At 31.9% G+C, this 64,931-nt stretch overlaps 3 protein-coding genes and 1 long non-coding RNA gene across 4 annotated transcripts; all 4 read right to left on the bottom strand.

Annotated features, from left to right (window-relative positions):
* Positions 1-21,610: 21,610 nt before the first annotated feature.
* On the bottom strand, positions 21,611-22,310 carry LOC105764919 (two-component response regulator 24-like). Its single transcript, XM_052633810.1, has 2 exons — positions 22,032-22,310; positions 21,611-21,945 (listed from the first exon to the last, which is right to left on the bottom strand). Exons 1-2 carry the CDS (start codon positions 22,308-22,310, stop codon positions 21,925-21,927), a joined length of 300 nt encoding a protein of 99 aa, XP_052489770.1. The 3' UTR covers positions 21,611-21,924.
* Positions 22,311-24,002: 1,692 nt separating this feature from the next.
* LOC105761131 (CLIP-associated protein) lies at positions 24,003-33,941 on the bottom strand. Its single transcript, XM_012578845.2, has 21 exons — positions 33,337-33,941; positions 33,059-33,214; positions 32,912-32,974; positions 32,074-32,142; positions 31,719-31,884; positions 31,286-31,447; positions 30,836-30,933; positions 29,917-29,991; positions 29,769-29,837; positions 29,584-29,669; positions 29,391-29,508; positions 28,966-29,064; positions 28,537-28,879; positions 26,586-28,384; positions 26,336-26,437; positions 26,055-26,159; positions 25,859-25,933; positions 25,706-25,774; positions 25,506-25,574; positions 25,167-25,268; positions 24,003-24,424 (listed from the first exon to the last, which is right to left on the bottom strand). The coding sequence occupies exons 1-21, from the start codon at positions 33,667-33,669 to the stop codon at positions 24,263-24,265; spliced, it is 4,320 nt and encodes a 1,439-aa protein (XP_012434299.1). The 5' UTR covers positions 33,670-33,941; the 3' UTR covers positions 24,003-24,262.
* Positions 33,942-42,760: 8,819 nt separating this feature from the next.
* LOC105771583 (uncharacterized) lies at positions 42,761-43,937 on the bottom strand. Its single transcript, XR_001126576.2, has 3 exons — positions 43,829-43,937; positions 43,349-43,426; positions 42,761-42,976 (listed from the first exon to the last, which is right to left on the bottom strand). It is a non-coding gene; the product is annotated as an uncharacterized LOC105771583 (long non-coding RNA).
* Positions 43,938-54,050: 10,113 nt separating this feature from the next.
* LOC105761140 (GDSL esterase/lipase At4g28780) lies at positions 54,051-55,783 on the bottom strand. The gene is made up of 5 exons (XM_012578856.2): positions 55,458-55,783; positions 55,255-55,382; positions 54,941-55,183; positions 54,588-54,840; positions 54,051-54,513 (listed from the first exon to the last, which is right to left on the bottom strand). The coding sequence occupies exons 1-5, from the start codon at positions 55,690-55,692 to the stop codon at positions 54,281-54,283; spliced, it is 1,092 nt and encodes a 363-aa protein (XP_012434310.1). The 5' UTR covers positions 55,693-55,783; the 3' UTR covers positions 54,051-54,280.
* Between the last annotated feature and the right edge of the window lie 9,148 nt (positions 55,784-64,931).

Here is a 64,931-nt window from a genome sequence, read left to right as displayed (position 1 = left end):
ACATAACTTGACATCTCTCCAAGTGACAACTGACAATCATCAAAACTCTTTCTCCTTCCAGCAGACATCCGCCCAGCTATATGCTTTCTCAATAGTGGCCTCTGGAAGTTCGGAACTTGATTGTTCTGTAAATTCCGAGAGTTTACATCTCTATAAGGTGTGTCCAAATATTGCCTGTCAACATGTGGATTTACAGACCGCCTGGCCTCCATAATGTCAATTTTCTCTTCAAGGGAACCTCGTTCTTGTCTTTCAGATGCCCTCTTGGCAGAGTATGATATGAAAGCTGGCAAAGACTCGGTTGTCGCACTAGTCCTATATGATAACTTGCCTGAATCTTTGGAAGCTTGAATTTGAGAAATTATGTCAGACATTATCAGACCACCATTGTGGTTGCTACCCTTACCAACAGTGGAGGTAGTCGATTCTAGTCCTAAAGAGCTTGTGAGGCTATTAGAAGCTGGAACAACGGCAGGGAATGGTGGATCACGAGATGATGGAGGGTCAACTCCTGCACTAGTGGGCAATAAAAGAGAAATTTAGCTGCTCACAATTGAATCAAATTTTCTAATCATTTCAGGCAATTATCACAGCATTATTTAATGACCTCATACAAAACTTTCAGGTTTAAATTAAGTAAAATGCAGAAAATTCATTGAATACCTAGATCCAAACTTGTTGACCTCTGTTTTTGGGATATGTCCAGACCTCTGAGCATACTTCCATTGGCACTTTCTGTTTGCTCGCATGCAACACACTCTCCAAAGTACGACCAGCACCTTTACCAAGGGACTTCGATTGGGATAGATTCAACCCAGATGCGAGAGGTGTGCCCGAGGATAAAGTTGAAGTTCTATCCATGGCAACTATAGCAGATGTTTGATATCCAGGTAGATGTGCACTGGCAGAAGATTGAGAGCTAATTGGCATTTTAACATTTCTGTCACGGACAGAAGGAGAAGCATGCCGCCTATGCATCCCTCCATCTTCTTCGCTAATTATCCGAGTAAAAGGCAAGAATTGAAACCACAATCTAGAAAACAGAATTATTCCAAAAAATATCCATCAAATATAGAAGCTGTATTTACCCTTTGAATAACAGGATCAAAGGAGGTGAACAAGCGACGAGAACGATCTGGCCAAGTTTTGGAGAACATTCCGTAGCACATTCTAGCAGTTGATCGTACCTGTAAAGTTCACAATTAACTAGTCATCTATCATCAAATTTTAGAAGGGATCAAACAGGTATAAGAAAAAAGTACATAACATCGAGGTTTAAGAATTAGCTTTCCCACGTAAGGCCATCTTTCCAGATTACCCTATTATGCAAAAACATGAGTCCATTAAAAGATACCAAACTGAAGACTGAAGAATCAGCCATGAAGCAGTCATGTTTCCGAGAAAGAAGCCAATCATCATGATCAACTTACACCTTTGAGCAAAGGGCTGACTGCATAACCATTTACAACAACCATCTATAGATAACAAACAATAGAAGCAAGTCCAAATATAGATAACTCACTCATTGCATCAGCAACACAACACCTAATCAGATCCTCGTATAAAACCAAACCATATTGCAACTCAAGTCATCCCAACATTTAACGAATTGCTTGACTTGTTTTCATTATCCCTACTGTGTCTCCGAAGAGACACCCCAACTGTTAAAACATGAACTTCAAACGTGAAGCCTAAGGTTCTAATCTTGGAAAGGGAATGTATTTACAGGATAGGAGAGAGCTACCTGTTTTTCATAGCTCAAGTCACATATACAAGAAAAGGAATAAACTAAAAGCATCCATACACCGTGAATGGAACCTAAGAGTGCTCTATGAATTCTCAAATATCAACATATAAATCATCCTACACGTTAATGGTATAAAATTGTGTCTTCTACATATAAAGTTGCATAACTGGTCATGCATAATTTCTTCCATTTTCTTTTCTGTGTGCCATAATTTGGATTTAGTTATCACTATATATATATATATATATATATATATATATCTACTATACATAACGCGTTCTAACTATCATTTGTTGCATTTCTTACAATTGTTCGAGTACAATAATATCTTTTGATATTTACATTTTTTTTTTAGTTTCCACAATTCATTATAATTCTTTTAAATTCAACAATCAACCTTTATGTTTATACATCCATTAACATTACGGGCAACGTTGTTGCGCACTTATTGTTAACAAACAACTTGAAAAATGAATTGATGTGAAAATCAAAGGCTACATATTCAAATTTATATAGTGAGTGAAGGGTTAACAATTTTGGATTTACCTTCCATGTTCAGTGAACTAATTTGTAGATTGAGACAAAAAATAATTAGATGTAAATGTATGATATTATGCGGAAAGTGTTTATTGTTCTAATATGTTGAAGTATTGAATTTTCTCTTTTCGTGACATTAATTGGATTTATTTATCACTATTTATATATTTATTATAAGTAATGCTTTCGATTATCATCATTACGTTTTGACAATTGTTGGAGTACAATAATAACTTTTGATATTTACAATATTTTTGTTTCCATAATTCATTATAATTCTTTTAAATTCAACTTTCAACCTCTGGTTATACATCCATTAGCATTATGAATTTCACATGATTAATTAATATTTGCAACATTAAAAATTGTTATGGTAAAAGAAGCTAAGAAGCTATATGAAGTAAAGGTATGAGATTTTTGGGCAATTGTTAATGGTTGAGATAAGTTAAAGTAATGCATAATCTGGAAATTGGATTTTCTCTTGGTTTTATTGATTACTATCTGTATATATTTATTATGCGTACCACGTTTTAACTGTCGTCAGTTACGTCTCTTACAATTGTTTGAGTATAATAATAAGTTTCGATATTCACATTATTATTTGGTTTTGATAATTAATTATAATTATTTTAAATTCAACAATCAACTTCTATGTTTATACTTCTATCAACCTTATGAATTTCACATGTCATAGCTAGTATTTGTTACACTAAAAGAATGCTATATAAAGCCTTTATAATAGTTATGTGCGTATGTCCTCAAATTTTGTTTACTATTACTCACTTGTCCAATTTAATTAAGGATAAATTCCTTTGTAAATTTGACCCTATTTGATTACAACATGAGCATAATAGTAGTACAATTCCCTATTTGATTTCACTAAACAAAAACACTCATTCTCCAAAAACCCAGCAAAAGAACAGAAAGAAAACAAAGATGTATTTAAAAAAAAAAAACAAATCACCCCTCAAATGCAATAGTAAGAAAGCCTGATTCATCTACTTCGTGACTGCCCAAGCTAGCTTTGACTTGGAACAGTGTCTTACCTCTCCATAGGCAACATTTGTTTTTTTTTCTCTCCTATTACAGGATTGGTTACAAGCGAATCTGACTAAAGTCTTTAATATTCAATTGTTAATGTTGGTGATTAGAACTCGAACTTTGATGGTTGATCGAGAGATTTGAAGCAGAAAGAAGCGACAGGAAGTTTTAAGATAGAAAATAATTGAAGACTTGAATAATAATTGATTTGCACCTCAACGGTTTAAATACAAAAAATTCAATACTAAAAAAAGAAAAAAGAGGTTCTAAAAATCTACTAAAAATCTGGTAACAGTATACCAAACAAATCAAAAACTAAGCTCCTAAAGTCAAGTAGAATTATTCAAACTTAGTAACAGAAAAAAATTAAATGACAGCAATCTTAAACACATGATCTCAACACTCCTCCTTGTTTAGATGCTGCAAACTCCAATTATCTTTCTGTCCAGTGGTCGATCAACCAACTCCCAAGTTTTGTTTTTTCTCGATCATCGAGAGCTCCTCCTTCATTGCAGCCATCCAATGTTGATTGTTTTTTGCATCAGGATACACTGCAGGCTCACAAATAGCCATGTTACATCTTTGGTAAATGTCGAAGAGCAGCCTTGTACCTCTGACAGGTGCATCATCAGCCAATACATCTTGCCCTTCATCTTCAAGCTCTTCTAATGTGCTGCCAATGGTAAAACGATTTGGTGCACTAGAAGTTTGGTTCGTCTTGGTCGAGTCTTCCCAATCCCATTGCTCATTTTCAACAAAATAAACATCTCTGCTCACAATAACACGTCCAGTGTGTGGTTGAAAGACTCTGTAAGCTTTAGATACAGTGCTATACCCAACAAAAATGCCAGCTTCTACCTTTTTGTCAAGCTTACCACGCTTGACCTGTGGAATGTAAGTGAAACACAGGCAGGCAAACACTCTAAGAAACTTTAAAGAAGTTTTGTAACCATACCAAGCTTCAAATGGCGTCTGATCCTTCACAGCTTTTGTTGAAATCCGATTTTGCAAGAATACAGCAGTGTTTGTAGCTTCTCCCCAAAAGCTTTTTGGAAGATTCTTCTCATGAAGCATATATCGAGTCATCTCCATTATGAATTTGTTCCTCCTTTTATTGACTCCATTTTGTTGTGGAGTGTATGACGCCGTCAACTGATGTTCAATTCCTGCCTCTTCACAAAACCTATTAAAGGCTTTTGAAGTATACTCCTTGCCATTATCAGATCTTAAAATTTGAATCATGCATCCACTTTCATTCTCAACTCTAGCTTTGAATTTCCAGAACACACCAGCAACTTCTAATTTTTGCTTCAACAAAAAAATCCAACACATTCTTGTTAGATCATTGATAAAGGCTATGTAAAATCCAACACATTCTTGTTAGATCATTGATAAAGACTATGTAATAGAGGTTACCATTTAACGACGGCGTTCTCTGAGGACCACAAAGATCAGTATGAACAAGCTGTAACTTCTTCGAGGCTCTCCAGGATTGTTTATGAAAGGGTTGTCCATGTTGTTTCCCAAATTTGCAGGCTCGACAATGAGGTATATCATCATCAATGTCTGTAAGTCCTTCTACCAGCTTCTTCGACTGCATTTGAAGCAATCCTCGATGGTGAAAGTGTCCAAGTCTCTTGTTCCAAGTCTCAGTAGCACTAACTCTGGATTTAAAAGCCATTTGCTCCTTTTCTATTGGATTAAGAGCAAAAATTTTTCCCTTCATTTTGACATTGAGCAAGTCTCTGCCATTAGCATCTCTGATCAAGCACTGCTTATTCTCAAATAGCACTTTATAGCCTTTATCCAGTAACTGACCAACACTTAAGAGATTTTGATCAATTTTAGGTACAAACAAAACATCTGAAATGAATTTTGTACCTTCATAGCTTGTAATAGCTATTGTGCCTTTTCCCTTAACTTCCAAGTACTCACCATTTCCAATCCTCACTCTTTTGACTTCAGTGTTTCTCAATTCCTCGAAGAGCTCCTTGTCATACGTCATGTGATTTGTGCACCCAGTATCAATCAACCAGCTCTCACTTGATTCTTTGCCTGAGAAACAAGTAACCACAAACAATTGATCTTCTTCTTCTTGATCAGCTACCTGTGCATCTACTTCTTGTACCTGTCCTTTGACCTTGCAAATCACTGCTTCATGTCCAAGTTGATTGCATTTGGAGCATTTGGCGTCAGGTCTTTTCCAACATTTGAATGGTGGATGACCTTTTTTCTCACAATGGTGACAAGGTGGGTAGGATTTCTTGACACCTTCTCTTTTGCTCTTCTGATAATTGCCTGATGAATTTTCTCCACTCGTCGACTGGTTCTTAAAATTTTTCTTCTTTTTATACCTGTTGTTGTCTTGATGCTTGACAGGTAAAGCACCTTCTATCACTCCCTCTTGCCTCATGGATATTTTTTGCTCTTGTGCTTGTAAAGCATTCAAGAGCTCTGCAAGAGAGATCTTTGACAGGTCCTTGGTGTTTTCCTGAGTAGTAATGGTGGCTTCAAACTTCTCTGGAACAGTGACCAGTAGCTTTTCTACGATTCTAGAGTCGTTCAACTCAGAACTAAGCAATCTCACCTTGTGAGCAATACTGAGAAGCGTGTCAGTATATCCTTTCACTGACTCAGACTCCTTCATTTTCTACAACTCGAAATCCCTAATTAGATTCAAGACTTTCATTCCACGAATCCTCTCATCTCCTTCATATTCAGCCTTGAGGTAATCCCAGATTTCCTTTGCTGATTTCAGAGACATTATTCGTGTGAAAATCATTTGAGACACAGCTGCAAATAAACAAGCTTTTGCCTTTGATTTCTTTATCTTCTTTTCCTTTTGTGCTTTAATCTGTGCCACAGTAGGATTTGCTGGAAGTGGTGGGACCTCGTAATCCTCTTCTACAGGTTCTCAAAGATCCAAAGCCTCCAGGTCAGTCTCCATGTGAACTGCCCACATCTGGTAATTGTCTCCATCGAAGACTGGTGGTGCAGCAACTGAAAAATTGGACCCTCCTTCCATCTTGACACTCAAATAACCTCACAGATCCCTCAAGAAAACAGCTCTGATACCAATTTGTTGGTGATTAGAACTCGAACTTTGATGGTTAATCGAGAGATTTGAAGCAGAAAGAAGCGACAGGAAGTTTTAAGATAGAAAATAATTGAAGACTTGAATAATAATTGATTTGCACCTCAACGGTTTAAATACAAAAAATTCAATACTAAAAAAAGAAAAAAGAGGTTCTAAAAATCTACTAAAAATCTGGTAACAATATACCAAACAAATCAAAAACTAAGCTCCTAAAGTCAAGTAGAATTATTCAAACTTAGTAACAGAAAAAATTAAATGACAGCAATCTTAAACACATGATCTCAACAGTTAACATTAATTGGGTCATTTTGTATGGGATAGTGTGTCGGTGTATATGGAAACATCGAAACTTATTGGTGTTTGGAACAGGGAATTGTAGCAGCAAGGATTTAGATGCGTATGCTGGAGGCTATGAGTGGAACACGGAGGTCGCAGTCCTTGACTAATTGAGTTTGGACACCACCGAAGGAGGGCTGGGTGAAGTTCAACTCTGATGGAGGGGGGAGCGCAGCTGCTGGAGGTGTGTTGCGGGATCACTGTGGCAATTGATTGCTGGGCTATTCTAGCTTCTTGGGAACTTGTAATTAACTCGACGCTGAGCTCTGAGGACTTCTGGATGGGCTGAAGGTCACTTTGGGGACTCGGGGCTACGTGCAATAGCATTGAGGCGGTGTGGCTGGTTATGACAGTTCATGAAGGCAACAACAATATTCGACTTGTGAGGGATATAAAGTCCCTGTGTGAGCGAACGTGGGAGGTTTCATTCAAACACATTTACAAAGAGGAATCAATTTGCGGATGGAATGGTGAAGCTGCTACAAGGACATGGTTTTGGATTGCATCGGTTTAATTCCCCTCTATCTCAACTGATCAGCATTTATTAACATGACTTTTTAGGCCATTTTGCATGGCCAATGAAATCATTCGTAGATTTTAATTTCCATGTAACTTATTAAACTAATAGTTTGGACAAGTCAACGAGACATCCTAACTATTAAAACATGAACTTCAAACTAGAAGCCTAAGGTTCTAATCGTGGAAAGGGATTTTCTCTTACGTGTACGTAAGAGCAATTTCAGTAAGTACTCGTCGCTTACGTGCTAGTCTTCCATTGTCTCAGTTATCCTTGTCCGATGGTTGATCGCCTGAAGCTAAAGCCGGTGTCATGGATTCTTGAGATTAAAACATGTTATTGAATAACAAGTACAAAAGCCCAATGTAAAACAAGACCAAATTTAATTACTTAAACTACAATAAACTAAAAACTGCTTTGCTCAAACTGTTCACCGATGGAGAAAAAAAAGTATCTATGCCTATGTGTAGAAGAGGCAATGTCGTTGCTCACTTCCTGTTACCAAACAACTTGAAAATTGAATTGACGTGAAAATAAGAGATTACATATTCAAGTTTACACAATGAGTGACAGGTTGACAATTTTGGATTTACCTTTCTGTGTTCAGTGAATTAATTTGCAAATTGAGACAAAAAAAGAAAAGATGTAAAGGTATCAAATTCTTAGGAAAGTGTTTATTGTTGAGATATGTTGAAGCACTGCGTATCTAGAAACCGGATTTTCTCTTCTCTAGGTCATTAATTGGATTTAGTTATCAGTATTTGTATATATTTATTATAAGTAACTTGTTCTGAATACCATCTTCAATTGTTCGAATACAATAATAACTTTTGATATTTTACAATATTTTTTGGTTTCCATAACTCTTTTAAATTCAACAATCAACCTCCATTAACATTAACTCTTTTATACATCCATTAACATTATAATTTTTGTTTTACCCCATGAAAATGCTAAATTTTCAAAATAGCCCAGCCAAAAACCATTTTTTTCCAATTTAGTCCTTATTTTAAAATTGTCCTAATTCTACATGAATTAGAAAAACCTATTTCAAATTTATCTAGCAAAATTTCAAGAAAAACACCATCAAGCTCTTTTCTCTTCAAATCAATTTTCAAAGCAAAAAGAGTCAAAGTTTTAAAAATCATCCTTCTCCCTCAAGTGGACCTTCAATCTCATCTCTAAACTAGGGTTTTTGTGTTCTCAAATCAGGTGTAGGATCTAACTTAAAATCATTATGTATGATCAATTATGTTGAATCATTAAGAGATTAAGGTGAAATACGTAAAGAATAAACATAATGTAAAAAATTAAAAATTATATTGTGTTATTACTTGTAGTATACTTGTTGGGGATGAGAAAAGATTGTATGATTTTCAGATTTTTCCTCTTGAAAAAATTCAAATCCAACTAAAAATGTAAAAAATTAGGAGGAAAAATCTGATTTGTCACGCTCCTATTGGAAAGAGATAAGGATGACGTGGAATCACAATTTCATACAATCCCCACTTGTTGGGGATAGTGTTGGCTTCTATTTAGCATCAAAATATAATTTGTGTTGACATAAGAATGAGAAGGTGATTAAGATGGTAAATTCATCCTATTTAGGATAGAGTCGCTTGTATGGTGATTGGAGATATAAAAATAGAGAGAAGAGGGAATATGAGTTTGGCGAGAGAAAAATGTTGTATCCCCCACTTCTCAAGTTGCTAACCTTATATACAAAGCATCTTTTGTTTTGAGGTGCCATGTGGCAATTTGATACTAGTGAGTCCAAAGTAAAAAATAAGTAACCAAACACTTCCAAGTGTGTTAGGTTGGTGCTATGATGACTCATGATCCTGCTTGTATCTTAGATGGTTCAACCTAATTCTATAATACAATTAATGAGTGGGCTCATCTCTTAGGCAAGTAGTTAGTTGAGAATCCTAGCAAGGCGTAATAATGTGAGTTATGAGATACTGAAAGATCTCATGCCAAAAAAGAGAAGAAAATCTTTTTTTTTCTCACTTTTATATTTCAAATAATCTTTTGGAAATTCTTTTTAAAATTATTAACAATTGTTATTGGATTGAATCAACTAATATATGAAATTCAATGCTTGATCTTTCATTTGATGGCATTTCATGCTTAAAACAGAAAAAAATCTAAGTTGAATTAAGATTTATTTGCGTTATGTATATATATATATATATATATATATATATATAAGTAAACATAAACATGGGGTAAATGAAGAGATATTTAGTGTAAAATAAAATGCTTTAATAAAATAGGACAATCTTATTCATGGCATTAACATTACATTACCAAAAGAGCAAACTCGACAAACAGCCTATTAAAAAACATCACCAAACTTAAAACATCATTATTGTTCAAAGCTAATAACATGAAAAACAAGAAGAAATAAACATCAAAGCTGGAAGCCAACAACAACTACAATATGAAAGTCCAACGTTTTGTGTTCCAATATAGATTTTCACTTACTGCCCATTAAGTTCCCTCATGATGGGAACTAGATGCTCGGGATCCAAAGGTTTCTCAATGAACACATCAACTCTAGCTGTCAGAAATGCCTACCTTTCACTTTCTCCCGAGCAAGCTGTGACCGCCAGCATCTTACAACGCACCCCGATTTCACGAATCTGCCTTGTTACCCGCCCATTAATAATAATAATAAAATAGATGATCACACATGTTGATTCTACACAAAACATGAAACACTTGTTTTTTTATAAGTAAGGTTACCTCAAGGCCATTTAGGACAAGAGGAATCTTTTTTATGATGATGAGATCGAATTTGTTATTGGATGCATGAGTTCGACTTCATCCCCGCCGTTGTTGATGATAATGAATTCGACACGGAGCTTTGGGGACTTCTGGACGGGCTAAAGGTAGCTTTGGGGACTTAGGGCTGCGCGCGATAGCATTGAGGTTGTGCGACTGGTTATGACAGTTCATGAAGGCAACAACAATATTCGGCTTGTGCGAGATATAAAGTCCCTGTGTGAGCGACCATGGGAGGTTTCATTCAAACTTGTTTACGGAGAGAGGAATCAACTGGTGGATGGAATGGTAAAGCTGCTACATGGACATGGTTTTGGATTGCATCGGTTCAATTTCCCTCCATCTCAACTGATCAACGTTTATCAGAATGACTAGGTAGGCCTTTTGCATGGGCAATGAAGTCATTCGTAGTTTTTAATTTCTATGTAACTTATTGAACTAATAGTTAAATGCAGAACAAGACTGGACAAGTCAATGAGACATCCCAATTGTTAAAACATGAACTTCAAACTGGAAGCCTAAGGTTGTAATCTTGGAAAGGGATTTTCTCTTATGTGTGCTAGTTTTCCATTGTCGCAATTATCTTTTTCTGATGGTTGATCGCCAGAAGCTAAAGCCAGTGCCATGGATTCTTGAGATTAAAACATGTTATTGAATAACAAGTACAAAAACTCATGTAAAACAAGACCAAATTTAATTACTTAAACTTCAATAAACTAAAAATTGCTTTGCTCAAACTGTTCACCGATGGAGAAAAAAAATATATCTATGCCTATGCCCTGAAGAGGCAATTTTGTTGCTCACTTATTGTTAGCAGGCAACTTGAAAACCAAATTGATGTGAAAATAAGAGGCTACAAATTCAAGTTTATACAGCGAGTGACAGGTTGATAATTTTGAATTTACCTTCTGTGTTCGGTGAACTAATTTGCAGATTGAGACAAAAAAAAACATGTAAAGGTATTAAATTCTTAGGAAAGTGTTTATTGTTGAGATATGTTAAAGCACTGCGTATCTAAAAACCGAATTTTCTCTTCTCTGCATCATTAATGGGATTTAGTTATCACTATTTGTATATATTTATTATAGGTAACTGTTCTAAATATCATTTGTTACGTTTCTTACAATTGTTCGAGTACAATAATAACTTTTGATATTTACAATATTTTTGGTTTCCATAATTTATTGTGAATTTCATAATTCTTTTAAATTCAACAATCAATCTTTATGTTTATACATTCATCATCATTATGAATTTCACATGGCATACTTAATAATGTTATGGTAAAAGAAGCTAAGATGCTATATGAAGAAAATATACAAAATTCTCATGAACGTGTTTATGGTTGAGATATGTTGAAGTGATGCTAATTTGAAAACCGAATTTTTTCTCTCAATGCGATTACTTGGATTTATTTATTAGTATATGTATATATTTATTATATGTAACACATCATGACTATCGTCATTACGTTTCTTACAAATTGTTTTAGTACAATAAAAATTTTGATATTTACAATATTTTTGGTTTCCATAAGTCTTTTAAATTCAACAGTCAACCTCTATATTTTTACACCCATCATCATTATGAATTTCACATGGCATAGTTAATATTTGCTACATTCAAAAATGTTTTGGTAAAAGAAGTTAAAATGCTATATGAAGTAAATGTATGAGATCGTCAAGAAATGTTCATTTGCGGTCCATATTGGATTATAAATCAATCGATTTTAAAATTTTAAACTTTTTAGCCCTCAACATTTTCAATTTTTTGTCAATTTGGTTCATACCCTTAAAATTATGCACATTTTAAAAAATTAAAAATATTTTTTATTTTAAGAAAAAAAGCACAATTTTTTAAAAAATGAAAAAATAAAAACTCTTTAAAATTCAAAAATAAAAAAATTAAAATTTAAAAAATTCCAAAATTTAATGTTATCTAAATCGGACTGGACTGATTGGATCAAAAACCAACTGAGATATTGATTCGATGAGGAGTAAAAAATTGGTTAACCCACGAACCGGTACAAACTGGTTGATCCAAATTATAAAACTAGTTGAACTGGCAAGTGGACAGATTTTATAATTTTTATTTTTGATTTTTTAATAATTTATTTGCTTTGAACCAGTCATTCTGGAACCAATTGGTCAAGCTAGTTCAAAATCAATTCAACTGAGAGTTCAACCAATTTTTTAGTTTGGTTCAATCAGTCCATACCTGTAACACCCCTTACCCGTATTCGACACCAGAATAGGGTACGAGGCATTACCAGAACACAAACGCTTGTAAACGTATTTAACCGTATTATAAATTTTCATCTACATTAAAACTTTCAAATTTTTTAACATGTTTTTATAATTCTTCACAATACATCCTCAAAATATTATATTCATAATAAATAGGGCCTACGAGAACCAATACATACCCATGCAATTCAATGCTTCATTTCCATTTCATTCAGTTCACAATTTCTCATGCTCACAATTCAAATCATATCACTAGCAATTTCCATTTAATTCATGTACAATTCAATATTAGTAAGTTCAATACAAATACGTATTTACCATTTAACTCAACGTTTTTCGATTATACCATTCATTAACACATTTATGAAATTCTCAATTTTGCAATGAAAATATCACTTTATCTTAAATAACAACATCAATTCAACTCATCATCCACTTTTTCGTCATTTTTCACTTCAAATATGAACTTACTATTTCATTACCTTTCCACACCCGTTTCCTATGCATATCACACAAGACATAAACATATCGTTCAACCATAGTCGCAAGCTAGTGCATTTAAGCATAATTCTTTTTGGAACTAACCACATGATAAACCATTTTACTAGAGATTACATAATTTAAACCTTACCACCCCTGTCATGATCACAAGCATATTTCCATTTAGGCACTTACCATTTCAATGCATGTAACACCCCTTACCCGTATTCGACACCGGAATAGGGTACGAAGCATTACTAGAATACATACACTTGTAACGTATTAAATCGAGTTACAAAATTTCATTCGAATTAAGGTTTTCCAAATTGTTAACATTCTTTTATAAATCTTCACATTATAACTCAAAATATTATAATTATAACAAATAGGGCCTACGAGACCCAATACTTGCTCATGTAATTCAATGCTTCTTTTCCATTTCGTTTAATTCATAATTTCTCATGTTCACAATTCAAATAAATTTCTCAACCCAATATACATTTCAGTACCACAATAATTATTTTAATTCAAAACATATCACTAGAAACTTCCATTTAATTCACGTACAATTCAATATCATTAAGTTCAATACTAATACATATTCACTATTTAACTCAACGTTTATCGATTTTACCATTTATTAACACATTTATAAAATTCTTAGTAGTGCAAAGCAAACATCACTTAAGCTTAAATAACAACATCGAATCAACTCATCATCCTCATTCCTCATTTTACTCTTCAAGTGTGAATTTAGTATTTCATTTTCTTTCCACATCCATTTCCTACGAATATCACACAAAACAATAACATATCAAATATAATTCACAATTTGTATTACCAACATGAGTTACCCCATATACCATTCATGGCCTTACTTCATACCAAATCATATACCAAATATACCATACATACATACTATGAAACTTTATTTTCTCACATGATCCATAACTAATAGTGCACAATTATAAACATCATTTCTTTTCAATCGTTTGTCGATTATAAACGAGCATATCGCCAATTATACACAAATCATTCATATGTTCTTCCAATTTTCCTCCTCCTCCTCTCCATTCCACATCCTTAATGTGTATAACACACTTAAACAACATTAACTACTATTTCACTATTCACTCACATGTATATTCAAAGCTGTCTATTCGAGTCAAAGTCACTAAATTATTTTTATCTAGAGCTACAAAGCTCCAAATTAAGATCCGTAAATTTTCCCTGAAACTAGACTCACATATTTTCTTACCATAAAATTTTCAGAATTTTTGTTTCTGCAAAATAGTACAGTTTATTCTTTAAATCCTCCCCTGTTTCACTATTCGACAGCTCTGACCCCTCTTCATTAAAAGTTAATTATCTATTTTTAAAGAATTCAAATGATGCTCCCATTTGTTTCTATTGAAAATATACTCATTTAGAAATTCAACCGTGTAAATTTCAGACCATAACTATTTTTGTACAATTTTTAGTGATTTTCCAAAGTCAGAACAGGGGATTTCAAAATCATTCTGACCCAGTCTCACTAAAATTCCAATATCTCAAAATATATAACTTCTTTGGCCATTCTTTCTATTTTATGTGAAATTAGACTCATTAAGATTTAATTTCATGTCTTATTCAACCACTAACTCAATTTCTATAATTTTTGGTGATTTTTCAAACTAACATCACTGTCACTGTCCAAATCTATTCTATTCCAACATCCCTCATTCACATAGCACCATAACCATTTATTTTATAACACAATACAAGACTTCATCACTTCAGTCACTCTTTCGCAACTTATCACGTTCCAATCACATACTCATATCTCACTGAACATGTCGGTATAACAACAAATATTTGGGGTTTTTCACACAATACTACCCATGTTACTTTTATCATTCAATACACGTAGTAGCCTCCACATAGTACTACACACGTGATCAAGTTTTACGGTTCACGTAATAGCCTTCACATAGTACTACACACGTGATCAAGTTTTTACGGTTCACGTAGTAGCCTTCACATAGTACTACACACGTGACCAAAACTTTTCGATACACATAGTAGCCTTCACTTAGTACTACACATGTGACCATCATTTATCGATTCACGTAGTAGCCTTCACACAGTACTACACACGTGACCAAAGCTTCTCGGTACACATTGTAGCCTTCACTTAGTACTAGACATGTGACAATTATTTATCGATACACGTAGTAGCCTTCACACAGTACTACACACGTGTTCATCGATACCTTATTCAAATCTTTACCATTTCGACAGTTCCACAAAGACTCTTACTTTCCATTAATTTAAAATTTCTCCATATCACATCATAATATCAACTTTCCACTCCACTCCATAACCAAATTAATAATTCGATTTAAATCACTTCAACCATTACTTGCAGTTGGTATATTCATAAACCAAGCTGATTTTAAACAAATCAACTATCAATTTCAAATTTCTAACTTTAATATAACTATTTCATATCCAACCCTTTCGCATATATTGTCACGAAATATAACAAAATAATTATAATAATTTATTAATTACATACAACTTACTTTGGTGCAACAATATAGAAATTTAGCAATTTAGTCTTTAATCTTTTCTTTTATCCAATCAAGGTCGATTCCACTTCTTTCTTGAACTATAATAACATATTTGACTTATTTAACATGCACATTCATCAAAAAAATCCTTAACTCAAACTTTGGCAAAATTATAATTTTACCCATAAACTTTTGCATATTTACACTTTTGCCCCAAAGCTCGGAAATTAAACTTCATCTCTTACTCTTATGTTTTATTACATACTGAACATTTTTCCCTTCTATGGCAATGTCAAATTCCCACTCTAACACTTAATTATGAACATTAGGTATTTTTACCGATTATGTCGTTTTACTCGTTTTCACTTAAAATCGCTTAGCAAAAGTTGTTTAACATAATTTCTAGCTTTATATTCTATCATAAAACATCAAAATAAACACATTTCACCTATGTGTATTTTTCCAAATATAAACCCTAGGTTAAATTATTGCTAGAATAAGCGAAATCAAGTTACCGGGAATCCAAAAACGTAAAGAACATTAAAAACGGGGCTTAGAATCACTTACTATGGAGCTTGGAAGCTTGAAAACCCTAAAATGGTTCCCCCCTTGTTGATTTCATTCAAATGAAGAAGATGAGCACAATTTGTCATCTTTTTCCCTTTTAATTCATTTTAATTACTAGATTATCAAATTGCCCCTAACTTAAAAATTTCCTATTTCACTTATCTCATGCCCATTTTTGTCTACCAACTTAACCGAGGGTCTAATTACCATATAAGGACCTCCAATTTAAAGTTTCATAACAATTGAACACCTCTAACATATAGAACTCAACTTTTACACTTTTTACAATTTAGTCCTTTTGACTAAATTGAGTGCCCAAACGTCGAAATTTTCGAACGAAATTTTCACAAAATCATTCCTTGAAATGGTAGACCATAAAAATATAAGAAAAATAAATTTTTCCTTGTCGAATTTGTGGTCCTGAAACTACTGTTCCAACTAGGCCCAAAATCGGGCTGTTACAATGCATAACTTATAAGTTTAATGTGGCATAATCCAGCCCCAACTTGGTCAAAGCCTAAGCATGTACATCAAATATGTTAACCAAATAAACATATAGCATAAGCATTATGAGCATGGATGAGCACAACATTTATTAATGTATCAAACTTACCAACATGTGTTAATTCATAAACCATTCATGACATTACTTCAAGCTAAATCATATTCCAAATATACCATACACACATACTATGAAACTTTATTTTCCCACATGAGCTTAAATCATGACCAAAATGCGCAAATATAAGCATCATTTATATTTCATCGTTTATCAATTATAATCGAGCATATTACCAATTATACACAAATCATTCATATATTTCCCAATTTTCCTCCTCCTCCTCTCCATTTCACATCCTTAATGTGTATAACACACTTAAACAACATTATCCATACTTTCACTATTTTCCTGTATGTAAATTCAAATTGTCTGTCTGAGTCAGAGTCACTAATTTATTTATATCTCGAGCTACCAAGCTCCAAATTAAGATCCGTTAATTTTCCCGAAACTATACCCACATATATTCTTACCATAAAATTTTTAGAATTTTTTTCTTAGCCAATAAATACAGTTTATTCTTTAAAGTTTCCCCTATTTCACTGCTCGATAGTTCTGACCTTTCTTCACTAAAAATTAATTATTTCATAGTACAGAATTCAGATAATGTTATTGCTTGTTTCTTTTGAAAATAAACTCATTTAGGATTCTAAACATATAAATTTTATCCCATGATTATTTTTGTACAATTTTTAATGATTTTCCAAAGTCAGAACAGGGGATTCCGAAATCATTCTAGCCCTGTCTCACTAAAATTCAAACATCTCATAATATAAACCTCTTTTGCTTACTTTGTCTCTTTTATGTGAAAATAGACTCGTTTATATTTAATTTCATATCTTAGTCACTCTCTAATTCGATTTCCACTATTTTTGGTGATTTTTCAAAGTCACACAACTGCTGCTGTCCACAACTGTTTTGTTGCTAAATTTACTCTTTCATAATTTCACCTACTCCATTGCATCTTACCGATGGTTTGATCAAATATCGAGCACATTGTTCATAAATTTTCACACTTATACCTGCACTCATTCATCACATAGTAATATTCAATTACACTTAGTCGTTACATGATCTCATGTATTTTCACTTAGTCAATTTCCCGATGAACACTTCGGAATAATAACAGATACACGGTGGATCAGCACATAGCACTACCCTTATAGTCAATGATACTCGGTGGAATCAGCACATAGCAACCACCTTCATAATCAATAGTACCCAGTGGAATCAGCACACAACAACCACCTTTATAATCAATGATACCTAGTGGAATCAGCACACAGCAACCACCTTTATAATCAATGGTACCCAGTACACGTAGTAGCTTGCACATAGTACTACACACGTGACCATTACTATCTCTTTACATAGTGGCCTGCACACAGCCCGTGCCACACATGTGATCATTATTGTCACTTCATTCATATCTTTTCTATTCCGGAGGTTCAACTGAGAAATTTCTCACTCTCCTTTTTTACTGATCAAAGTCAATTTATCGTCTTTATTGATTTATAATAACATATTTAACTTACTTAACACTCACATTATTCAATTTAGTCCGAAAATCACACTTTGGAAAAATTACATTTTTGCCCCTAAAGTTTCACAAAATTACAATTTTACCCCTAGGCTCGTAAAATAATTTTTATTCAATTTCCTTACATTTTAGGCCTAGCCGAACCATTTTCATAACTATAGCAGTCCACAATTCTCACTTATTCACACACTTGTGACATATTTTATAACTTTTACAAATTAATCCTTTTAGGCATTTTCATCGAAAATCACTTAGTAAAAGACGTTCATGACACTCCAAACATTCATATTCTTCCATAAAACATCAAAATATATGCATATCATTCATGGGTAAATTTTTAAACACAAACCCTAGTTCAAAATAATGGTAAAAATAGGTAAATCTTGTTACGAGGATTTTAAAAACGTAAAAATCATTAAAAACGGGGCTAGAACGGACTTACAATCGAGCTTGGAAGCTTGAAAAACCCTAGCCATGGTTTCTCCATGCAATTTTCGGCCTAAGGGTTGAATATGGACAAATATTGGCTTTTAATTTTGTTTTTAATTCATTTTAATAACTAAATGACCAAAATGCCCTTAATGAAAAACTTTGGAAACATGCCTAACCATATCCATTTTTGTCCACCAACTTAATCAATGGTCTAATTACCATATAAGGACCTCCAATTTAAAATTTCATAACAATTGGACACCTCTAACATGTAGATCTCAACTTTTGCACTTTGTACAATTTAGTCCTTTTGACTAAATTGAGTGCCCAAACGTCGAAATTTTCGAATGAAATTTTCACGAAATCATTTTTTGAAATCGTAGACCATAAAAATATAATAAAAATAAATTTTATCCTCGTCGGATTTGTGGTCCGGAAACCACTGTTCCGACTAGGCCCAAAATCGGGATGTTACAATATCGGTTCGTGGGCGAATCGATTCCCAATCCGACTGGCTGGTCTGATCCAGTTTAGATAACAATGAATGTTTGAATTTTTTATATTTTTAAAATCATTTTATTTTTTAATTTTTGAATTTTGAGGAGATTTCTTTTCATAATGTTTTATTTTGTCAAAATTATAATTTTAAATTTTTATGCTATTATTTAAAATATTAAAAATTATTTTAAAATTTTTATGTACTTTTAAAGGGTAATGGCCAAATTGATAAAAATTGTAAATACTAAGGGCTAAAAAGTTATTTTACCTTTGACACTTATTAACTTTAATAGTAATTTTAAATAAAAAAAGTATAGGGCTTAATGCCTCAAAACTAAAGTATAAAGACTAAATTTTACATTTCAAAAGAGTACAGGGACCTTTGGCATATTTAAATCTAAATTATTCCTTAATGTTTACATTTTTTGTCAATTTGGCCTTTATTCTTTTTTTGAGCTAAATTTTGCTATTAATCTTTCAAAAACAATCAAATTGTTTTTTTAATGAAATATTGACTAAAAAATAATATTTTAACGATATTGGCATGGAAAACTGCGTGTACTTCATGTTAGTATGAAATACATGTGAACTGTCATGAAGATTACCGTATTTGAAAATTAAATGTTTAACCTTTATTTTTGTAAAAAAACTACAATTGACTATTTTGAAAGATTGACAGTCAAATTATTCCTTTAAAAGTTAATAGTCAAATTTAGCTTAAAAATAAAAGGAATAAATGCTAAACTGGCTTTAAACAAATAAATTTATCATTAAGGGAGAGATCCGCTTACAACCGTATAACACCTTTTTATATTTTTTTGTATAATTGATATTTTAAGAATTAATTTTAAAATAGAGGTAGATTAAGACAAACGAAACCTAATGTAAATTAAAGACACAATAAATCCTGACAGAAAGAGAAGCGGACTATAGAAGTATCTGGTTTCATATGTTCATTGGCCGTCATAGTATCAAATACAGACAGACAAGTTCAAGTTTCCTCGACTCTGAACAGAAAAAAACATATCCGAATCTCTAATTTTCTGCTATTAACAATAATTAAATATGGCTTATATTTTATAAATAAATTATAAAAGATAGCATATTAAATAATAAAATAAATCTATTTTATTTTCCATGACTTTTAAAATTATTTAGTAAATAATTGCACCAGACATCCTCAAATTATTACACTCATTTAAAATAGTCAAGAACTTAAAATCATTCTAATTACATCCCACACTATTAAGATTATATTTATATCACTCAAATCCTTCCATTATTAAAACCACGTTTAATTGTTAAATGACATGCCAAACCTTATGCGGTATGACAATTTTTAAATAAATATAATATTACCGTATAAATTTTAAAAGTAAAACTAAAAACAAAGTACTACTGGAAAAATGATCAATAAAACTTCTATAAAAATTTTGAAAACCTCAAAACCAATCTTTTTACAACATACATTTTATAGTATATGCTCTTTTTCTAGTTTCATTTTAAATTACGTCACATAAGATTTAAAGTGTCATTTAACAGTTAACAATTTTAGTAATGGAAGTACCTAATTGCTATAATATATTGATAGCTTGGGATGTAATTAGAATGTTTTAAAATTTAGAGACCAATTTAAAAAGAAGATAATAATTTGAGGATGTCTAATGTAATTAACCCATTTGTTTTAAATATAAACACAAATTAAATAATAGATAAGAAATAAGAAAACAAAATCAAAATAAATGAATTTATGTGATTGAATATTATGTTTATGAAATCATCATTCAAAAGAAAATGTATAGAAAATCATAACATAGAAATACGTCTAAAATTAAATAATAAATTAATTTTATTGAATTGAAGTATAATGTAAAAAGTTAAAAATCATACGGTATTATCACTCGTTGGGAGAGCTTTGCTTTCATTTAGTAGTTAGTTTTGATTTAACTTTAAATTTAATTTCATTTAATGTGTGTTGATATAAAAAAGAAGGTGGTTAAGATGGTTGATTCACCCTGTTTAGAATAGAATCGTGTATATGGTGATTGGAGATACAAGGAGGGAGAAAATGGAATCTGATCTGGTGAGAGAAGCAGGTTGTGTTCCCCCTCTTCTCGAGTTGCTAACCTTACATAGAAATCATCTCTTGTTTTGAAGTGTCATACAATGATTCGATATTAGTGGGTCAAAGGTCTAGAGTCAGTAACCGTATGCTTCCAAGCCAGGTAAGTTGGCGTTATGATGACTTTAAATGGTCCCGCATGCATCTTAAATGGTTCGACTTAACTCTGTAGGACAGCAACTGAGTGGACCGATTTATTAGGCAAGTACTTAGTTGAGGAGAGCCACTGCGAGGAGTTGTTTGGGTTGTGGTTGCTTACAAAGTCCTACCACCAAAAGATCTCATAACAAAAAAAATTCTCTTACTTTTATGTTTCGGAATAATCTTCCTTTTTTTTTTAAAGTTTCGTAACAATTTTTATTGGGTTGAATCAATTTAATATAGAAAATTTAATGCTATACTTTCATTTGATGGCAGACCATGCTTAAAACATAAGAAATATAAGTTGAATCTTCATATATATGCAGTTATATATATGTAAACATAAACATGGGTAAATGAGGAGATATTTGGGGTAAAATAAAAGACTTAATACACAACGACAATCTTATTCATGGCATTACCCATTACTATTGGACTAGACCCGAAAAATAAACTATAGCCTACTAAAATACATTATTATTGTTCAAAGCTAATAACATGAAAAAATCAACAAACAACTATCAAAGTTGGTAGCCAACTACTATAACAACAGGAAAGTCTAAGGATCTTCACTCACTCCCCATCAAGTTCCCTCAAGATGGGAACCAGATGCTCAGGATCCAAAGGTTTTTCAATGAACACATCAACACCAATTGCCAAAAATGCCTGCCTTTCACTTTCTCCCGAGCAAGCTGTGACCCCCAGTATCTTACAACCACTCCCATTTAATGAATCTGCCTTGTTTCCTGCCCATTAATAAAAAAAAAAAAATAGATGATCACACATGTTGGTTCTACACAAAACATGAAACACTCGTCTTTTATAAGGTTACCTCAAGGCCATTCATGATAGGGAGAATCTTTTTGATGATGATGAGATTGAATTTGGCACCAAAGGCAATGAGGGCGATTGCATCCCTACCGTTGTCGACACCTTGAGTTTGAACCCCATAAGAACGAAGAAGTACCTGCTCCAAAACCCGACACGTTGTGTCACCATCAAACACAAGAGTTGTCAATTTGTTCCTCAGAACAATTTCAGTAAGTAGTTGTTGCCTGCGTGCTAGTCTTCCATTGTCCCCATTATCCTTGTCTGCTGAAGTTGGTGCCATCGATTTCCTGAGATTAAAACATGTTATTGAATAACAAAAGCAAAAACGCAATGTAAAACAAGACCATATTTAATTACTTAAACTACAAGAAACTAAAAACTGCTTTGCTCAAACTATTCACTAATGGAGAGAAAAAAAAAAGAATATTTATGCCTAAGCCTTGAAGAGGCAATGTTGTTGCTCACTTACTATTAACAAACAACTTGAAAACTGAATTGATGTGAAAACAAGAGCGTACATATTCAGGTTTATATAGTGAATGATGGGTTGAAAATTTTGAATTTACCTTATGTATTAAGTGAACTAATTTGCAGATTGAGACCAAAAAAATTAGATGTAATGGGATCGAATTCTTATGAAAGTATTTATTGTTGAGATATGTTGAAGCACTGCGTAATCTAGAAACTAGATTTTTCTTCTCTGTCATTAATTTGATTTAGTTATCAATATTTATATATATATTATAAGTAATGAGCTTTGATTATTGTTTGTTACGTTTTTTACAATTGTTCGAGTGCAATAATAACTTTTGATATTTACAATTTTTTTTTTTGTTTCTATAATTCGTTGTGAATTTCATAATTCTTTTAAATTCAACAACCAACCTATATATTTATACATTCATCAACGTTATGAGTTTAGGGTTTAGGGTTTAGAGTTTAGGGTTTAGGGTTTATGAGTTTCAGATGGCAAAGTTAATAATGTTATGGTAAAAGAAGCTAGAGTGCTATATGAAGTAAAGGTACGAGATTCTCACGAAAGTGTTTATGGTTGAAATATGTTGAAGTGATGTATAATTTGGAAACCAGATTTTCTTTTCTATGTGCAGTTAATTGGATTTATTTATTAGTATATGTATATATTTATTATATCTAACATATTTTGACAATTATTTGTTATGTTTCTTACAAATTGTCCAAGTACGATAATAACTTTTGATATTTACAATAATTTTTTTATTTTATAATTCTTTTAAATTCAACAATCAACCTCTATATTTATACACTCATCAACCTTACAATTTCACATGGCATAAATAATATTATGAAGCCTTTACAATGGTTATGGCCTATGTCCTCAAATTTTGTTTATTATTACTCACTCATCGAATTTAATTAAGGAAGGATTATAAAATAGGTTAATTTATAAGGATATTTGCTAAACTTTTATCAATTTGACCCTATTTGATTACAACAAGAGCATAATAAAAGTACAATTCTTTATTTGATTTCAATAAACAAAAACACTCCTCCAAAAATCCAGCAAAAGAACAGAAAGATAACAAAGATGAATTAGAAAAAACAAATCACCCCTCAAATGCGTTCACACTATACAAAATAATAATAATAATAATAATAAGTAGGAAAGCCTGATTCATTTACTTCGTGACTGCCCAAGCCTAGCTTCGTCTAGGTTATACGGGATTGATTGTCATGAGGGTTAGTCAGCTTCGGGAATGAGATTATATTTGATGGGATAGTATTTTTAGCGAGGTTGCAGAATTGTCTACCAAACCTTAAGTTTCAAAATAGAATTTGCTAAAATTGAACACTTATGTATTGTATTTTGTTGTGTATATTGATTTGAGTCTATGAACAAAATAGTTTTTGACAAAAGCCACTGCACTGACATCTTAAAATGGATTTTGGAGGTAAAAATAAATAAATAAAGATGGAATGCAAGAAAAAAAAATTCCAAAACCATATTTCTTTATCAATAAGACAACAATGTCAAGAAAAATGGTGATTACAACATGGGTATGACAGTAGTACAATTCCCTATTTGATTCACTAAACAAAAAAACACTCAATTCTCCAAAAACCCAGCAAAAAAGAAAAAAGAAAAAAAATCACCCCCATCAAATGCATTCACACAATATACAAAAAAGGAAAAAAAAAAAAAACAATAAGTAAACATTCCCCGAATCTGACCTTGCTATCCAAATGAACCGACTATTCATGACCAGCATCTATAGGTGTGCCGGTCCTGGCCTGTGATATCCGATTGGCATAAATTGTAACCAGCCGCAATTGTGTGCTGTTAAGCCCCTCCAAGTGAGGCAAAAATGATTTCCCAAGCATTATGTAAATATCCACCAAACAAAAAACGACAGTCTGCACCATCGAAACATGATATCAGACATCAGAGCCCAACAACAATTGAGAAAATTTTTGGAACAAGCAGAAATACAAAGTTCATTTGCTTAACTTGACTCTGCTCATAAAACCAAACCATACTGCAACTCAAATTACAAAAATTTGAGGGGTGTGATAAACTTACAATTTTCAAAATTAAGAATCGAGGAAAAAGAAAGTAATATTTATAAATTAAATGATAATAACTTATTGAACTAATAGTTCAATGTAGAACAAGACTGGACAAGTCAACCCAACAGTTAACGAATTGCTTGACTTGTTTTCATTATCCCTACTGTGTCTCCGATGAGACACCCCAACTGTTAAAACATGAACCTCAAACTGGAAGCCTAAGGTTCTAATCTTGGAAAGGGAAGGTATTTACAGGATAGGAGAGAGCTACCTGTTTTTTATAGCTCAAGTCACATATTCGAGAAAAGGAATAAAATAAAAGCATCCATAAACCGTCAATCGAACCTAAAAGTGCTCTATGAATTGCCAAATATCAACAAATAAATCATCCTACACTTTAATGGTAAAAAATTGTGTCTTCTATAAGATAATTCTATCTTTGTTACAGATTTCTGGAGGTAATATCTCAGACAGCAACCATATCACTTATAAAGGATCAAGCAGCTAGTTACATAAATGGTCATGCATAATTTCTTCCACCAGATGATAAAAGTATAATGAAAATTTTAAAAAGGCACATAAGTATTACCTTACGGACATCAGCACTCTGGTTTCCGAAAGCTTCAAAAAGAGCAGGCAAAAATGAGGGCAACTGAGCCGTTAGTTCCTCCTGTGATAGCCGTCCCACAAGCTGAACAAAAAAGGCATAAAGGTTAGAACGCCTAAGATCAGGAGGAACAATGGAGCAATCAAAGGACAGCAGCAAATAAGCGTCTAACCCAAATAGAAAGGAAAGAAATGACAATTCCCTAGAACAAAATTAACTTTATACAAGCATTCTGAACAGCCCAGGATATTTATCCAGATGAAGGTTCAAAATGGATTAAATCTAACAATTTTAGTTCCAATTAAGATTCAGAATAAATACCTTTGTTAAACAGTTGATGCAAATAACTAAAGTCTTCTCATCCTCAGTAACTAATAAAGGTACAATAACCTGCAACCCCCATCATTTGACAACATCAGTACTTATAATAACCTAAACCAGGAAGAAAAAGTGCCAAAACACTCTTTCTCTTCATTTGCTGTACGCGAAACAAGTCAGACATTCGACAGAGAACCACATACACTTAAACATCTGAATGGATCATACTCGGACAACACAGTGTTCAAGCAGTGCTCAGCTTCATTTGAAACCTAAGCATGGAGCAGACAAATTAGATGTGGAGGAGCAAGAATATTCTCAAAAGACAAGTTTATGGAAAGTAAATCATAAATTACTTTTGGAACAATATCCTTCACTACATGAATCAGCTTCTCGATCACTATTTCAACAGAATCTCCCATAACACCTTTCTGAAAGTATGACAAGCCAAAAAAGGGAGGAAACAAGCACACTCATATATTAGGGGGAAAAAGAGATGGAAAATCTAAACAATGTCTCGAAATAATTGTATCCTAAAAAATATAAGCAAACCTGGTTTTTAAGCATTTCAATTATCAATGACAGGGCAAGCTCTCTGATTGAGAAATCAGAATCATCTAAAACCTCAAGTACAGCTGTCAAAATCTGATTGGCATACTGCATAAAACTAAATGTTACAAGTTGATGTGCAAGATATATAGCAGAGCATATTTGACATAGAGTGCAGAGGACAATACTCTTTTTTAAAAGTGTGGCAGGTTTAGGAAACTTCAAAGAGAAGGAAATCAAAATAAAATCAAATTTGTACAAGAATTATAAGGAAAGATATATACCTTGGTCCAAACAGAGAGATCATTGGCCACAGAAATTTCATGTAATTGCTGAAGTGCATTGTGCTTACTGGCAGTAGGGCTCTCATCATTCCCATTGCAGATCTAAAATACAAAAGAAAGCATTTATGAAGTGTGAAGTTCTTGTAACACAATAAGCACTATGAGAAGCCCATAATCCATTTTCTCCAGGCAAACTCAGTTGATTAAACAATTATCATCTCCTTATAAAACCAGGACAAATCAAACTCACCACATGAAGAATTTGAGGAATGCTAGGCCCCGTGTCTGGCATAGACCTAACCTTTATAGCTGCAGGTTTAAGATGATTAAGATCCAACTCTGATGATGTTCCATTATGAGTAGCTGCTTCAGTGGTCTCCAAAGTGTCAAATCTACTCAGGCAATTAATTTCCAGATGTGGAGTAGATAGAGCTTCCAAGTTGACACTACTTTCTAAGTTCTCTATCTGGCCAGTTTGAGACCCCAAGGTCTGACAAATAGAATTAACCATATAAGACGACTCTTTGGTTTTGGAAGGAAAAACATTTGTGTTTGAACTAGTTTCCAAGTTCTGAAATAAGTTGTCCTGAGTTTCATCAGATGTTGCCAGGCCAATATTTCCAGTGATCAGGGTTGATTCCTGGGTGGAACCCCACTTCCTACCACCATCACCATCAGTGGAACCAGCAGAATATCTTCCAAGTAAAAGACTCTTCTTGGACACACCAATATATCCTTCTTCAGATGAAGTTCCAACAAAATCAGATGGATCATAGGATGATTTACGCTGTCTCTCTTTCTTGTTCTGCAAATAGTTAATCAGATCCACCTCAATACGAGGAGTGTACCGTTTGAGTGCCCGTCTGAGGAAATTTTGCTCTTCAACTGATAAACTGAGAATAAAATTCAGAACAGCAGTTGGATCAAAATTCGAGTATACAGATATAATGCAAGTGATAGCTACATCCTTAAGCTTAGTATTTTTATCATGGACCAATGGTGTCAGTTTAGCAAGCCATAACTTCAAGATGCCAATATTACTAGAACCTTCAGAATTCATAGCATGCTTGTTGAAGGAAGTAACAGCGAACTCGATAACAGCCAATTTTGCCTTTGGTGATCGCTGTTCATCAAGTGAACGAAGCAAAGCAGGTAACAGGGAATCTATGCTATAGGTTTTGCTGACAATTTCCAACGTCATTGAGCAAGGCTGCCTAACCAACTCCTTTGGATCAATTAACCGTGAGAAAACATGGGGTAAGATCCTTTCCATGTAACTCTCAAAGGGCTTTCGGCATGATGGAATAATATCAGCAAGGGTTGAAAGGGCAGCCTGTGCAACTTTATGGTGGGGATCATCCAAGTGCTGGAAAAACAGTTTCATTACCTTCTCGAAGTTTTGAACCACTTCCTGAATACCTTTTGGGCCTTGCTGCAACAATGACCGGAGATAAGTAAAAGCAGCAACCCTGGCAGACCAATCAGAACTAGGACTGAGCCCCTCGCTTAGGGCATCACTAAGAGAAGCTGGACCTTCAACATAACTTGACATATCTCCAAGTGACAACTGGCTATCATCAAAACTCTTTCTCCTTCCAGCAGACATCCGCCCAGCTACATGCTTTCTCAATAGTGGCCTCTGGAAGTTTGGAACATGATTGTTCTGTAAATCCCGAGAGTTTACATCTCTATAAGGTGTGTCCAAATATTGCCTGTCAACATGTGGATTTACAGACCGCCTGGCCTCCCTAATGTCAATGTTCTCTTCAAGGGAACCTCGTTCTTGTCTTTCAGATGCCCTCTTGGCAGAGTATGATATGAAAGCTGGCAAAGACTCGGTTGTCGCACTAGTCCTATATGATAACTCGCCTGACTCTTTGGAAGCTTGAATTTGAGAAATTATGTCAGACATTATCAGACCACCATTGCGGTTGCTACCCTTACCAACAGTAGAGGTAGTCGATTCTAGTCCTAAAGAGCTTGTGAGGCTATTAGAAGCTGGAACAACGGCAGGGAATGGTGGATCACGAGATGATGGAGGGTCAACTCCTGCACTAGTGGGCAATAAAAGAGAAATTTAGCTGCTCACAATTGAACCAATTTTTCTAATCATTTCAGGCAATTATCACAGCATTATTTAATGACCTCATACAAAACTTTCAGGTTTAAATTAAGTGAAACGTAGAAAATTCATTCAATACCTAGATCCAAACTTGTTGACCTCTGTTTTTGGGATATGTCCAGACCTCTAAGCATACTTTCAATGGCACTGACTTTCTGTTTGCTTGCATGCAACACACTCTCCAAAGTACGGCCAGCTCCTTTACCAAGGGACTTTGATTGGGATAGATTCAACCCAGATGTGAGAGGTGTGCCCGAGGATAAAGTTGAAGTTCTATCCATGGCAACTATAGCAGATGTTTGATATCCAGGTAGATGTGCACTGGCAGAAGATTGAGAGCTAGTTGGCATTTTAACATTTCTGTCACGGACAGAAGGAGAAGCATGCCGCCTATGCATCCCTCCATCTTCTTCGTTAATTATCTGAGTAAAAAGCAAGAAATGAAACCACAATCTAGAAAACAGAATTATTCCAAAAAATATCCATCAAATATAGAAGCTGTATTTACCCTTTGAATAGCAGGATCAAAGGAGGTGAACAAGCGACGAGAACGATCTGGCCAAGTTTTGGAGAACATTCTGTAGCACATTCTAGCAGTTGATCGTACCTGTAAAGTTCATAATTAACTAGTCATCAATCATCAAACTTTAGAAGGGCTCAAACAGGTATAAGAAAAAAGTACATAACATCGAGGTTTAAGAATTAGCTTTCCCACATAAGGTCATCTTTCCAGATTACCCTATCATGCAAAAACATGAGTCCATTAAAAGATACCAAGTGAAGACTGAAGAATCAGCCATGAAGCAGTCATGTTTACAAGAAAGAAGCCAATCATCATGATCAACTTACACCTTTGAACAAAGAGCTGACTGCATAACCATTTACAACCATCTATAGCTATCAAACAATAGAAGCAAGTCCAAATATAGATACCTCACTCATTGCATCAGCTACACAGCACCTAATCAGATCCTCGTATAAATCAGCCGATCTCTGTATTTCTGGTGCATCAGGCCAATGTTCAAGTATCAATAATGCGTATTCACAACACCTGCAATAAGAAAATAAAAGTTGAATATAGAAGTAACAAATAAAAGACTTCATAAAATAGCAAAACCAGGAAGACCTGGCACGGAGTACAGCACTACGGTCATTCTTTGCACAATCAGCTATGCGGGGAAGCACACGGGCAACTTTGCAGTTACGCAACATCTGCAACATAGGAAAAGATATCATAAGGAAAAAAAAAAAAAGATAAAAAGAATCAAAGCTGAACGGGAAAATGGAAGGGGATATAAGAAAAAAAATTACTGTTTTTATGCAGTTATCTGCGGACTCTGCAATTACAAGCACAGTAATCACAACCAACTTGAAAAGTACCTGATTATCATAATATGAAATTAACAAGTGCATATGAGAATATAAATGTTGGTATGCCACAAATGAAAGCTGAACTTACCGGGATGAACATCTCAGCACATGCCTCAAAATCTCCCAAGAGCTCCTTTGATAAGAAGGATAACAAATGGCAAGCCTGGAAAAAAGGAAACAAACTCAAAAACACTTATGGGAGACGAAAGTAAACAATTGTCTTGAACTCAACCACCATTATTATATAGACTGTCTCAAGATTCCTAGTGATCATTGTATAAAAAATTCATCCACTGTGTTAAGAAACAAGAAGCTAAAGCACTATGCACAAACTTGGAATCTCACCAGCTTAGCTATGTCTAGTAAGAGAATATGAAAACTGCCATATAGGAAGAACAAAAACACAGGCTTCACAGTTGAAGTTCCAGAAATGTAACCATGAAGCTGGATGCATATAAGAATTCTATCAACAAAATGCAATATTATAGTCTTCTCAACAGCAAACCATAATTGTGATCTGCACTCAAGTTGAAGTTTTCAGCTTAAACTATCCTCTCCTACTAGACTTGCTGGAAACACCCTTCTTGGAGATTTCAATGGATTCAATAAGGACAAGCAGGTATGATGATGGGTCCATGACATGTTCCCTATCATTTGATCATTTTCTATACATGGATATGTTTTAAACAAATAGTAATACCGGCAAACTCAAGAAAAAAAAGAATGTGAAAACTCCTTGATTGAATAACTCTGAAACTCATTAAACCATTCTAAAAAGTTCCAGTGTTAATTAAAAAAGGAAGTATTTAGAAAAGGAACTTCAAGAAAATATATTTGACAGGCAAAAAAAAAAGAAGAAAAAATCTCTCAGTGCTAGAATAAGCACTATTGGTTCAGAGCCATATAAACAAACTATAAACAAAAAGAATAAATCTCCTAAAGTATCTAAAACAAAGTGCAAAAAGAAAAAAGTCAGCACCAGGAAACACAAGAAAAATATTACAGACCTGCTTCACAATGCTTGACCTCCTATCTGATAACTGTGTACTTAGTGGGCCAACAAGCTGCTTCAAGAGTCCCCGAAAACACGGATAATCAGCAGCACCTGTTTATTCACAGTAGTCATAAACTATAGAGGAAGAATAAGCCATATAAATAAGGAATGTTGATAGCAAATAGGGCAAATAACATGACAACCTTACAGAAGTCAAAACTAAGGGGAATAGGTAAAACAAATAGGATAACCCAGGAATTCATATATCTGAATTTTAGCATCCCCTTGTATACCTAAAAAATTATATCTAACTCAGCCTACATGGGCCAGTTCTTTAAGATTAAGAATTTTCAGGCAGAATTTCATAACTGTTTGGCTAACAATAGCAACTTTATACTTCTTTAACAGTAGTCACATGCTGGATAAGATTGGTGGGAGGTTTGACGAGAGAGAGGATAAAAACCTCCAGAAACAAGCCCTTCAAGTCTCTGCATGGCAGCAATGCGTATGGACCAATCTTTTTCTGGCACAAGAGTAGAGGCAATTTTCTCAAATTCCCTTACCAGCTCCTTATCTGAATAAACTTGAATTGGATCTATTGGCTTTTCAGTGATATCACTTTCACCTATAAAAAACAAAAGAAATCACTTCAGTAACATTTAACTTGTTGAAACATGATCTAAGAGCAAGCACCATAAATATGAGAAATATGAAAATCACTTCAGTAACATTTAACTTGTTGAAACATGATCTAAGAGAAAGCACCATATATATGAGAAATATGAAAATATATAGCCTATATTGGAAGTAGGTTAGTTTATGCAAAGGTCAGCATTTCATGAAAACCACTTGAAACTCCTAGTTAATAATAATAATTGTTAGATGCAGAGCCAAACCTCCAAAAAGTGATGTCTCCCTCGAAGAACTCTTGGCTCTTGGACTGCTTTTCTTGGGATTACGTACAGCAGGCTTTATCTCTCCAGTAGCAAAACCACCCAAAGTTCCATCTGAATGTCGAACTTGTGGCTCAATTTTCTCTAGTCTGGCATTAATATCTCTCATCTGCAAATTGTATCCTATATCGTAAAAATTACAAATACAACTAACACCAATACCTTTCTTATAGAAGGAAATGTCATCAACATCAAAAGGGATGGGTGGGGTGGGGAGGAATTGAACTATCAATACGAAGTCAGAAAAAACAAATAAGAAGCTAGAGGATGGTTTGTTATTCTAAAATTAAATACTGACCATAGATCCAGGAAGCTGATGACGATGAAGTTCATCTCGAAATTGAGTTCCGGCTTGCGTATACATTTCCTGAAAAAGGAAACATTTGATCAGAATTTTCCACTAGATATAAGAATCTTTGATGTATGACCATCTCTAAGAACATTTTGCAAGCACGATGGCAGAAGTAGACCTACTGCTCTCAGTTACTATAATACTCATTACCATCCAAAGAAGAAATACTAAAGAGGATAAAAAATTTAACCCAATGAACAATTACTGAATAGCTCAAAACTATTAAGACATACATTCATCAAGAAGAAGCATAATAAGTCACATTAATATTAAACCAAGGAGACGGCAACACATGTCCAAACACCCTATATGGAGAATTTTAAATATTAATGAGTAGGAATTTGGAAAATAGTTCCAAAAAAGATCTAAAACTTGAGTAACAAGCAATCTAATTAAGATGGTTTCTCTTTGTTTAATTGTTAAATAAAACTACCATGGGCAATCAAACAAAGTTCAGATCCCTGTTTTTGAGCCTATTGATTTTCTCCATGAATTTTCTGTCCTCTAAAGGCATTAAAAAGCTTATTATGAGGAGCTGAGCATGTTTTTCTATAACTGGGCAGCAGAAAAGCTGCTTTGGATGTAAACCCATGTATCAAGCTATCGGCTGCACGTTCAAGCATAGTGAAAGTTCTTAGAAACCACGGGTAACACCACAACAAGAAAAGAAGAAAAGATATCAGAGACATGAAGAGACTATGAAATTCTTCCTACATATAAGGTCAACAAGTTGCTAAGCTCTTCTAACTTCTAAGATAACACTAGAAAGAAACGTTTGACAGACCTCGATGCATAATATAGCAGCTTCACGAACACCAGGATTTGTGTCATTCAACATCTGCAAAATCTGATAAAGAAATTTATATGTCAGCTAATCTCTGTCACATTGACGAGACATAAAAGTTCACTTTGGAAATGTTTATAAGCATACAGGAGGAAGAATCGCCCGTTGAAGTGGAAGTTCAGTAGATGAAAAAAGACTGATTGATGATGTGACTGTCCGGGCAAATTCCTCCCGAACTCTCCAACTTCTATGCGTCCAGGCATAAGAGCCAGCTCTTTCAACAATAATCGTTGGGGAAGAAACCTGAAACAAATATGTTATTAAAAATCACACCATTTCTTCACCACTTAGCCTAAAGCATTAAAGCGTCCCAAACTCAGCAAGACACCCATACTAATAATTACTCCAAGTTTTAAAAAGATTACCTCCATGAGAGTGAGCAGTAGGCGCCTGGCAGCGTCTCTAACAGGTTGTTTGGCGTCACCTAACCGTTCAACAACCGCAGGAACGAGAGCGTTGAAGTGCAACTTCAAGTGATCACCGGAAAGAACGGCGGCGGAAGCAAGAGCCTGGAGAGCTCCCTGAGAGACTCTAAAATTGTTGTCCTTGAGGAGATCCAAGCAGCAGTCAACGAGCGAAGTGACTTCCGAAGAAGTGAGACTCTTTCTAGAGCCTTCAAGGAGTTGGTAGAGCCGCTCCACCGCCGCCATCCGCTCCTTGGTGTCTTTGGCACGTGCTAACTCCAGTGCCTCCTCCATCGGGATACCGATCCGACGGGACAGTACTCAGATCTGAACAATTGCTTAACCAATTCCAACAATTCGAAATTCAAAAGGAAAAAAGAAAAAAATAAAATGTGAAATGTGTTTAGTTTAATTCGAAAGAAACGATAATTGGGTTTTATAGCAAATTTAGATTTAGCGGAGAAGTGTCACTTTTTCCTTTTTTTCGGAGGAAAAGGAATAGAGGGAGAAAAATGGCAGAAAAAAGGAAATTAGTGAAGTGGACTGAGATCTACGGAGACGATGATGAAGCTTTCTGGTTAAACTTGTTGAGGATATTACCATCCATTTTTAGTTTATTTACGAGTATTACCACTATTTTATTTTTTTATTTTTTTATTTTTGTCTTTGGGTCTGTGACTGCGCTGGCCGCCGTATGATTGGGTATATTGATTTTGAGTTATTTAAATAATTAAACTTTTTTTACTTAATTAGAAAATTTTAAAATGCATTAAAACACCTCGAATTTTTTTAAAAATAATTAAGTCTCTATTTTTCTTTTACACTTAATTAGGTATTTAAATCGCTAAAATGCATAAAAAATCTTTAACGGTTGATAGTTAAAATTAACTACCCTTAATTTTTCCAATTAAAATCAATAAAAATTATTAAATTTTAATAAAAATATAAGAAATATTTAATTTTTATTAAAATTTAAAAGATTGTAAAATTTTATAAAATCATAAAAATTTATAAAATATATTGAAATATTGAAATATATATTTTATAAAGTTGTAAAAATATTTAAAAATTGTAAAGAAATATAAAATTTGTAAAAGAATTATAAAATTATCATATCAAAATAAGTATTTTATAATATTTCTATGATTTTTATAGATTTTTATTTTTTATAATTTTTCGTCACATGTCACATTGCGTTGCGATACGTGATGGTTTTAACTAGAAAAAATAATTAGGAATCGTTAGCTTTAACCGTCAACGGTTAAAGTTAATGGTTAAAGAGTGTTTTTGATGCATTTTATAATATTTATAAATTTTTACAATTTTTTATATTTTTATACTATTTTTATATTTTTTTCTAATTTGTAGTAAATTTTAAATATTTTTTATATTTTTATTAAAGTTTAATATTTTATAATTTTTATAAATTTTTATTTTTATAAATTTTTTTGTCACATGTGATGTAGTGGTTGTGACACAGGGTGATTTTAACTGAAAAAAATTAGGAGCAGTTAACTTTAACAGTCAACAGTTCAAGTTTACGATCAAATGGCCTTTTTTATGCATTTTGACAATTGAATGAAAAAAAAAAGCAGGGGCTTAATTGTTTTTTTTTGGGAAAAAAATTGATGGTCTTTTTTTATACATTTTGATATTTCAAATACTCAATTAAGTGCAAAAAAAAAGTAATGGCTTAATTGTTTTTTTATTTTTTACCTTTTTGATGTATTTTAAAGTTTAAGTACCAATTTGAGTGAAAAAAAATAAGAGCTTAATTGTTTTTTTTTTTAGTTTGAAGGCTTTTTACACGGTCAAACCATATTTTTTCTAAATAAATTTTTTTCATAAATTTTACATATGGTGACTCAATTATAAAAAAATTTCATCTTAATCACTCAAACTTCGATTTCGAGTGATGATTTTAGCCTCTCCCACCAAAATCTCACATGTAATATATTCTTAATAAAATAAATTTGTTTTAAAAATTCGTTTCCGCTACCCAAAACCAAAGGTGATTTAACTTTTGTTGGGTCAAAAAACTGATTCAATTCACAGAAGGAAACTACAGGCATAGTAGTTTAACCAAACCAATCTGAAAAACAAGAAGAAGAAGATCGAAGGAAGAGAGCAAATCATTTAGCCATTGATTTCGTTGACTCTTCCGTTGAGTTGCAATGGATGTTGATGACAGACTCGGACATGGCTGCAACCGCTCAACAGCTGATGAAGATAACAATAGTATCAGCAGCAGCAATGGCAATAAGAAGGACAAGAAAATCAAAGCGAAGATGATGAAAGACGGGAGATTCTTCAAACAAAATCAATATGAGATAACTAGAGCAAAGATTGAAGAATGGTTCCATCTTCATTAGTTCAACAAAATCAATATGGTTAAATGATTTGCTCTCTTCCTTCGATCTTCTTGTTAGTTGTTTTTCTGTTTGGTATGGTTAAACTACTGTGCCAGTAGTTTCCCCATGTGAAGCGAAGAAGTTTCTGGACCAAGCAAGAGAGAAGATAAAAAAGAAAAAAAAAAAAAGCAAAATAATACAACTCGAAGTTGACAAGATAATAAATTATTGAAAAAGGGATACAAATGACGTGACGTCTCTATTTCATACAATCATTTTTCATAACATGAAATAAAGAAATAAAAACAAAAGCTGACATGAAAATTTTAAAATAATTTTATTATTAATTGAAAATTTCAAATTAGATTTTCGTTTTTATTTTAACGTTAGTGCTTAAATTATAATTTTTTAATTAAATGCTTAAAATAAAACTTTTAATAATTAAATGATCATCTGTATGATTTACCCTAAAATTATTAAATATTTACTCATATTTATATTATTTTACCTTTCATATTATATCTTTTATTTCATTTCAAAAATTCATTCAAAGATTTCTTTAGCTATATAATCTATCTATCTATACTATATTTATATGAAATTAAAAAATCAAAGATTTCTTTAGTACTGAAACATTTGTCTTTTCATACTTTTATATCATCTTTAAATAAAATAATTAAAATTACTCATTTAAGGATATTTATATTAAATTACAAATTTTTACCACTCGGCTATATTCATTATTAAATAATTTTTAAAAATATATATTTTTATCTATACTATAATTAAGCATTTTCTTGAGTTGGTGTCATTCTTAGTCGGATCACCAACTCGATTACTTATCTACATTATATCTACATATTATATCTAAGTATTTCATTGAGTTGGTGTCACACTTAACCGGTCACCAACTCAATTATGAAATTACGAAATATCTCTTCTTTTAAATTATAATTAATATTATTATGATGATATTTTGTTTCTTTTTTTCTTTTTATATTATCTTTAAATCAAACAATTAAGAAATACATGTTAAAGAATCAAATATGCGTTCAATAATATTAAATTATAAAATTGTTACCAATCCACCTATATTTATTATAAATTTTAAAAATCTTACCTTAATTATTAAAAAACTTAATCTTACAATTTATTGCATCTATTTCAATATTTGATCAAAATTTTATTCTTAAAAATTGTATATATTTCCTCTCTTATATAATTCAAAACCCTAAAGAAAATGGGTTATGTCTTTTTTCACATAGTTTTTTCTAAAACATCAAACTAAATTAAAAAAAAGTATTTGTGAGTTTTGAAGAAATTTCTTTCTAGCATTAATTACTTGTAAAAATAATAAAAAATTATTATATTTAACTACATTAAATAATTTGATTTTATACCCTAAAAGTTCATGCATGATTCTGGTTTAGATTAGGTATTATCCATTGATGTATTAATTATTAATAAAACAAATCTTTATCTAAGTTTGATTGTTGTGAAGACTGAGTAATGTTGCATGAAACTTAAATTGCATTTCCTTAATATTCAATGCAAAGCCACTAGATTAGAGATTTAAGTATTATTCAACAACTATTTTCTGTCAATGCAATAACATATGCCACTTCATATACTTCAAATTGGCATATTTTGGAAAGGGATAATGTCATAAATGATGGATGTAGTTTAACCAAATATTGACTGGTGTATTTCTATTTTAAAATGTTTATTTTAGTATTTAAAAGTATATGTCTATGTATTATTATAATACTTGGATTTAATATTATTAATACATGGCAAGATAATCAAATCTTGACACGTAGAATTTGAACCCATATAAATAATTCAATATATGTCAATAATAATTTGTAGCATTTAAGATATTAAAAAACATAGCTTGTTATGAAAAATTTGGAAATCTGAGTTTTTCATTAAAAAATTTGGATGGAGGACTTCTCTCCCTCGATTGCTAGTAATGAGCGGCCTGGTTTCGCATTAGAGAAGGAACTTGAAAGGGTCACTGAGAAGGTTTATAATAAAGAGGGTGTTGATGTTCAGGAGGTAGCTGGGAGTGATGATGTTTCGGTTATGTAGGTTGATGTAGAGCAGGGAATGCGGAAGGTTTCTTTTCGTGATAAGTTGTTGGAAAGTACGAAAGGCAGAGATGATGGATTTGTTGATTTGGTTTAGGAGGAAATCTCGCTCGAGGAAAGAGATGTTAAAGTGTCTCTAACTAGTGATTAGCTTTCCTGATTAGGTCTATAACATTATTAACAGTAGCATGACTTCTACTGCGGTGGTACGTCTCTTGGGGAAAAGTATTGGGTTTCATGCTTTGCAAGGGAGAATTCAATCTTTGTGGATCCCAAAAGGAGAATTTTAGTTGATCAGTCTTGATAATGGCTATCTTTTAGTTAAATTCCACAATAAGGATGATTTTGATAAGGTTCTTATGGGTGGTCCATGGGTGATTTATGGACATTATTTCACAGTTCAACCTTGGAGTAAGAGTTTTTCTACTAAAGATCAACATCCTTCTAAAGTCCTAGATTGGGTCTGATTACTGGGATTTTCTTTTAGGTATTATACTAAGTGTTTGCTTTGTGTTATCACTAATGTCCTAAGAGTAGTGGTAAAAGTTCACTACAACACCATGTTTGGAAAAGGAGGGCGTTTCCTCACATAGTTGTAGTGGTGGATTTACCGAAACCTCTCATTTATTGTGTTTTTATCGATGGAAGATACAAGTGGTGGAATATGAAAGTCTCCTAGTCATATGTTATAAGTGTGGTTGATATGGTCATTTAATGGAAGGTTGATAAAAAAACCTTTCGATGCCCATTAACCCACAAGTGGTGGTAAACAAATATGACAGTGCAACAAGGCAACATGAAAACACCATTACTCCACCGTCATATGGTCCTTGGATACAAGTGCCTAATCGAATAAGGAAAATGAACAAATAAGGCGGGGAGGGTATGCAAGGAAAGTCAAGAAATGTGGAAACCAGAAATCAATCTTCTCGATTTGGTCTTGTGGTGCAAAATAAAGAAGATTCATTGGGAAATAAAAGTAAGCCTACAAAGACATATTCTTATGCAACTACGTCAAACATTGTTGGAAAGGAAAAGAATGTGGGTATGGTGCATTTTAGGAAAGAGAACATAAGGCCCAATTTGTTAAAAGAGAACTAGTTAATGAGCTTTTTGTAATAAGTGGACAGAATGTTTATATCGACTAAGCAAACTAATTAGAAGTCCATTATAATAAAAATAAAATCTAGCATTCCAAAAGATAAGCACAAGGTAGGCTCAATTGTTGAAGGAAGGACTGATGCGGTTATAAGGGATAAAACTCACATGTTTCCAAACAGCATGGATTTCAAAATGTCATGCAAGTCAAATCTTTCAAAGGAGAAGAGCTATTTCCATGCAAGAGGTGACGAAGAAGGGATTAAATATTCGTAAAAAGGCAGAGATTAAGCTCCCGTTGCAACCTATTCTTGTAGGTTGGTTAACATCCCTATCCTAACAGTTAGAAGTAAAGGAGAATGATCAATGTAGTTCAAGTGAAGCAAAGGAGGTCAATGAGACACCTGAGGAAGCGAATATAGCCTTGACTTGAGATAAGTTGTTATCTATTTATTCTATTTTACTTCTCATGATTAATCTCTACTTTTGGATTTGTCAAGGGGTAGCTAGCTCTAAATTCTTTAAATTTTTAACAATTTATGTGTCATTATAGATTGAATTCGGTTACTCTCTTCGAAACCAAAATTAGTGATGCGAAGGCGGACCATTTTTATTTTGAAATTGGTTTCTTTTTCGTTTAGAGCGGAAGCAAGTGGGTTTTCAGGTGGGATTTGGCTCTTATAGAATGATGATATACGAGTTAACATTTTGGAAATGGATACTTAGTTTGTTCATGTTTCTATTAGTACCAATTTGATTTCAATAACGAGTTGTTATACAACTATCTATGCTAGTCCTAATGCTTCCAAAATGAGCCATCTTTGGAGGCACCTCCCTAATCTTTTACCGAGCAGTAATGATCTTTGGTTACTTGGTAGGGATTTGAATTGTATTTGTTCGACAAAGGATCAACATGGAAGGGCGAGTAATGGTAATGAAGTTAGTCAATTATTCAACCAAACTAACATTAGACTTATTAGGGCCGAGGGGATTTGTATCAGAGGTTAGATAGGTTTCTCTACAACAATAATTGGCTTACTTCTTTTCCAAATATTGTAGTGTCTCATTTGTCGCATATTGGATCATACCATCGGTCTCTTCTTTGTCAGGTGATAATGAATGCCCATTTTAACAAGTCTCGTCCATTTCGTTTCTTAGCAGCTTGGCAGTCTCACCTGGATTTCGGGGTTCTCCTAAAGGGTGTTTGGAAGTCTAATGTTAGTTTGGTTGAGAATATTAATAAGTTTATCGAAGTAGTAAAAGATTGGAACCAATAAGTCTTTAGCCATATTGGTAGAAGGAAATCAAGACTATTGGCACAAATCACAACTATCAAAAAGGTGCTTGATCATTTTGACTCTAACTTTCTAAAAGATTTTGAGAAGTAATTGAAAGATGAGTTGAACATTATTTTAGCCCAAGTGGAAAGTTTTTTATACTAGTGGTTGAAAAGTAAATGGGTTGTGGATGGGGACAGAAAGATGAGGTTCTTTCATCTTGGAACCATAAAGAGGAGACGAGCCAACTACATTCTTAAACTTTGGTTGGAGAATAATGAAGAGTGTGATGACCAATCCTTATTGCAATGCCATGCCCAGTCTTTCCTTTAGAATTTATTTAGTAAAGATGAATTTAAGTTTTCAAGATACAATGTGGGAATTTTTACCAACTTTGATGCCTCGATCCTAGTTACCTTAGAGGCTCTTATTGTAAAAGATTAAGGGCACAGAGTCGTTATGGAAATGCAACCATTTGAAGCTCTTGGTGTCGATGGTATTCTAGCCTTATTTTATCAAAAGAATTGGGATTGTGTTGGTGGTTCTGTAGTGAATTTGTACAGCAAGCCATCTTTGAAGGTGGTCTTCCAGATTGGGTAAATAAGACTATTTTTATTCTCATTCTGAAGCCTGAGAGCCCATATATGATTAAATATTTTAGACCGATAAGTCTTTGCACAATTTTATACAAAATCATAACAAAGATTATTGTGAACTTTGTTAAGCCATTTTGCTTAGTTAGAAACATCAGAATTAAATAAGTTTTGTACTGGGGCATTATACAACCGATAATATCATAGTGGTGTAAGAGATCATTCATTCTATCATGAAAAAAATTGTCAAAAGAGGATGGATGACAATTAAGATTTATTTAAAAAAAAGCGTATGATAGATTAGATTGGAACTTTATTGATGTCTTAGGATTTAATGCCCTTAGTGTAGTGATATTGTCAAATGTACTTGTAATTTTCAAATAAATGGATTTATAAAATTCCATCATTCTCATTAATATCTTTTGTATAATGTCCTCAAATGGTTTTTGCATGCAAAGTTAAGTGTAAGCAAATATTAGCTCACCGATTATCTAATGTTTAACTAATATTAAGTTGAATTATGTGGTTGGATCATAATGCGGAAGACTTATATTAGTAGATAATCTAAATGTTCCATAATCTAATCGAAATTGAGTAAGTCGATTAAAAGGTTATTATGTCGTTTATCAAGTTTGAACATAAGATACTTTATCTTGGGTATTGGAGTGGATAACTCCTAAAAGATAGAGATATAAAAGTGACAATTTGGACTAAAAATACATTAAACAAGATCCAAATAGAATAAATCCTAGATTCGTTTATGGATTTATTTGTTGTGGCATTCATAGTGTGGCTATCCGTTTATAGAAGATTATGTGTGCATGAATCATATACTTTGACGTATTAAAAGCCAGGGTTCAATTAGTGATAGAGGTGAAAGTTAGTACGTTGGGTATATGAATTCTGTACGATATAACTTCACTTACAATAGCAGAATTCTTATAACCCAATAAAGGTAAATGATATCTTTCCGTCTACATTACATGATAAATGAAAAAGTAACGTAACCATGGGTAATTTGTCTAAAGACGACTGATTTAATTTTAGTAATTAGTTTTTTTAATGAAAAAAATGTAATGGATATCATGAGATAAAATAGGATCATATTGGGTAAGTGGATTTATCCAGAAGAGATTAAGGGTATCTTATGTAACACCCCTAACCCATGTCCGTCGCTGGAACAGGTTTACGGAGTATTACCAGAATTTACAGATTAAATACAGACATTCATACCATTTCTAATTCATATCAGAAATTAATCATAATCAATCATAACGTCCCTAATAAGAGCCCTCAAGTCCCAAAATATAAATTAGAAATAAGTCAGGATTAAATTGGGTACTTAGAGAATTTTTCACAAAACTTCAAAATTTTTCCTAGGTGCAGGAGACACACACCCGTGTGGTCAGGCCGTGTGAGACACGTCCGTGTCTCAAGCCCTGTGGGAATTCGAAATAAGGCACATGGCCGTGTCCCAGCCCGTGTTCTTACCCGTGTAACTCTAAGACTTAGGTCACACAGCCAAGTCACACTCCTATGTACTAGGTCGTGTGAACATCATTAAATAGGTGTAGGGGTCACACGGCCAAGCAACACGCCCGTGTGCCAGGCCGTGTGATCAATTCTGAGCATTCTATTTTGAAATTTTAAAGATGCATGTGACACACAGCCAAACCACACGCCCATGAGCTAGGCCTTGTGTCACACACGGTTGAGACATACGTTCGTGTGGACAAAATAAGGCCATTTCCAAGCCATATTTGTCACCCAATTTTGACATCAACCTATCACAAAAAATTGCACATTTACATACCATATCAAAGCAGTCAAAACATGCTAAAATCGTGTCTGAAACATGACATATTACCACATACAACCAATGTGCTTTTAAGCACCTCAAGTGACAATTTATCATTATATCGTTCTATTACTCATATTTACCTAGGTACCAAATGCATATATGCATAATCAACTCATTTTTCAAGTAAATCTACTATATATATATCAAAACATATTCCTCATAAGTCATTCCAATGGCTATTTACAACCATAACATTTATATGCCAACATTGGCCAAGTTAGCTTATACATGCCATTACAACCAAAATTAGTTTTATATTTGTACTGAAATGGGCCGGTGGATAGTGTGAGTGATCTCCGCCAAGCTTCCAACCCAACGAGCTTTCAATTTACTATAAAACAGAGGAAATAAAATAGAGTAAACTTTTAATGCTTAGTAAGTTCGTATAACGGAAAATTTAACTTACTATTCAATTACATTTTAAGTTAGCATGCAAAATTCATCTAAAGAAATTTGGCAATTTGCTTAAACACATATAACTCAAGAAGTAAGTTACTCGTGTACTTCATGTGAATATCAAGAAACAGGGATGAGTTCATCAAGTAACAATTTTCATTACATATGTGTAATACCCAATTATTGCCCGGGGCCCAAAATCCTAAAACCCAATGACCCAATACACCAAACCAAAAACTACAAGCCCAAATAATTAAACCTAGTTACAGCCCATTACACCAAGAAAACAAACAGCAGAAACACTAACCGTTAGCAGCAGATCGACGCCACCATTGTCCCACGTCGCAGCAACTATCTCCGTGCACGAACGCACAGCAACTACCCACTTGCAGCAAAATCAAATCACAAACCACAGCACAACGCATGTTTTTTATTGTTGTTTTGGGGGTATAAAAAGGGATGTGTAAAACCCACTTGGGGGGTTACAAAAATTAAGAAAAAAAAAAGAGAAAGAAAGAGAGAATAGGAAGTTAGCAAATTTGTATACCAAGATTAAAAAGAGGAAAAAAGAGAAGAAGGGGAGAGAAATCAAATCTGTAAAAAGAGGATTTTAGCAAAAAAAATATTGTGAACATTAATAGAAAATACAAGAGAAAGAAAAGGATTTTGGAAGGTAACAGTTTGTTTTTTTTCTTTCTGTTCTTTTATTGTTTTCATTTGCTTTTGTTTTCCTTTGTTTTTTTGAAAAAATAAAATAAACAAGAGGGGTGAGGGAAAGGAGACTTACCGTTGGGGTGTCGTCGGAGTGCCCTCACATCGCCGTTGCTGGTCGGAAATGGGGCTCGCATGGTTGAGAAGAGAGGAAGCTACGGCAACTTCAAATGGCAGATAAAGGGAATGACTTTGGGGTTTTAAAAATGGGGTTATACAGGGTTCAAAAAGGACAATTTGTGCAATTAGTCCTCATGTTTTTATGGAGTGCTTCAATTATTTTCTTTATCTCTTTCAGATTTTACCGCACATTTTATTCCTGTTTCAATCTAACCCGTGTTGTTGTGCAGCGTTTTGGGGAGTGGATTAATTTCCCTTTTGGTCCCCTACTGTTAATTGCGTATTCTAATTGGTCCATTCGCATTTTATTATTTTCAAACTTGCCCCAAATCACTGTTTTAAGTTTTAAATTGGCCCTTTTGTCATTACTATATTATATTATTATTATATCTATATATATACGCATATGTATGTTAATATATATGTATTTATTTCAAATGTTTTTAGATACATATACATATTATATATTTTATTATTATTTGGCTTTCGTAGTTTTTGTTTTACATATGTATATAATATACATTATATTTTATAGCATTTAAATGTTTTCGTATGTTACAATTTTTTTATATGCTTATACATTATATATATATGTATATATATATTTTTAAATGGATTTAAATACATATATATATATATATATATCTTTTATATTTTACTATTATTTTATTTTCATACATTTATATATGTTTTTATAATATATATGCAAGTTATTCAAAACTATTATAAATACATTTTCACATTCGTTTTATATATGTGTATGTGCACATGCCTTCAAAATTTATTAACATTTTTTATATATATACTTTTACTTTTATAAATACATGTACAAATTTTATATTTTATTTTCATAACATTTGTATACACATAATTTAAATTAAAATATTTGTTTCATATTGCATTAACATTTTTAACATATTTTTAAAATACATTTTGATTTTGTCAAAACATTAAAATCATTTTTATGATTCAAAGGTTTTCAAAATAAAAACGATATTCAAAGTTAGGGATTTTCGAGGAAAATTGAGCCCTAACGTATTGGGTTCCGATTTTCTTCGTTAATTCCAAATAACCGAGAATATTCGTTATTTAAAATATATAAGTAAATATCATTTTTGGGAACTTAGTTTGTTATGTCCTAACGTATTGGGCATGACATAATTGCTTCCTCGAAATGAAGATTTACTTATAAAGCAAAAGTGATATTCAAAGTTCGGGGATTTTTGAGAAATTGTACCCTGACGTATTGGGACTCAATTTATTCGTATGACTTGAATAATTGATTATCCTTTTCAGATTTCAACATTTGATTAAAAAAACCTTTTTGACTCTCGACATTAAGACATCAAATAATCAATTTGGTACCAATTTTGGGCGTTATGAGGGTGCTAACCCTTCCTCGTACGTAACTGACTCCCGAACCCGTTTTCTCGAATTTCGTAGACCAGAATCGTTTTTAAGGTGAGCCGATCACATCTCAATAAAGGATCGGTGGCGACTCCAATTTTTGTTTTTTTAAAGTCGACAACTAAAGTTTTTTGTTTTCAAAAAATGGTTTCGACAATATGTTTTCCACATTATATGTTCATATAACATATACATTTCATCTCAAGTTCAAATTATTCCATGTCGAAACTTTGCCCGTTAAATTTATTTGAAATACCGATGGATACACAGGCAGTACACTTAAAGTGTACAAAACTGTAATCCGTCAATTCATATTCGGGAATGCTCATATGAGCACTTAAACAGGAAGCTCTCCCTCGAGCCATATAACAAGAAGCTCATGTGAGTCATGTAACGGGAAGCTTATCTGGGTTATATAACAGGAAGCTCATAAGAGCCATAATTAGGAAGCTCATGCGAGCCAATAACGGGTAGCTCCGAAGAGCCATTAATCAAGAAGCTCCGAATAGTCATATATCGAAAATTTCAAGCGAGCCATATCGGGAAACTCTGGAGAGCCATTAATCAAGAAGCTCACAAAGAGCCTTTAATCAGGAAGCTCACGAAGAGCCATATATCAGGATGCTCATAAGAGCTATGATGTGTCCACAACACGTGCAGGATCACAATCAATCGGGATGTTCCGAAGAGCTATTAACGGAAAGCTTGTAAGAACCATATAACGGGAAGCTTGAGAGGGCTAATAACGGGACGCTCTTTCGAGCTGTGTTGTGTCTGCAACATATGCAGGACCACAACCAATTTGGAAACCCTGTATCCATCGAAATTTCATTTATTCAAACGGAACTTATAATTTATCAGGCTTTGTCGGATATGTAATCGATTTCATATAAATAGCAATTTCACAATTCACATATACAACATTCAATTCAAACATATAAATATACACAATTTAGTTACACGAACTTACCTTGGCAAGTGTTCATTGATTTATTGTCTACTAATCCGACACTTTCTCTTTTCCTCGATCTAATTCCTTATTTTGTCTATCCGGATCTATACGAGTAAATTTAACTCAATTTAATACAATTCATATTCAGTTGAATTTAGTTCACCTCTTAGGTAAAATTACCATTTTGCCACAATTCTTTTATTTAATTATGATTTCGTCCCCAGGCTCGAAAAATGAAATTCATTCAATTTAATCATTATTCCAAGCCTAGCGAATTTTTACATATCACAAAAGCAGCCCATGTATTTCATAAAATTTAGAATTTTCCATGAATTTCACAACTTTTCAATTTAGTCCCTAAATCATAATTTCATCAAATTTTCCATTACAAAAGTTGTTTATCTATCAACAACCTTTCATTTTCTACCATAAACTTCAAAATTCCGGCATACTCATCCATGAGAAAATTTTAATACTTTGATAATTTTGCAAATTAACCCCCGAGATAGCTAGATTAATTTATTACGATCTCGGAAATATAAAAATTATTAAAAACGAGACAAGAATGCTTACCTAATTAGGCCAAATAAGTTTCTCTTTCTTTAATTCTCCATGGTTAAGGTTTCCATCTTTTTAATTTGTGAAAGATGATGAAATAAGATGATATTAGATTTTATCATCTTTAATTATTTCTATTTCCAATTTAGTAATTTTCTTTATTTAATTTTCCATTGATGAATCATCATACTTATCTACTAACTCCTCTTAATGGTCTAATTTCCATATAAGGACCTCAAATTTTGAATTTCATAGCTATTTGGTACCTATAGCTATTAGAACTCAACTTTTGCATTTTATGCAATTTGGTCCTTTCTATTAAATTAAACATGTAATTGGTAAAATTTTCTTAACGAAATTTTCATATGAAATTTCTATCATAATGCAGACCATGCAATAATATTAAAATAATTTTCCTTTCAGACTCAGATTTGTGGTCCCGAAACCATTGAAAACAAGATGTTACATAGGGGTGTTCATTCGGTTAACCGACCGGTTAACCGACCCGAAATTACTATAACCGAATTAACCGACCTTCCAAAAATTTTAACCGTTAACCGAACCCATTTTTAAAAAAAAAAATTAACCGAACCGAAATTTTTTCGGTTAATAAGGTCGATTAACGAATTAACCAAAATTATGTATTTTTATTTTGGTTAAAATTACCCAATTACCGAATTACCGAATTAACCGAATTACCTAAAATACCGAATTACCCAAAATTTTTATTTTTATTTTTAAAATTTAAAAATTTATAAATTATTAAAGTAAATTGGGTTTTAGACTTTAGTAAATTGGGTTGTCTTTTAGTTTTAGTTTTAGTTTTATTGGATTGGGTAATTGAGTAAACTTTAGTTTTAGTTTTATTGGGTTGGGTAATTGGGTTGGGTAATTGAGTTTGGGCTGGGTTGGATAATTTTATTTATTAATTTTTGGTTAATCAAAAAATTTGATTAACCAACCGATTTCGAACCGAATTAACCGTTAACGAAAAATCATAAAAAATTAACCGACCCCGATCGAAAAATTCGGTTAACCGACCGATTAACCGAATTCGGTCGGTTAACCGAATTTTTTCGGTTTTACCCGAATTATGCACACCCCTAATGTTACATCCTATGAGGGTAATACATATATGACAAGGTATTGGACAAGCACTTCATAAGTCTTTTTCATAATGGTATATAATAAGGGAGAGTTCAGTCATGGTACTTTAGTGGAATTACCTTATGACTAAATATTGTTGTAATTAATAGATGAATAGTCAAAACTTAATTTCAACTTATTTTAGCCCTAATTATATATGTCCAATCGATCACTCCGCTAGCTCGGTATGACTCTGAATAATTTGCAATTGATTTGATGTGATGGATGGATGAAAACAAATAACTAGAGAAATAGGTTACATGTATCACTATTTGTGGTTAATACATTTTCTCGCCATATGCAAGAGATTATTTGGAAATTAAATTAATGGTATATAAATAATATTTTAGGGAATATAAAAATAGTTGTGAGGTCGATAAAATTATATGAGTTGGTTTAAAGACCAGATAACATATATAGTTAATACTTAATATGAAAGACTAACCTGGAGGCTCATCTACATAGTAAGGGGTGGCACATCTACATAGTAAGGGGTGGCAACCATAGTATTTAATGTTCATAGGGAGTTGCCTCTACCCCATGTATTCCTAATAGGGAATATATGTTATTTTTCTATTAAAATAATTACTTGTTATTCAACTGAGACTCTTTTACTTTTCTTTATATAGAGAGATCATTGGCTAGGTCAAACAGACACCTCTTTAGTTTCGATACTCTTTCAAATCTAGTCTGATTTGTTTTTCCAAAAAAAATACTATATTTTGAGAGAGTTCGTCTTTTGGTTTCTATCCTTTGAGAAAAATAATATTCCACTAAATATTAATGAGGTTTTCATTCTCTATAATCAGTTTGTGATATTAGAGCCCACACTCTAAGCAGATCGGAGTTCAATTTGTTAAGTATGTTCTTCTATTATGGTTTTGTTCAAAAAATTTCCAAATGGGGAGATTATTGAGGTAATTTTTTGAGCAATTGCAAATATTAGATCAACTAGTGTTTGACACCACCTGCTCAAAAAACTTGTCATGTTTAAGTTGGCAAATTTTGGCAACAAAAATCCTTGGGCTTTGGTTCTAGTTGATACTTTAGATGACAACCAACCTATCCTTAATATCCAAACTTCGTATCTTGGAGATTGGTTTGGATTTGGATCGAAGCAATCAACTTCCCAAATTTGGTGGATTAGATTGGGTTGAATTGGGTGAAAGTTGGAAGTATATCCGAGAAATTCAACACTTATCTTGAGTTAATTGAAGATATTATTTATACTTATTGTCTTGCTTGTTTTATGGGAAAATTGATTGTAATTGATATAGTATGTTAGCAAGTCTTGGTTCCTTATAAATTGTGGAGACTTGTATAGGTAATGTATTGAACTGACAACACTTATTCTTGTTCATTGAGGAACGTTTATTTTGAGTACATTGAGTGAAAATCAAGTGAGTTACTTGGTCAATGTCCTAAGTTTTCAAGGGGAAAACTTAGAATAGAGTTGTTTAGATATTAGGTACAAAAGTAAGGAGTTTAATCTGGTGAGTGTTAGAGGTTTTAACTTGTTGTATATGTTGCTAAGATAGTGAATTGTTTCTCTGGGCAAGGCCTCGCAGATATAGGGAAATTGAACTGCTTAAACATATTGAGTCTTCATTGTTTTTCTACCTTATTCGTACTCAATGTCTGAAGCAGCTGGTATTGGTCACTAGCACTGCTCTTGTTGTGCTTTCAAATATTTATTTTGGAACTAACACTTTCCTGAGTAAATAAAAGAAAAAAAATGATGAACTTGCTTTCATATGACCTTATTGTTCAACTTGAATTTTCATTTTAAGAATTATAAAAAAAAAAAAATTAGCAAGAGAAGATGGTTTAATAGGGTTGGAGCTTTACAATCAATAATAGAACAACAAAGTAATACATATAGATGTCAAAAGGAAAACAAATGGCAGTTTTTGGTGCAAGCGATGAGGAAGACTGAATAAAAGTAAAAGATTGTTTTAATTTTTTTCAAATAAATTCATCTAGTGACCAAAAATCATTAAGTCCGACTACTTTTTAAGTTCATAAATTGAAAAGTGCAAACATTACTTTAGAGTTCTTCGTTCTTAAAATGACTTTTATCAATAAATATTATTTATTATAGAACCAATAGCTCAACTAGTTAAACCGAAAATTAAGGTCCGATTGATCGATTATCGATTTGGTTTTAAATTTTGGGTTTACATGTATTTGAATAAGGGTCAATTCAATTAAAGTTATAAACCCTTGTTTTAACTTTTTAATTTTACAAAATAATTTTAAAACTTTTTTGTTTTTATGCTTTTCACATTTTTCATGTTCATTTTACAAAAATATTTTAAAAATTTCAACCAAACGTTTTCTTTAATGTTTTCCATTTTCTAAAAGAAAAAAAAACAAAATGACATCTATTTTGTAAAACCAAACACAAGTTTTCCTTGTCAAGATTTCTTTTCTAAGGCACTTTTTAAATTTGTCTAATAAACAATTATTATTGATATGGATTATACTTGTTGATGGGCTAAAGAGCATAGACATGTGAGAGACGATTAACTAAGTGGACCAAGAGTTGAAAGCATCAATTTTCGAATTAGACCGATTATTGAATAAGTTAGCCAAGGGTTCCAAATCGGACCGTCAATCTAATTTTAATTAAATAAAGTACTAAAAATCACAGAAAATTAAGAAAAAACTTATAAAATTCTGTTCAACTGATTTTCTATCTCAATTCCACTAGTTCAAAGTAATTCGCAGTCCAACTAGTTCAATTCCTTTGTTCGGATCGTATATCAATCGATTTCCTGTCCAACTAGTTCAATAGGCAAGTTTGGTCGAATTCTAATAACTATGACTGTATGGAGGGTTTTTTGGAGGTCAAGGGATTGAAAAAGGGATGAGAGTGGAGAGTGTGATTAGTTGGCCCCTTGGTCGTGTTTCAAAAAGGTATTTAAGGGAGGTTCTTATAGGCTACATGTCCTTTTCTAATTTACGGACTGTTACTAAATATCTATCAGCATAAGTCTGTTTTGTTAGATCAATGACGACAATGTAATTTAATGGTAGTGTCGTTTGAATCGAATTGGCTTGTTGGACTAGTAGGATTGAGAATCGACCGAAGTACCGATATAAAGAATGGTTTTAAACTGGTCAGATTGAGAACTGATACAAATAGTTGAACTAACTAAAAATTCGATTGAAATGGCAATTGAACCATTTTTTTTTGTATTTTAATAACTTTTTAATCGGACTAATTAAACCAACTAATTTAATCTAAAAAACATTTCTTACTGTTGGATTGCTAGACAAATAGCAGTAATCTTATCGGACGAAATATGTTGACTTGAAGGAGCTTCTGTTGGAAAGGAAAAGCTTTTACCAAATCACCCAATTATAAGTTGATTTGTGCATGGGACCAATAGAGATTTTGTTCTATAAAATCATAAAAATTGTAAAATTACTTATTTGACATTATGAATCTTTTGGGTTTCCAATACTACATTAAGTATTTGGTTAAAAAAAAGTGTTAGAAGTTGTTAAGAATAACCAGTTAAAAATGGTCTTTTATGAAAGTTCACGGAAGTAAAAGCAGGTTTGATTGGCAAAAAAGGTATATTATGAACCAGAAAAAGCCTAACTTCATGACAAAGCCAACCCAACAGCCCTCTTTTGGACAAAACTTAAGAAAATGATTTCTTTTTTGGTCTGCTTCCACTTTCATCTCATCATGTTTCCAATCCAACCCTAACACTTTACGAACTAATCAATTCAGTTTCGTTAATGTGGGTTTAACTCTATAATCTGGTTTGCTTCTTTCAAGTCTGTCCTGTCCATCAAATAAAATAAAACCACTTTGTTTTCTTGTTTTAATTATATTTTTACATTTTCCAAAATTAAATTAATTATAAATCTTGCGAGGTGTCTGCACTAGACCTGATCATGGGTTGGATTAATGCAAAATTTTAGGTTCGGTCTCGGTCCGGCCTGAAAAATAGGTCTAAAATTTTGTTCAAACTCGGTCTAGATAGAAAATGCTAAACCTGAGCTTGGTCCAACCCGCATTAAAAGTTTTTTTAATATAAAAATAAAAATAAAAATATAATATATCAAATACACTAAAAATATTTAAAAAATAGGAGCAAAAGTAATGATAAAACACTAAGATAGTTGCAACTTAGCTAGCAAATGTCACTAAAATAGTAGCAAAATTAATAATAAAATAAGAGGTATACAATATCCAAATAATAACAACAAAAAATAGCAATATAATAGCAGAATGGTAACAAAACAACATCGAAATGGTAGCAAACAACAATAAAAAATTTGGGCAAATTTGGGATGAGTCGAGCCTGGCCCGGGCCTTCTTTTTTGTCTAAGCTCATTTTTTAGGTCTATATTTCTGTCTTAATCCTCTTATTTTTTTGACAGGTTTTCGGCGTTGGGCAAGTGACTCAGACCATGGTTAAGTCTAGTCAGCATTGTCCAATTGAATTGAACTTGACTTTTTTCTTATACTTATATTTAAAATCTCAAATAAGGTATATATAAAGAAATAAGTCAATTGGGTTCAATAGTAAAGCATATTGTATTCTCAAAGAAAGGACCTAAGTTCGAACTTTTGAGACGATATTATTATAAGAGACGGCTACGAATCCTGAATATAAATCACAAAATGAACATGAAAAATAAATAACAAAAAAAAAGTAGCATTAATTAAAGGAAGAAAAAATATCAACCTCGTTAAAGTAAAATTCCTATCCTGGTTGAGACGTTAGTTAGTAAAATGGGGAATCCATCCAACGCTCAAAGATGGAACGTCTCCATCACTTTTTCTTTTTTAGTTTTAAAAAATTATTAATATCCGATGGTCAGCTTTCTGCAAACCGCGTGGATTCCGTAAAATCTATATGGGCCTAAGGCCTTTATGGGCTTAATGTTCCACAAACCCTTTTCACCTATATTCATAATTGAATTTGAATGTAATTATTTATAAATTTAAATTAATTTTATTATCAGATCTTATATTTTATATAATTTTTGAATTCAGTATTTTTATTTTTATTTTATTTATTTTAGTTTTATATTTTTCAAATTTTGAAAGGTTAGTTTTGACTTAAATTTGTTTGGTTAAATTATATCATTAGTCCTATATTATGAGTAAAGTTATAGATGTAGTCTATGTTCACCAATTGGATCGTTCTCAGTGACTACATTTTTTAATTTCAAAATTTTAGTTTTAATGCAAACATAGCCGTTAAATATATTAATTGATTTTTGACACATCAAATTTTAAAAATAATAAAACTTAACTTAATGAATTTAATAGTTATCATTTGGTTAGGACTAAAATTCTCAAATCCTAAAAGTATAGGGACTGAAAATAATAAATTAAAATACATATGCTAAATCCACAACTTACACAAAGTACACGATCTAATAGCAAAATTTAACTGTAAATTTATATATGTAATATATTTAAATAATTATTGTAATTAATACATTCCACTATATTGAATATAAGTGTGATTATTTGTTCTAATTCTTATGAAAAGGGTTGAGAATTATGGGAATTAGGCAAGTAAATTAGCCATGGTGCCTTTTGAACTTTTTTTATTCCTTTTATGTAACTGTATAGATGGGGTTTGTACTTTGTAAGATATAATTACACTTCGAGTTAATTGCATTAAATATTCTTAAATTATGATTCTTATTTTAAATTAGTCTTTAAATTTCAAATAACTTTAATTACATCTCTAAACTATTAAGGTTATGTCAAATATGTACTTTTATTACTAAAATTATTAATTTAACTGTTAAATAACACGCCATGAAATAATTTAAAATGAAATATTTAAGAAAAATGGATGTTGTAAAATGGATGTTTTAAAAATATTAGTTTTGAGGTTTTCAAGCTTTGACAAAAGTTATGCAACAACGTTTTTTTCGATGTATTTTTATTTTAAATTTAGCTATATAAGCACCTCATTGATTTAACATCGATAATTTATGGATGTAATTAGAATGTTTTGGAATTTTAAGAAAACCAATTTAAAACGAAGGTCATTAGAATTGCTTGTAATCACTTTTATGGTATTACTAAATTTCAAGTAGAATTAGACTTAATATTATTAAAAGTGACATGGAAGGAAATACGAATGTCTCAAAATTTATATAATACTGAAATAATAATTTATATAAGCTAGAACTTACCTTAAATACACATTAAGATGTAAAATAGACACAAATACACTACTTCTCCATAGATGATAAGTATATAGAAGATGATATCCTAATATAATATATATAGAAGGTACTACTATCTATATATAGAGAGATAGATAGATAGATGATATACTAATATAATTTCAATTATCAGGTCCTTGAATCCATGGCGATAATGGTGCTTAGGTTCATTGGATTCATGTACTGAGTGGATCCTATCATGAACTGCTGAACTATCAATCGATTGGCTCTCTCACTCGGGTGAAAATTGTCCCAGAAGGCGTAGACGTCGCGGTTGGGGCACAGGTTCGACAATCTGGTACATAATCCAAGTCCATTGTAGGGTCCTTGCCCACAACATGCCACCTTTGATGTCACAAAACCTGTACATCAATGCACTTCGTTAGGCCCATTCATTGAGTCCTTGAGGAGATTTAGAGTTTGCAGAAAATCAAACCAAATCTTTTAGGGTTAGTGATGAAGTCCATGTTCATTGAAAAAGCATTGGCGGAAATGAAGACGGTGGAGCCAAGCTGAGAGTTGAGTTGTTGGATTAACTGGACCAAGAGTGGGTTGAATATGGCTGCTGCTCGTTGAACATCCGGCACACATTCCCCGTTCCTGCTCCTCATCGCCAACTCCGCTGGGACGCAGCCTAATGGTCCGGTGGTGGTCACCAAGACTCGTCGACCGCCTAATTCGTGCAACCTCTGTGTAATTGTATCGAATTCAAAATAAATTGTTCAAACGTCAAAGCGAAATTCAACATTTTTGTTGACAAGTAACAAATGATCATAAAAAGAAATTTACTAGGAGGATTTTGCGGTATTCAGAAATGAGATAACGGCAGAAATCCGGGAGAGAAAATTGGCGTGATCTTGCTGAGAAAGGCACCAAGAAATAGTTGTTAACGAAGTCATTGCCGCCAAGTGTTATAAGAACCAGTGCTTGGTTTACTAGCCGCTGTGCCTGTTGTTGTCCGACTATCTTAGTAACTCTTCTCTGGTACTCTTGAAAGTACTCAAATTGCCTGAATATCCTTATTATATTAACCTGAATGAAAAAAAATAAAAATAAATAGGAGAAATAATTTTCGGTTGCATTAGTTTATTTAGTTGTCTTACAAACTGAACCCCGGTGTCATTCAAAATTCCGACCCCAGCAGAAGCAAAGTTGGCACCGATGAGTAGTTTTCGGCCCCTGAGGTCAGGGCTCAAGTATGGCAATGTTGGCTCCGATCCAATTTGCTCACCTGAGCACACAATTTTTAAGTGTCAATGCAAAGCAAATTCACGTGACTTTCACAATTGAAAGCTAAGATGCTTACTGATAATGTCAGGGAGGTTTAAGCCATTGGAGAAGCGGCCTGTGGGTCTATGTGTCGGGTAATCGATGCCGTACGGTGGAGAGTCGGCACGGGCAGTGGTGGCTAAGTAGTTATTGTTGCCATTATCAACGAGCGAGTCACCAAAGACAAAGAAAGCACGAGCCTCGGCTAATGGAGTAGGTGAGACTATAGCAATTAGAGTTAAAAGGGTAACGAAAAACCAAGGACTTGACATAATTGGAGAGACAATGTGGGTCGTTCTTGAACGTCTCTTCTTCTTCTTTTTACACAAGGGTTTATGAGTTTGAATAATTCGGGCGATGATGCATGGTTTTTATACAGGGTTTTAAGGCATGGGTTTGGCACCTTTTTCTTGCTTTTAATGGCGAAAGACTTCCTTTCTTTTCATTTGCATGGGGCCAATGGGGTTGGAAATTGAAAAAGTACGTATGGTGAGAAGCGTTGTTGGCAGTTGTTTGGTACTTAGGATCGGTAGTGCTAAAGGGTTTTTCAACCTATTCGTTGAGTTGCAATTAGGAGAAATTAGTACTAATTATAAAAATGGATACTAAAAGTTCTTCACAATTTCCTGCATTTACGTAATTTTATTTAGAAAGTAATTCATTATAAAATTAATAAATATAAATTACGTTTAAATTCAATTTAATCACTAAATTGTTAGAGATTGTGTGACCCGAATTCCTTCAATAGATATATCAGAACTCCTCTTGTATCATTTATTTTTCAACAGTAGTGAATTTCTCCTTCACTGTCCATGATTTTTTCCCGAAAGGATCTCCACGTAAAATTTGTGTTCTTATTTTTCTTTTCTTATTGCTTTGCTATTATTCTACCGTCATTATCGACGTTTATTATAACATAAATTTTAACCTCACTCCTATACTTTGAACAAAAAAGACATGTAAATACAATTTATTTACACAATTTTGCACTATATAGAAGTGCTCATGGGTCGGGTCGGACTGGGCTCAACTAAAAATTCAGTCTCATTTACTAGGCTCAGCCCGAAAAATGGGCCTAAAATTTTACCCAAGCCCTACCCGGATAAAAATACTAAAATTCGGGCCGACCCAACCTGCCCGTATTAATTTTTATATTTTTTTATATTATTTTTAAATATATATAATACATTAAAAATACTAAAAACATCAAAATAAATATTTCCCAACAAATTGAATTAAATGGTTAATGTTTCCTCCTTAGGAAACATTTGGATATAATGACTTTTGGTAACAAAGCTATGATCCTCTTGAAGTCTTCCCTTAATACAACTGCAACATTCAATTCCAAACGAAAAAGAATTGAAAATGATACAGAAAAAAATATCCCAAATTAAATGAGAGAAAAAATTACATTTTTTTTTAATATTTAGCATTCAATTCAATATTAGCGTAGGCCCATTAAGGGAAAAATGTTGGTCTCGAGTTTTAAAGCTGCTTTATACTCAAAACGATCATCAAACTTTCAACCACTGATTAAGATAAAAAAAATTTTTGACATCTCATCTAACTCTCGTAGTTACAGCTACTTCTACTTTAATTAGCTGTTCTCAACCATGTTTAGTGTATTAGTGCTTAGGCTAATTAAGTTAAAAAAATCTCAACTATTGCTATAAAGTATTAAAATAACATAAGGAGCCGACCCTACCTTTAGTGTTGTGAATTAATTTTGGTGTTTTATTTAAGAGCCTCACTGTACAGTAAATTATGAGGTCAACTATCTTTTAAGATGATGATATTATTACTTTCGAACTTTTCAGTATATCTCTGCATGCAATTCAATATTTTAATGGGTTTGGATGGACAGTACGTTTAGTTGCAATTAGAGCAAATATAGCGGCAGCAATGAAATTAGATATTGTAGCGATGTTATAGCGTAAGACAAAAAGTAAATTAAATGTACCGCACCATACCCTACCGTACCACATTATCCATCCAAACTCACCTTAAATCTTTTCGTTTTTAGTATAAAGGGAGTTTTCTAATTTGAGAATATCAAAAAAATAAAATTACAAATGTTAAGATTTGATGGTTGGATATCATATCTTAATACTAACTGCTTTCGTCAATGGAGATATAATCGATGAAAAACTCATTTTATGCTTCCTTAATGATTTTTTCCCCACTTGTTTCTATGGAGAAAGAAAAATGGTACTTTGAAACTGGTTCTTCCAGTTGATAGTGCTGTTGTCAGATTGTCAATTCATATATGTTAGCATAATAATATTATAGAGGGTATGTGTTAAGAATTAGATTGTATTTTTTTATTTAAAAAATGAGTAAATGTGTCCATGTACATTAAATTAAAGAGTAAATTGATTTTTTTTTTGAAAATTTCCTTCATTTCTACAGTTAAAAATTAGTCACATGACGTGCCACGTGTATCTAATGTTGGCATATAAGGACTATTTTTTAACGGTAAAAATGAATGAATTTTTTAACAGAAAGATCAATTTCCTCTTTGATTTAATGTAGAGAGACTAATTTGCCTAATTTTGAGTAAAGAGAGACAAAATGCAATCCGACTCTTAACACAATGGCATCAATGATACTTTTACCCATAATATGCTTGAATAAACGTCAAATTCTACTTTTCACTCTATATTGATTCTTTACTTTAAACAAAGTCTCGAGTTATCTGATTTATAAATCTGATTTAATTCAAATTCAAATTTAATCGGTATCTAACATAATTATTATATACCAAAAATTCAATAAAAGACACATCCCACATATCAAAGAGTAGAAGCATAGTCCAGCTAAACCCCTCTAAAATGATGATGATACATTAGAATTATAACTTCAAATCCATGAGATATCATCTCTTAAAAATAACTAAGCTTTAGATTCCAGAAAGAAAACATGACAAAGAACATTTTGGGCATTAATGCTCCATGTTAGTACCATTGAAAATTTTGCCTTATTCAACAACTAATGTGACTTCATTATTGTTAAATCCAAAAAGGGTACGTGATTTTGTGTTTATGGAGAAATAACATAAAGGCTGTGGACCATCAGTGTCGTTGGATTCATAGTTTCTGATGAAATACACACCATTAAAATTTTTAGCATGCAAGGACCATTCTCTTTTAAATGTGATATAAATGGCCTCATCCATATGTTTGCCTTACCTCATCTTATCGTCAGACAATATTTAACCAAAAAATTCACGGCCCTCACATACATTGAGTTAAGTCATCATAAGCTAAAAGTCCATTAATTCTATCTGTTGTACATAATCCTGCTTCTAGTTGCTCATGTGCATCTTCAAATACTTGTATTGCAAATGTCTTGTTAAAAGTCATCTTAATTATGTAAACGACCACTTGATTCGTCCCTCTTGGAATGTGTCTAACACTCCATTGGTCAATAGTCTTTAAAATCCGATTAATCCTTCTCAACAAGATTGAGGAAGAATCTGCCAATTGCCTGTCCTGAAGAGCATTAACCACCTCTAAACTGTTAGTATTAATTAAGACCTTAATAAACCCTTGTCTTTCAAGAAGAATTAAACCATCCATGACACCCCAAAGCTCAACTTCAAAGACTGAACAATCTCCTAAATAATGATTGAAACCTACATCTGGCTTAACAACACCATCGACATATAAGATAATCCAATTGCCTAATAAAGATAAATTGAAACCAGTAGTAAGCTGTCTTGGTGAGCCTTTCTTGTGAGCTAATTTTACTATTTTCAGTACGACTCAAAAAAGAAAAAAAAAACTAATTATATTTATATAAATCAAGTGTTAATGTGTTAATTATATAAACATTAATAACATGACTTAATTATATTTACTTAAAACTCTGCTTACGTAGAAAGATAATTAATTGAAGTATTCTACTTAAAGGTGCTCATAGATCGAACTGGGTCCATATACTAATTTTTCAAGTTCAGGCTTAGTTCAGTTTGAAAAATATTTTTTTTACTCAAGTCTAACCCAATTTAAAATTGTAAACTTAAGCCCGACCCATACATATTTAATTTTTTAAGATTAGTTTTATTATTATTTTTAAAAAATATAATGCACTGAAAAACACTAAAATAAAAGTTATCTAACACATTAAAAAGTATTTATATTAAAAAACACTTCCATAAATATAATAAATATTTTATTGTATTAAATATAATTTTAAAATTTTATATTTTGGGTTAGGTTATTTAGTTGGGTAAGTTTTGTTTTAAATTTTGGGTAATAAATTTAATTGTTATTGGATTAGTTATTTAATATAAATATAAATATATATAACTAATATAATATTTCCATAATATAATATATTCGAACCAAGCTCAGATAAAAAAAAATCTTACCTAAAGCTTAGCCCATATAAAAAATAAGTATTAAATTTTACCCGAACTCATTTTTTAAACCTTATATTTCATCTAAATTTTCTCTTTTTCGATTAAATCTTTAAATCTAGAAGAATGATGTACCTCATGAACCGGACTAATTCTACCGTTAAGAGTGAAGTAGCCAAGGCATTAGTTGTAAGAGTGGATCCTCTCTATGTTGGTATCAAGGAAATGATGGCAATGTAGTACAACTAGACAAATCCAAAAAAACAGTTTTGCCTAAACTCCATAGATATGTATTTGGAAGGGTTAATACATCATATTTGGATTTTTTTTTTAAATTTAGTTTTAATTTCACAAAATAGTAGTTACTTTTTTTTAACGTGATTCAATGAATATTTGACATACCGTCATGGGCGAAATTGCGTGAATGACTGTGAGATCAATTCACTCCACAAAAGAAAAGGAAAAATAAATTATACCTATATTTAAAAAAAATTATACTTATATTTCTTTAATACTCTTTTTTGTATTTTTATAAAGGTTTAAAGGTACAAAAAGCTCTCAAATTTTTCAAAATAAATAAATAAACCCTATTTTTTTTATCATTTTGGGTACTTGAACTTTTAAAATGTATCAAAAAGCTCTCAAACCTTTAAAAAAATAATTAAGCCCTACTTTTCTTGCACTCAATTGGGTACTTGAATTTTCAAAATGTATCAAAAGACCTCAAACTTTTTCAAAAAATCAATTAGGCCCCTGCTTTTATTAAAAAATATAAAACAATTAAAACCAATAAAAGTTATAAATATTATTAAAATTTAATTAAAATTCAAATATTAAAATTTATGAAAAATTAGAAAAAAATATAAAAATAGTAAAAGAAATATATAAAAATTGTAAAAAATTATAAAATATATAGAAATATAAAAATTTATAAAATTTTATAAAGTCGTAAGAAAATTATACAAAATGTAAAGAAATATAAATTTCAGTAAAAAATTTATAAAATTATATTACCAAAAGGAGCATTTTATAATTTTTCTATAACTTTTATTGATTTTTATTTTTATTTTATCATTTTCACCACATGTCATGTTGTGTTGTGACACGTGATGACTTTAATTGAAAAAACTAGGGTCATTAATTTTTTATGATATTTATAAAACTTTACGATTTTTATAAAAAATTCTAATTTTAATAAAGTTTAATTTTTTATATTTTATTAAAATATAATAATTTTCTAAAATTTATTATTTATTATTTTATAATTTTCTGCTAATTTTTAATAAGAGCATTGGCTTAATTGCTTTTTTGAAAAAAATTGAGGGTCTTTTTGATAAATTTTAAAAGTTCAAGTGCCCAATTAAGTGAAAAAAAAAAGCAGGGGCTTAATTGTTTTTTATTGAAGAAGTTTGAGGGTCTTTTTTATGCATTTTGAAAGTTCAAGTGCTCAATTGAGTGAAAATAAAAAGAGAGGGGTTTAATTGCTTTTTTTTTTTTAAATTCGAGAGCTTTTTACACCCTTAAACCTATAAATTATCATCCAAATGATAGAGATAATATAAGAAGAGTATATTTGCAAAAAGTACCTTATCAACCTCGCAATCACAACTTTTCTCCCAAAAATTGCAAGAATAGATAAAAATTTCCAACTTCTTGATATAAAGACTATGTAATAGTCTTACATCTAACCATATTATACATTGTTTTATCAATGACTAATATTGTACATTAGTTAACTTTAAAAAATATTGCACATTAGTTGACTTGACTTCTATAAATATTTTAATTTTTAAAATTTAATCCCACAATCCAAATTTTTGGCCTTGCACCCTGTATGTAGTGATGATGATATCATCATGATATCATCATTTGAAAATTAAAATACGAATTAAAATCTAAAAAACTAAAAAATATTTTAAGTAAAAAAATGTTTTTAGTTTTATTTAGAGAATTATTATTTTAACTCTTTATAAAAATTATTAAAATTTATGTAACATAAACAACATTTAAATGATTTTGATATAATCTTTCATAAAATTATAACAAAATTTGACTTTTATAAAAAATTTAATTTTATAATTTTTATTTTTATAAAATATTATGAAATTATAAACAAATTTGATTTTATGAAACATTATAAAAATATGTTTAGTTTTTATAATTTTTTGAATTATTAGTACATATTTTATTTTTATTTATAATTTTTATAATTTTATTTATTTTTATGATAGCATCATTATGACATCATCATTGTCACGTGTCAAATATTGGATTTGTAACATGTCAAATATTCATTTGCCAACGTGATAAGTTAAAATTGTTTGTCTTAGGACCATTTTATGTAGCGGAAGCCAAATGTCGGTACTAATTTAAAAATAAAAAATAGAGTACCATTTTGAATATTAAAGTCAAACTCATATACCAAATGTATATTAACCCATTAAGAATTGAAGCATACCAATTCAGTGTATTCAACTTATTTATTTATGCGAGCAACATAAATACCTATATAGTTTTGAGTTAATCGTACCAAACATCTCTAAGCTATGGTTCTCATTTCAATTGCTATATGAATTTCAAATCATTTTAATTACATCCTTAAATTATCGAGGTTATATCAATTATATCATTCGTTACTAAAATCATAAATTTAACTATTAAATGGCAAGTTAGATCTTATATCATGTGACATAATTTAAAATAAAAATTAAAAAAAAGAATATTGTGAAAATAGACGTTTTAAAAGTTTTAAGACTTTTGAAACTTTTACGTAAGATTTATTGTTCACTTTTTTCAATTTTACTTTATTTTTATTTTACTTTTAAAAGTTATGCGACAACATGTCATTTAACAATTAAATTAATGATTTTAATAATGAAAAGACTTGATTGATATAACATCGATGGTTTGGAGAAGTAATTAGAATGTTTTGAAGTGTAGGCAACTTCGCATAGTTTTTATTTTTATATATTACATGTCAATGGTCAAATTTTAATTTTGGTTCTTATACTATGCTCAAATTTGAGATTTAATTTCTACACTTTAACCTATATATATATATGAATGAAAGGATATTAACCTGTGAGCACACTAATGTCACGGGGCTAGAACTTTCGTCTCGCAATCCTTGCAGACTTAGTGATTTCTTAGGTTTAAATCCGCCTAAGTCAATCTAACTCTTGCAAAACGAGAATTCTAAGTACAAATTTTCTAAGACACATAAAATAAAGTGAAAGCAACTCAAAACGAAAGAGGAACGACAAAACAGAAAATGTCACAAGAAGCAACGTACACAAGGTATTTGAGTAAATACTCTCAAAGTATCTCTATTACTTTGAATGATTACAATTGAGTGATTACAAATGAAAGGGAATGCGTCTATATTTACCAAGGCAACCCTAATTTCTCTCAAGTGTTTTACGAGGTCACCAATGCTTTAAATAGATGGGTTTCACTACATGTTTCATGAATCGAGCAAGTTTAAGTGGCTCAAATGAACCCCATTTAATCAACTTACGCTCTTTGCGCATTCGGCACGAGCTTTGACTCGCCTCCCATGACAATAGTCTCTCTATATATAGAAAAATAGTTAAATTTAAATTTTGGTCTCTCTATTATGCCTAGATTTGGGATGTATTCTTTACACTTTAATTATTAACACAAATTGGTCTCTATATTTTCATAATGTTATTAATTAGTCCAAATAGTTAATATTGTTAGCTTTTTAATTAAAATGTTATACAGTCAAATATAATTTGAATGTCTTCGGTCTTGAAAACTGACATTTGACTTTCTGGTTTTGCCTTGTTTTTATATATATATTATAAGAAAATGGTTAAATTTTAATTTTGGCCCCTATTCCGTGCTTTATTTACTTTAATTTTGACATAATTTAATCTTTTTATTTTTATAATGTCATTAGTTAATCTAAATAGTTAATACTGTTAAGTAATGTTAGACCTCAGTTTTTCTTAAGAATACTATTTTAACAAAAAAATTATCATGACGAGTTTGGACGAGCTCTTTTAAGAAAAAAAGACATTAGTTTTTCAATATTATTTTTATTGTTACACGACTATCAAATGAATATATATTTTTAATTAAAATATTATAACAATGAATTTAAAAAGAATTTTAATGATGATAAAAATTAGACTTAAAATTTTAAATCCAAAAAATAAAATTATAAAAACTAAATTCCATATAGCATATTTTAACGTATTTACATATGAAAATGTAAAATATATTTTAGACAGGTGCACACCTTTTATCTGAAGTTGTCCAAATGAACTTAGCCCAATAGCCATCCGAATTTTTAAGGCCGCTACAAAGCCCAACATATTCCTTTACTATTTAATCTTGCTGTCTTTGGAAGTTGGAACATGGTAGTCTTGTTAGAGTTTGACCAACCTCGAAGTCGAGTCGAGTCGAGCCAAGTCAAACTCCTAAACATGAGGGAAAACTTTTTTAACGTTTTTTTTTCTTTCATTTACAAAACTTAAATATTAAAAATTAGGAAAAAAATCGAGAATCAGCGAATTTGAAATAGGCAAATAGCATCACTTTGATAATAGCCTCATCACCATGAAAAAAAAAAACAAGGCCCTATCACAAGATCAACTCGAAAGGATATAACAGGGAGGGAGTAATATATACAAATAACAAAGTAAAATTTAGGTATTAGTGTTGGATCGAATTGAGTGAAAAAATTTTGAGTTAATCGAATTGATGAGTTTTATTTTGTCATCTTAATTTGATTTAAATTTTTTCGAATCGAGTGAAATGAAATTCGAGTACAATCGAATCGAGTAAAATTGTTCGAATTAAATTAAAAAATTGAACATATTAAATTAAAATTTTGTTATAGTATAACTAATTACATGTTAGAGCACATAAATTTGAAACCATATATATTTGAAAACCTTTTCAAAACAAAATAATAATAATAATAATAATAAAAGATAGTTTAGTACTATAAATTTGAATCATTAATTAGCTTATTTAGGTCCCAAAATTATTATAATAGAAAATTTTTAATTTTCTTTATATATTCTTTAGAAAATTTAAAAAATATAAATTTTGGAATTTTTATAAATATTTTGAATTTTGAAAATTATTTTTATTTTTTGTTGAAAAAGAAACCAATTTGCT

The sequence above is a fragment of the Gossypium raimondii genome, chromosome 7 (assembly GCF_025698545.1).
Source record: "Gossypium raimondii isolate GPD5lz chromosome 7, ASM2569854v1, whole genome shotgun sequence".
Lineage (NCBI taxonomy): Eukaryota > Viridiplantae > Streptophyta > Magnoliopsida > Malvales > Malvaceae > Gossypium > Gossypium raimondii.
The sequence above is the reverse complement of the archived record's forward strand: the minus strand, read 5'-3'. Positions and strand labels throughout refer to the sequence as shown.

Excerpts from the sequence above, each read along its gene's own strand:
- LOC105764919 (XM_052633810.1), bottom strand. The coding sequence starts at position 22,310 with ATGGCACCAACTTCAGCAGACAAGGATAATGGGGACAATGGAAGACTA. Across the intron at positions 21,946-22,031 it reads CTATCATGAATGGCCTTGAG|GAAACAAGGCAGATTCATTA; the intron begins GTAACCTTATAA and ends ATTAATGGGCAG.
- LOC105761131 (XM_012578845.2), bottom strand. The coding sequence starts at position 33,669 with ATGGAGGAGGCACTGGAGTTAGCACGTGCCAAAGACACCAAGGAGCGG. Across the intron at positions 33,215-33,336 it reads TACTGCTCACTCTCATGGAG|GTTTCTTCCCCAACGATTAT; the intron begins GTAATCTTTTTA and ends TATTTGTTTCAG. Across the intron at positions 29,670-29,768 it reads CAGATAACTGCATAAAAACA|ATGTTGCGTAACTGCAAAGT; the intron begins GTAATTTTTTTT and ends CCTATGTTGCAG.
- LOC105761140 (XM_012578856.2), bottom strand. The coding sequence starts at position 55,692 with ATGTCAAGTCCTTGGTTTTTCGTTACCCTTTTAACTCTAATTGCTATA. Across the intron at positions 54,841-54,940 it reads AATACCGCAAAATCCTCCTA|AGGTTGCACGAATTAGGCGG; the intron begins GTAAATTTCTTT and ends ACAATTACACAG. Across the intron at positions 54,514-54,587 it reads CACTAACCCTAAAAGATTTG|GTTTTGTGACATCAAAGGTG; the intron begins GTTTGATTTTCT and ends ATTGATGTACAG.